The sequence below is a fragment of the Electrophorus electricus genome, chromosome 14, assembly GCF_013358815.1.
Source record: "Electrophorus electricus isolate fEleEle1 chromosome 14, fEleEle1.pri, whole genome shotgun sequence".
Classification (NCBI taxonomy): domain Eukaryota; kingdom Metazoa; phylum Chordata; class Actinopteri; order Gymnotiformes; family Gymnotidae; genus Electrophorus; species Electrophorus electricus.
The window spans coordinates 16,007,458-16,079,546 of NC_049548.1; the positions used below are offsets into that span (position 1 = coordinate 16,007,458).

The 72,089-nt window shown below is 40.0% G+C and overlaps 5 protein-coding genes across 6 annotated transcripts; 3 read left to right on the top strand and 2 right to left on the bottom strand.

The window, feature by feature from the left end:
• Positions 1 to 276: 276 nt before the first annotated feature.
• Positions 277 to 4,981, top strand: sstr2a (somatostatin receptor 2a). The gene is made up of 2 exons (XM_027005072.2): positions 277 to 615; positions 2,019 to 4,981. Exon 2 carries the CDS (start codon positions 2,128 to 2,130, stop codon positions 3,247 to 3,249), a length of 1,122 nt encoding a protein of 373 aa, XP_026860873.1. The 5' UTR covers positions 277 to 615; positions 2,019 to 2,127; the 3' UTR covers positions 3,250 to 4,981.
• Positions 4,982 to 10,404: 5,423 nt separating this feature from the next.
• LOC113574284 (tumor necrosis factor receptor superfamily member 13B) lies at positions 10,405 to 15,960 on the top strand. Its single transcript, XM_027005083.2, has 5 exons — positions 10,405 to 10,428; positions 11,023 to 11,158; positions 13,943 to 14,059; positions 14,466 to 14,720; positions 15,170 to 15,960. Exons 2-5 carry the CDS (start codon positions 11,044 to 11,046, stop codon positions 15,421 to 15,423), a joined length of 741 nt encoding a protein of 246 aa, XP_026860884.2. The 5' UTR covers positions 10,405 to 10,428; positions 11,023 to 11,043; the 3' UTR covers positions 15,424 to 15,960.
• A 4,081-nt stretch (positions 15,961 to 20,041) lies between these two features.
• usp22 (ubiquitin specific peptidase 22) lies at positions 20,042 to 41,113 on the bottom strand. Of its 2 annotated transcripts, none has more exons than XM_027005070.2 (13): positions 40,699 to 41,113; positions 33,985 to 34,117; positions 28,353 to 28,466; positions 27,948 to 28,049; positions 26,520 to 26,686; positions 23,709 to 23,856; positions 22,794 to 22,896; positions 22,202 to 22,360; positions 21,774 to 21,900; positions 21,578 to 21,669; positions 20,999 to 21,061; positions 20,711 to 20,860; positions 20,042 to 20,435 (listed from the first exon to the last, which is right to left on the bottom strand). In XM_027005070.2, the coding sequence occupies exons 1-13, from the start codon at positions 40,816 to 40,818 to the stop codon at positions 20,393 to 20,395; spliced, it is 1,521 nt and encodes a 506-aa protein (XP_026860871.1). In that variant the 5' UTR covers positions 40,819 to 41,113; the 3' UTR covers positions 20,042 to 20,392. The 2 variants fall into 2 exon arrangements, with proteins under 2 accessions (XP_026860871.1, XP_026860870.1); XM_027005069.2 differs by having other exon boundaries at positions 22,794 to 22,899.
• Positions 41,114 to 42,537: 1,424 nt separating this feature from the next.
• On the bottom strand, positions 42,538 to 48,461 carry cops3 (COP9 signalosome subunit 3). The gene is made up of 12 exons (XM_027005071.2): positions 48,279 to 48,461; positions 47,355 to 47,484; positions 46,932 to 47,044; positions 46,584 to 46,633; positions 45,909 to 46,001; positions 45,226 to 45,405; positions 44,929 to 45,069; positions 44,500 to 44,673; positions 44,207 to 44,293; positions 43,892 to 44,005; positions 43,085 to 43,165; positions 42,538 to 42,854 (listed from the first exon to the last, which is right to left on the bottom strand). Exons 1-12 carry the CDS (start codon positions 48,331 to 48,333, stop codon positions 42,801 to 42,803), a joined length of 1,272 nt encoding a protein of 423 aa, XP_026860872.1. The 5' UTR covers positions 48,334 to 48,461; the 3' UTR covers positions 42,538 to 42,800.
• Positions 48,462 to 51,016: 2,555 nt separating this feature from the next.
• LOC113574287 (5'(3')-deoxyribonucleotidase, mitochondrial) lies at positions 51,017 to 54,806 on the top strand. The gene is made up of 5 exons (XM_027005085.2): positions 51,017 to 51,791; positions 51,939 to 52,039; positions 52,170 to 52,230; positions 52,358 to 52,472; positions 52,580 to 54,806. Exons 1-5 carry the CDS (start codon positions 51,534 to 51,536, stop codon positions 52,717 to 52,719), a joined length of 675 nt encoding a protein of 224 aa, XP_026860886.1. The 5' UTR covers positions 51,017 to 51,533; the 3' UTR covers positions 52,720 to 54,806.
• Positions 54,807 to 72,089: the final 17,283 nt, after the last annotated feature.

Here is a 72,089-nt window from a genome sequence, read left to right on the forward strand (position 1 = left end):
ACACACAGCATAAACAGGCTACCTCAAATTAGCCCGTATTCGGAATTTACATACGGTAACCTATATTGTTTTTCTCTGCAACGGAGAATTTATTAACCTGCACCAGTTCGGATGCTGTCGCACTGCAGCGAGTGGTCATCACTGAAAATGAGAAAGAAGTTGCTTGGTGAGTCGGTAGCTCCATCTGTACGTGGAACCGAACGCTGCAACGCGCACTAGACTGTACATATTTCATGGGGCAGTGCGCTCGCGGCACTCTCGAGGTACAGACTGAACGTTTCTTCGCTTCCAATAGCCCAGGAATTCAGTTTCATCTTTTGAAATATCACTGAAATACTTGGTTGGCTATTCACCAGAACAATCTAAACTTTTTATGCAATATTTAACTATTTGATGAAGGAAAAGGTATCTAATAGTGATAAACCATCGGTAATCCTGCAATCAGGATTAATCACAAGCGAGAAGTAAAGCAGGTGAACAAAGTGCACGAGGAGCCGGCGAGACCTCTTTCAGTGGATTTGTTGTCCATTTATATAATTAATAAATTGTCAGCTGAATGGGATTCTACAAATGTTACACAGCTCAGATGGATTTTGTGGTGTTCCATGACACAAGGTAAAGTCTTCTACTCTCCGCAATCTCCCAAATTAATTTTAAAGACATTAATACGAGATTTTAATAATTTAGTTTAGATCTAATTCAGTTCATCAAAATGAAACTTAGGCATTAGGCTATAATTTTGCAAAATACGCAAAGGTCAGTTTCATTCTTTCTGTTGATTGTACTGGATAATGCAAGTTGTAAAGGAATTATACATTTAAAATACCAATAAATATATTAAAACCCCTACTTAATGACACACAATGATGGTGTCGTTGGGTTCCCTAAAATGTAAAACGTATGAATTACCAATGTTTCTAAGCTTCGTGTAGTAAACGATATAATATCAAATGAAACGTGCAGTCAAGCGTATCTGTGGACTCATGTCAGGAGTATATAACCTACGGTTACAAAAACGCAAGCGCATTTTATGTATTTCTTAATGGATACTTTTGACGAGGTATATTATTTATCACTCCCCAAACTAATATACGTACTAATATAAGTACGACACGGAATCAGTGTCAGCTGAGGGGTCTCAGCTGAGCGTAAAACCAAACGTTGCCAGGATGCTCAGATTGTATCTAGGAGAGTTACGCGCACGGTAGTTCTGACACGAAACGCAGCAACAGCTGTCAGGACTGTAACCAGTTTGGAATGATTATCTTCAAGATATACGATATGAGGGTATAGTCTCTCTCTTTTAGACGGTGCTTTTATTATCTGCAATGAGCGTCTTCCCAATTTTGTAACTACAAATGTTACTTGTAGCGTGCCTGTGTAACAGAAATTTTAAAAAGGCATAGCGACATCAGTAATATCGATGTAAAACACTACTCCTGAACATTTTTACAAACATTCTAAAGCATCTCAGAGGGCAATACGAGCGTTTGCTCAACGCAAATCAATTAAACCAACATTTCAGCACTACCGCATGGCTAAAAGATGAGGCAGACTGGGTAAAGTCCTGCATGTCCAAAGTATCAATCTACATCAGAAAACAGAATAGAAAGGTTGCATAGTTATGGAAAATTGATTTTCTTCATCATCATTTTGTGATGATACTAGCTATGTTGTCTGAATTCTGAACTATTTGCTTAGTAGTTGCAATTTGCTGAGTTGTTTTCTGAATATATTGTCAGTTAGTTACTTGGTAAAAATTTCTTGCTCTTGGTAAAAATGTCTAGTCAGGATAAAATGTAATCTCCATCTAGAACAATTGTTCTTGGTGTAACCTAATCCTATCAACCCAGGTTTGACTGATTTGTGTTCCACATCTTTAGAACTGGCTAAGTAGAGATATTATGCTCATTGTGGTAGTTTCCTGCTGACACACCTTTAGCTAAAGAAACATAAAAGTTAACATGAGAAGGCAACCTTATTTTCCACTAATGTTTTTTCTCCACCCTTGCATGCAGATCTAACATGATGGTGTGGATACCAGTGTTATAAAAAAAAGAAGAAGAAAGCAATCAAGAAAGAAAGAAAAACAAAGAAAAAACTGTTCTGAACAGGCACACAGACAAAATGGAAGCATGGCCATTACTCCCTGCTCACCCTAACATTTCCCTCCCTGAGACTCTTTTCTCCAACAACTTCATCCCAGGGAACGAGTCTGATTTCGGCCTGGAAGACGACCGTGTCATCACCCCTTCCTTCGACCAGACCAGCTCTGTGGTCATCACCTTCATGTACTTTGTGGTATGCGCTGTCGGACTCTGCGGCAATGCCCTGGTTATGTATGTAATCCTTCGATATGCCAAGATGAAGACCGTCACCAACATCTACATCCTTAACCTGGCTGTGGCCGATGTTCTGTGTATGCTCAGTCTCCCCTTCATTGCAATTCAGCTAGCACTGCTCCACTGGCCTTTTGGTGGTGCTATCTGCCGCATTGTCCTAACCTTGGATTCACTGAACCAGTTCACCAGCATCTTCTTCCTGACTGTGATGAGCATCGACCGGTACCTTGCTGTGGTGCACCCCATCAAGTCCACCAAGTGGCGCAAGCCCCTGGTGGCCAAGACAATCAGCCTGGCCATGTGGGGTGTGTCTCTGCTAGTCAATTTGCCAATCATGATCTACAGTGGTCTGAACACCAATAAAAATGAGGCCCGAACCTGCACCATTCTGTGGCCAGAGCCAAGGAACACCTACTACACTGCCTTCATCTTCTACATGTTCTTTGTGGGATTCTTTCTGCCGCTGGTAGTCATTTGTTTGTGCTACCTGTTCATTGTGATCAAGGTAAGGTCCTCGGGCATGCGGGTGGGTTCCAGCAAGCGCAAGCGCTCAGAGCGTAAGGTGACACGCATGGTGTCCATTGTGGTGGTGGTTTTCGTACTCTGCTGGCTGCCTTTCTACATGTTCAACGTGGCATCGGTGACTGGTTCACTCACAGCTACGCCAGTGCTGAAGAGCACCTTCGACTTTGTTGTAGTGCTGGGATATGCCAACAGCTGTGCCAACCCCTTTCTCTATGCATTCCTGTCTGACAACTTCAAGAAGAGCTTCCAGAATGTTCTGTGCATCAAGCGTGTGAGTGGCCTGGATGAGATAGAGCGAAGCGATAGCCACCAGGACAGGGCACGTATGGTCAATGACATCATCACGGACGCTCACAGTGCTGGTCTGCAAACCAGCATCTAGGCACGGTTTAGATCACTGATCTGCAGATCTGTGCTTATGACTAAGGGATGTCCCAACAGAAGGTCACAGCAGAAATCCTCTTAAATTTCTTCATCTTTCCAGTTAGAGGAGAATTGACAGGTCCAATAAAAGGCATGGAAAAAACTACTTAGAACTTCTCATACATGAGCAACAAGAATATGTTTAAATCTGGATGATGTAATGGAGAAATTATTTCATTTCCAAAATCCACCCATGCTTGATGACCTCCTTTATTAACTCTGATGAAGACTACTCTCGTTTTGGTGGGCAGATTTCATCAGTCTTACACCTGACTGCCCTAGATAGTCAAGATAAGCCTCAGACAAATTATCACATTAAGTTGGGAGCTTTTTTGAGTATCTATTTGCTTTTCTCCAAGAGATATTTAAGCAAGATGTTTAAATATGATTTAAAGTTCACAAAGTTCAAAAAGCCACTGAGAATGTGATTTGACTGCTGTACATAACCAGTTTTTTGCTTGGTGTATTTGTCTGCAGCTGTAAAAATTATTACTTTTCATCCATGTCCACTGATGTTGAAGAGGTCATTGTCCTCATAAGGTAAACAGAAATTTGCTCTCTGAAATGTCAGAATGTTGCCTGAAAAGAAGTCTTTTCTGCCATCCATGCTTCATTGTTTGTTTGTGTGTCCATTAATCATTACAAATTAGACAAATCAAAGTACCATCAAGATTAAGAGTCCTAACAAACCACAAATGACCCCTAATCTTTGTAAAATAAATAGTCCAAACCTAAGAATTAATCTAAATCTAAAATATAAACCAATGTATCAGGAAGTCCAGTGGCAAATTAAATCATTCTCTGAATAACTTCAGTGCAGTAACAGCCTTAGGGAAAATATAATTACTCTGCTTTCTCCAACTGATCTTCCATCTATAAATAACATAGGTAATAATTATTTCTGGCCCTGTCTGGTTACGACATTAAATAATATGTAAAAAAAAAATAGATAATAAAAATTGCCTTTAAAATGTCTCCTACACAGTCATTTGTGTTGGCGCCCCCTGTGATAGTTACCGGGGCAGTGGTGGCCAACACAAACAAATGACTACAAGAGTGGAAGAGAGTAATACAGATAAGTAATGGCCTCGAGAAAAAAACCTCTCCATGATTTATAAATTGTTTTCACTTAGCAAATCATGCCATATTAAGCCTAACTACCTAATAGCAGGTATAAGACCATCCAAACACATGCTCTGTTACTCCTGTAGATGTCCACCTTCCCTCAGCCATGTTAGTCCAAAGGAGTGAAACAGAGGGAATGGTCAGTACATACAGGCAAAGAACACACACAATCTCTCTTCTTATAATTGAAATCTGAGAGAAAGTTTTATTACTAAAATATGGTGTTCTGCTTTTAGTCCTATTAGATGTCATTATGGGTCATTACAGGCTGTGTCATACCTGGTGTGTAATCATTTAGAGATGCAATCATATTAAGGGAACTAAACCATTTCTGTATTTAAAGTTTATTATACAAGAATTCTGACGAATATGTGCAAACTGAAGGTGGGATAAGTGCCTTAAAGTGAATGCAGGTCTTATATACCATTACAGAGAAGAAATAAGAGTCTTATATACCTTCACAGAGAAAAAATCACGGTTTGTTCGTAACTGCCCTGTCAGTAAAAAGTGCAGGTTATCAAGGAAATAAGATGTTTCAGACAGAGGTCCTTTATTAGTAGTGCATATATGCAGTAGATATAAAAAGTATACTTTATACTTATATACTTTATATATATATATATATATATATATATATATATATATATATATATATATATATATATATATATATATATATATATATATATATATGTATATTCACCATTTTGTTTTTGTTTTTTACATGGGGCCAAGATGTATTTAAGAAAACAGAACTATAACTACAAAGTGAGATAAAAAGAAATCTCATAAATATTACAATATAAAAATATTGTTTTTATATTGTAATATTTATGAGAAAAATGATATTTATTGTTTTAAATCATCGTTAAAAAAATCAGGCTATATATATATATATATATATATATATATATATATATATATATATATATATATATATATATATATATATATATATATATATATATATATTGCCTGATGCAAAGACTACCATGCACTTAGCATAAAGACCCAAGAGAGTATTTCCCTCACGTGCTTTTGGAGAAAACTGATCTGATATCAGTTCTTTTCAACAAAAGCAAATACTCATACTTTGGTTATGTCATGGAAGACTGCAATCTCTTTAGGTTACAAAAGGCTTCTTGGACCTTGTTACTAAATAGTTTCTGTTGGCCTCATGGATTAGAATACTTTGGCTTTTTCCCCCTTAACTGTCAGTTTTAAAGGATGGGCAGTTTTGTTGTTCCATGTTTTATCCAGTTTATAATGATAGACTTAGTTGTGCTTTGTTGTTTAGCCATGACTAGTGTTTTTCAGGAACTTTGCCTGGATTGGAATATTTCTTGCTGTTCATGATGTGGAGTGTGTTCTTGGAAATGTGCTCTCTAACCAGAGAAGCTCCAAGACACAGGTGCATTTATTCTGAAATCCTATAAAACATTTCACCTGCACACAGTTGGATGCCAATCAAGACACTGTCTCACTGTCTGACACTTTGTTATTTCAGAGTAATGAATATTGAATTCCATTGTTTTGTTTTATATGTAATTGCTTTAGGAAATGTGTATTTTTGCACCTTGAAAATATAAGATGACTGATATAATGTTGATAAGTAAAAAATGTGTATGGAGTTAATGAATTTCTGAATTTGCGAAGGGCTAAAACAAATGTTCAGACTTTATTCTTTGATTTCTGTGTTGCAAACGCCATATCCTGCAGCTATATTGTATACAGCTTTTACAGATGTATACTGATACAGATGTATTCTGATACATATGTATACTTTTACAGATGTATACTGATACAGATATATTGTCATACATATGTATACTTTTACAGATGTATACTGATACAGATGTATTGTGATATAGATGTATACTTTTACAGATGTATTCTGATACAGATGTATACTTTTACAGATCTATACTGATGTATAATGCATTCATGTCATCCCTTAATTTAAAAAGGCAGTCCATAGATTATTACACGTGTGATATTACATTTGGAACAGCAGAGCAAAGTAAAAATAGTGTCATTAATCAACCAGAATTCCTGCTTTAATTACATGATTCATCAGCTGAGACCATGTACACATTAAACTTTAAAAAATGCACAGGGGGGTTGTAAATCTAGCCCTCTATTAGTCTATTGTATTAGTCTTGAGTATTAAGCTACGTTTTCAGTGAAAATTCATTGGCAGTTCAAAAAAATACTTCACATTAGGGAAAGTGGAAATGCAACACATATTGTACATTGGTATTTATTTACAACCCCATGTTCATTACATGAGAATCATTACTATTGAAACTGATTTGAATTGTGCAAAGAGTTGGGGCAGGATGTAGCATCTGAAATGTGAGAACAGGACTGAATTACAAGATGAATTTGATGCTGTGTATATAGCTTTACTGACGGAACTGAGGCTCAGAGATATGCTGTTCAGCAGCTGACCGCAGCTATGAAGTGACCCAGGAAGGTTTTCCTTAGAGGGAAGAGTGTGCAACTGTGAGCCATGAGCGATAACAATGAGAAAGCCTATTAAATTTGTTTTTGGGGAGAGTTTAAACTGTTAAATAATTACATGGCTAGCAAGGCAATGAAGATACTAAAATATTTGTCCTCTTTAAATATTTTCAGATTGGGAGAATATCCATCTTTGTTTTTAAAATACTTACATTTTCTTATGTTTCCAGTACCACAATTAATACAAACACACTAAATCAGAACTTTATTTTGGACTGTTAAAGTAAAAGAAAAGGAAAATTGTTGGAGATTGTTTAATCCATGAATATGAAGTGCAAATTATTTGTAGCTAAATGTCTCCCTCTGTTGTCTGGTTTGGGGAACTTTTATCAACAATCCTCAAAAAAGCAACCATACTATACTATACTATACTATACTATACTATACTATACTATACTATACTGTTCTGTTTTATAATATAATATAATATAATATAATATAATATAATATAATATAATATAATAATTTGAAGTTTTCAGTAAGTGTGAATTCTGTTTATGTGATGAAGTGTGTTTATTATTGGTATTACCTTAAATATCAGCTTTTGTGCAGGCCTTGTTATCGAGTAATTCAATTTTTCAGTGTTGTTAAAATTACAAAAAAAAAATGCAATGCAAAAATGAAATGCTTTTTTATTATATCATTAAATAAAGCTTAATGTGAACTAATGCTTGGTGTACTCTACTTTTTGGATTCCTTTGACGTTTTTTGGACTAATTGCTGCAGGTTTGTTAGCTGCACATTGATTGTGCAAATCCTTCATTCTGTCCCATCCCACAGGGATTGCAGAACATTCAAATCTTGTGACTGAGGAGACTCACATTCAAGTTAAATATTCAATGAATATAAAAGTCTATATAACCTTATTGCAACTGCAGCTTTTTTTGTGATGTAAAGCCAGAAGTCAAGATAAATCACATCAGACATTTTTGCCTTGCTAATGATGTGTTTGGAAGTCCTGAGAAGTCATTTTTAGATGCAAAAGCACCTCATGGAACTGCAATGTAATTGACCTACTCACTCACACACTCATGATTAGGAAGTAGTTCTCCACAACAATCACTCTTCACAGGCAACAAGGTTTTTATTGCAGTCTTCACTGCTGTTTGTCTGAAATTTGAAGCTTCACCGAAATTTTTCAACAAGTCATTATTGCTCTTCTTTCTGGCGTACCAACAAGGTCAGTCTCTAGGTTGCAGAGAGTGCGGCAAGAGCATATATCACTAATTCTCAGATGGATAAACTGGCTACCTGTGTCATTCAGAATAGTTTTCTAGAATTTCTTAAATCTTCAAATATCTCCATGGTCTCACCACACTGTCTATCATTTAACTGATTATTAAATATGTTCCTGCAAGTGTCAAAACCTACCAGTTCAGTTTCTACTTTATTCTTAGACTTCTTCACTTCAATTCCTAATATTTTATTTTATTTTTATCCTTATGAATTTTTCTGTTGTTCTTTGTTTTATATTGTATTTTATATTTTATATTTTGAGTTCTATTGTTTTTTTCTTAGTTTGTTTGGTTGGTTTTTTTTCAATTTTTTCTACTGCATCATTTTGGAAACAGCCATTTCATAAACTTTGTTTTAAAAGTTATATATAATAGAATAAAATTAATAGAATTAATAATAATAATTATTATTATTAGTAGTAGTAGTAGTAGTAGTAGTAGTTGTAGTAGTAGCACTAGTGACAATAGTAGTAGTAATAGTAGTAGTAGTAGTATTGGTAATAGTGTAGTAGTAATGGTGGTAGTAGTAGTAGCACTAGTGACAATAGTAGTAGTAATAGTAGTGGTAGTAGTGTAATAGTAGTGGTGGTAGTAGTAGTAGCACTAGTGACAATAGTAGTAGTAGTAGTAGTAGTGGTAGTAGTAGTAGTAGTAGTAGCAGTAGTAGCTAGATACTTAGCTAGTTGTTGAACAGATGCACTGAGAACTCTGGTAAATGCACATTTAAACAATGGGATGCAGTCAGTCCATAAGTCAGTGAAAATGCCACATCTGAGCCAGCCTGCTAATAGATTAATAGATTATTCTAAGGAAAATTTTTTAAAATCAGAACAAAACATAAACAAACAAGAAAACCCACAATGACATTCAAATCATAATCAAAGGTAACATACCCCTGAGATCAATTAAAGTGAACCTGACTATCATCAAATAAAAATAATGGTTGTTGCAGATTAGCAGTTTATGGTAGATGGGAAGACACATTTCAGAAGATGGTACATCTTTTTTTTTTTAGCTAGAGCTTCCTGCTGCAGAGAACCATCTGTCTGATCAGTTCAGCTTTACTGCTTCTTGTAACCAAAATCCTTCACCTGAAGACTGTAGTCAGCACACAGTCATCTTCTCATGTGCTGATTTTACTATTTCCTGTTGTCTCTATTCTCGGTGTTAGTAGGTTTCTGTAGACAGACTGAAACTTGGGGCCACTGACACATTATAGCTACTTCAGTCAAGCTGCAGATGTGGAACCATGTGTAAATTAGTGTGCACTTCAGTTTCATGTCTAAGTAAATTTATTACAAATCGTATCATTTTGTTCCACTGCGCTCTTGCTGTTGATGCACAAGAAACAACTATATTAAGCTATAAGGGTGAACTTTCAGTGAAATCAGCATTTATCTACAGGTTTTGTGGAGATGTTCAAAGAACAAAGTTTTCAGTGCTAGGTATGAAATATTAAACATTCAAACATTTGAATACAAAACCTTTACATCTGTACCTCACCAAAAAAATAATTAGATTTTCTGAAATAACTGCATTGGGACTTTGAAACTGAGATTACATGATCAGTAGCCCATAAATTAGAAATAATGATCAGAGGCGCAAGAGATCACTGACACATATATGTAGCCCATAAGTAATTAATTAATAAATCTAATCACAAATGAACCATTTAGCTACTTTTAACTCTATAAGCTATGTGCTTCCTATATTGCCAGATGTTGGTTTTGAAGCAGAATACTAGTTTAATATAATGAAAACTTTTTTCTTAAACAATACAAACTTTCCCTTCACTGTAGCTATAATTACCGGCCCCTCCTGTCTTTGCATTGAATATTACAGCAACAAATTAGGTACAGTTGGATTCAGTTAATTTCTATGTGTTTATGCAAATAGCAGTTCATAGAGGTATTTTGGTACTCGATCTGGAACCCAAAACCCTGTCCAGGATTTTTTTAATCACTGATGTTTAATAGATGTTATAATTATTTAAATCACAGCCCTCAAGGTTCAGAGATTTACCAGCCTCCTTCTGCATAGGAAGATGACAGCAAAGTGACTAATCAGATACATTAATCTTTCAACTAATGACTAAGAACTAACAGTGTTAGGCATCATAGACTGCCTACCTATATCGTGAGTTGCCAAATGCAAAGGTAAAGTCCCTAGAGCTACTGTGCGGCTTTATTTAAATGAACAAGCTGCTCAAAATGCATTGGCTTGCAATCTCACCAGATTCCTGATGTCTTTTTAAGGTAAGCGTGCAGTCTTTACAAACTCTGTCCATAATGCACACAGCTGTATAGCTGTATAACTATATATATATATATATATATATATATATATATATATATATATATATATATATATATATATTATCTTCAAAGGTATTTAAAGAGATACATATGCTTTAGTAAGGTTTTTATTAATTGCTGCAATGTACAAATGTACAATGTACAAGCAGGATGAGGTCTATGTGGAGGAATCAAAGAAGAAACATTTTTTTAGGCTATTTTGGATGTACTGTGTAACTAGTAGTATATTCAATATATGAGAACATTAGGAGTTGTATAAGACTGATTAAAAAGTAGCTGTTGAGTTTCCAAGCAACTGAAGACCTAAAATAAGAGTCCGTGTGAATTCATTAGAGTTAGAAAAAAGTTAGAAAAAAGGAGAAAAATAATAATAAAAAACACTTATTGAACATTAACACAGAAAACGCCTTTTGTGTTACTGTTTCGAGGCATAAAATAAAATGTCATTATTGTGAGACTTTTTTTTTTTTTTTTGCAGTAAATGATCTCTCTCGGTGCATGCATGTGTGTGTGTGTGTGTGTGTGTGTGTACAGCTTTGAGAGTGGTAAGGAGCAATGGCTCGAGGCTGCACTGGGAGCCAGTACTGGGATGGACTGGTTAGACAGTGCATGTCCTGTCATATAGTCTGTGGCAAAACTGATCCTCACCTTCGCTGCTTGGACTTCTGTGGTGAGTTCCTCAGCGACACTTACAGATGGGGTTGTGTGTTCATATATAGCTACACTATATGGCCAAAAGTATGACAACAGCTCTCCCACTTATTGAGTTCAAGGGTTTCAGCCCCATCCTGGCTAACAAGTCTATAAAGTCTAATACAAAGTCAGGTAGTCTCCATCAACAAACATTGGCAGTAGGACTGGTGGTAGTGACGTTAAACTTGACACTGTCATAGGACACCACCTTCTCCATAAATGAGTCAATTGTGCCATTATGCTGAAATAGAAGGGCTTAAGCATAGCTATGATGTGGTAGACCATGCAAATTCACAGAACTGGGTGACCAAGTTCCTAGCAGCACGAATGGGGTTCAGTCTTCCAAAATTCATGCGTAACTCCACTGCTGCACTCCCTTCACTGGCTTCCAGTAGCTGCACGCATCAGATTCAAAACCTTGATCCTTGCCTACAAAGCCAAAAATGGACCAGTCTGTTCATACATGAGGTCAACGGTCAAAGCCCGATCCATACCTCGAGTATTTCAAACCTCAAGCAAAGTTCAACTTCAAATATCATGCCTCAAGACAAGCATCAAAACTATTCTCTGTCCTGGCTCCCAGATAGTGGAATGAACTTCCACTTGCTGTCCGGACAGCAGAGTCCCTTGCAATCCTCAAACGCAAACTGAAGACCCATCTATTCGTCAAATATTTAAATGACCACTGACCCTGCTCCTATATTGACTAACTGAAACTAGCACTTATTGTAGAGTATTATTTATTATACTGATGTTGTCTAACAAACTCTAGTACTTATTGTTTATTGCACTTATCATTGTCTAAGATAGAGCGTATATGTGTTTTGTACTTCTAGGCATCAGCATTGATCCCTGTATTTCTACGGTATTCTAAATAATTGGTATATTTGACTCTGACCTACTCTACTGGCTAAGATGGATTCTATGAGTAAATGACAAAGCACTTTTGTAAGCTGCTTTGGATGAGTGTCTGCTAAATGCAGTAAATGTAAATGTAAAGGGTCCATATCCTATGTTTTTATTTTATTTTGTTTTGTTTTTTTTCACTGATGTCCACTTAACATTTGTGTAGCTTTATATTTCAGAAACATTCCTAGTTCATATTTACACAACCACTTTCCAGCCTCTCTTTATCCCTTGGAATTAAACATGCTATTTCTGTTAATGCACCTTTAAGGAAAATGCAAGCTACAGCAGCACTGTTCTCATTGGCTGCCCTGTGTTTTGCCTTAATCAAAGAACACTCAGAGCTGAAATTTGACTGAGAACTGCAATGTAGGCAGGCAGGATTAAAATCTTGTAGGCTGACTGGGTGGAGATGTGTAAATGAGTTTGTTCTCATGACATCAGGTAAACAGCGATTTCAAAACAGGCTGTTTTGCATCTTAGATTCCATGTGGACTGTATGGACTTGGGGAAAGAACAGTTTGTTTTAAAACAATATTTACATATTACTTCAAAATTCTTTATTTCAGTAAAGTAAGGGAAATTCTGTTTTCCATGCTAGGGGCATGCAAAATAGCATGTCTGTTGAAACACTTACTAGAGTGTTCCAAACCGCTCCTGGAAGCATCTTCAGCATTGTAAACTGTGTGTTAGGAGCATTATGGGATGGTGTCTATGACCAAGCAGCCACACACATGCCTGAGATCACTAAGAGTCACACTTCAATATTCAACAGCCTAAGGGATTCATCTGGGGTTGGTGGTAGTACGCTACATACAGGAATAGTACTAAGAGTAATGGTGGAAATTATAGTGGAAATTATAGTCTGGGGCTGGTTTTCAGGATTTGAGCCAGGCCCTGTAGATCCAGTGAAGTCTAATGGTAATGCTACAACATACAAAGACATTTTCCAACTTTGTGGGAACAGTTTGGGGAAAGCCTTTTCCTGTTCTGGCATGACTGTATCCCAGGGTCAAAATGAGGTACATGAAAGACCTGGTTTGATGAGCTGGGTGTGGAGGAACCACAGTGGTCTACACAAAGCCTCTGACCCCAATGAACACCTTTAGGATTAAATTGGCACCTCACAAATGCTCTTTTGACTGAATGGGCACAAATTCCCACGGACACCCTCCAAAATCTTACAGAAAGCCTTTCCAGGAGAATGGAAGCTGTCATAGGTTTTGGAAATGGCTGTGCAACAAGCTCATATAGGTGTAATGGTTGGGTGTCCATATACTTTTGGCCATATAATGTATATCAGTAAGAATCAGGACATACTAAGTCCAAACAGAATATGTCAAGCTTCTACAGACAGTAAATGTTCCTTAGTAAAGTAAATGTTATCCACAATTATTCAGATATGTCATGGACCCAACCAATAAAAGTATTATTTAGCCATCAGGAAACAATCCCAGATGTTCCACATGCCTGTCTATCTTCAAGAACACACATTACTACTGTATGTTCTCTCTGGGAGGGACTGTGGATGGGGTCCTCGTTCACCCACTGCCAGACCACATTACTCCAGTTCAGTTCTGTCCATATAGCCAAATGCAAGTGCTCCATATTGTCCTTGAATAAAGCCTCAAGTCATGCTGGGTATAGACACTAAGCACTGTGTGACCTATAGTCCATATATCTTATGCTGGTTTTTAGTAAAACAAGTTATTCCAAGACTAACTTATGTCTGTAATCTGTAACCGAAGGTGTCGATCTTTGTCTAGACATGTAGTTGCACATTTGCGTTAGATATATTAAATCGAAAAGCGATTGTGCGTCCGGTCATCATAGCAACTTTGCGCTGTTTCTGCAGTGGCCTACGATTGTAAGGCTGTGCCAGGCCAGTTCTACGACAGGCTCCTGAAGAAGTGCTTCAAGTGTTCAGATCTTTGCGGCCACCACCCGCTTGAATGCTCGCCAGTGTGCCCGAGTAAGTTGGTGGGGGAGGGGCTGCATCCAAAATGCACCAGGACACCTTGTGTGATAAATATAGTAGTTTGTCACATGCAATCTCAGCCGATAGAATGCCCTGTTGTCAGACGTGGAGGCATTTATGATTCAGCACAGAGCTGATGGGGGGAAAAAACATGAGTAATATAAAAAAATATTGGAGATATGGGGGTAGCATCGTAGTCAAGTTTGAAAATGTGCTTTGTAGCTTGTTTAATGGGGAAAAATCCGTTTCAAATCTAATTTGACTCAACTCTTTTAACTCTAAAAATCATTCTGGCATTACAGCCATGCAGACCCCTTGTTTGTGGGGAAAGCATATCCTTGTTTAGAACAAGTTTCGCCGTTTTGACGCCGTTTTTTTGTTTTTTTTTACATGGATATAGCTCGCTTGGCGGTGGCAACAACGACGAAGCCTGTGGCTGTGACTGCGCTGCAGCCTTTGGCCACTAGTAAGAGCACTGTGACCCGTCACGTGCCTTACACAGAGGTGCTGGTGTACGCTCTGCTGGGCCTGGCCTTCGCCATCCTGCTCAGCACTGTGCTGGTGGCTCTGCTGGCTCTGCTGCGGAGAGCCAGGGATCACAGGGAGCGTGGAGAGAAGCACGGCCAAACAGACGGACGCAGGCAGCCGTCTAAAGGTGCGCTGCTGAGGTCTCTGGATTTGCTCATTTCCCCCGAGGGCTGAGCACTTTCCAGGAAAGAGTATACATAATTTTTTATACTTATCCCTTTAGACTAAAGATTGGTGTATGTATATATATATATATATATATATATATATATATATATATATATATATATATATATATATATATATATATATATATATATATATACACACACACACACACACACACACACACACATATATATATATACACACATATATATATACATATATATATATATATATATATATATATATATATATATATATACACACACACACACACACACACACACACACACTTAAAAGAAACCTTTAAATTTTATCAGATCTTCTCTTATGATAAAGGGTTTTTACAATATGTGCTTAAGTGTATGTGCTCTTCATACATGCATGTATATTATTTGCCACTTGGTACAGACTGGCTGATGGCCGAGGCCCTAACCCAGGAGGCTGGCATGGTCCCGGACAGACCCAGGGCTACAGAAACCTGTGTGCACTGCTTTGCTGAACAGATGGAGGCGTCCTGCACGCTCTATCAGCAGGCCATGCCACAGCCCCAACATCAGCATCACCACGTCAACGGGCTGTTCCGCAACCATGCCACCGGGGAGGTAAAAGAGCGAGGCGACGCGTTGAGGATCATATGCTCACCGACACAGACAAGCATGTGAGGGGCAGCTGATTCACGTGCACCTGTTGAATGCACGCGGAGTTTGGCTAAGTGCAGTCTGAGCACACGCATGTACAAATAAGGATACATGTGAAAATAAAAGATGGAACAAAGGATGAACTTTAAAAAAACATGTTTACAAGGAAGTGGCGACCCCTGAGGTGTGATCTCAACAGCAGGTCCTCAGCTCTCTCCGACTTAATGCCCTACTGGGGACATGGGCCCTAACTCTGCTGTTCCAGGATCAGGCATTTCCCTTTATTTCCTAATGGACATTCATTTCATATCCTAATGAATATGACTGTACCCACAGGAGAAATGGATGGTCTTACAAAGAGGCCTGTTCTTATAGAAAATTATAATCACTAGTGCAAACCTGTATATATTTTAATATTCTATGCAATAGTTTCAAGGTTGAATAAACAATTCATTGGTAAAATGGAGTTGTCTCAGAAACACACTCAGTGGCATTAGACACTGAAAAAAAACACCAAACCAGGTGGAAGTAAAGGAGATAGATAGATAGATAGATAGATAGATAGATAGATAGATAGATAGATAGATAGATAGATAGATAGATAGATAGATAGATAGATAGATAGATAGATAGATAGATAGATAGATAGATAGATAGATAGATAGATACCCATGTTATGGAAACAAAACGCTTCACATTAGGGACACAAAACAGTAAAAACCTTTACAAATTGAAATCAATTAGGATGAAGATTAATTCAACTGGAAACTTCAACCAGCAGTCAGTGAACTGAGAGAGAAAGCATGCATGGCATTCTATGCAATCAAACATCAAATGTACATTCAAATACCAATTCAAATTCAAAATATTCCAGCCTATCACAGAACCAATTCTGCTGTATGGTTGTGAAGTGTGGGGGCCACTCGCAAATCACAATTTTGAACAATGGAACACTCAGCTGAAATTATGCACTATAAACTCTAAAACAATAAAATTTTAAATATAAAATATCCTGAATGTGCACAGGAAAACAACAAATAATGCTGAATTAGGCTGAATTAGGCCAATTTCCATTATTACTCAAAATTAAAAAAATAATTATTAAATACTGGCTACATTTCAAAAACAGTGACCCCCATTCCTACTGCTACAAAGCCCTGCAATGCCTAGAGCTGAGAAGAGAGTCCCCTCACACAGCTGGTACTGACACTGAGTTCATTAACAAACACTACCATTGTTATTCACCAGGACCAGTCTGAAATACAACCAATTAGACCAAACCAAATAATAACATTTCAAAAACAAAGCTACAGCACCCGCTAGAACACAAACACAAGCACAAAGTAAAATGCAATGCTATCTGGCCCTAAAACAACAGTACACTGTAGCAGACTATCTGTTCACAGTGACTGATATTAAACACAGAACCACACTGACAAAGTACAGACTCATCCAGACTGGCCGATATAAGACCTCATCTCTGTCCAGAGAGCAGAGACTCTGCAACAGACACTATAGAGACAGAGCTGCACTCTCACTGAATGTGAAACATTCAACTGAATATGTAAAATTTACTTTACAAAGATGAAACTCCACAACTTTAAGTCTCTAACACGGACAAACCACTCATTAGGAGAAAAGAATGCAACGTTTTAGCTAGGCGATATACACTATATTGCCAAAAGTATTCATTCATCCATCCAAATCATTGAATTCAGGTTTTCCAATCACTTCCATGGCCACAGGTGTATAAAACCAAGCACCGAGGCATGCAGACTGCTTCTACAAACGGGTCACCCTCAGGAGCTCAGTGAATTCCACCGTGATAGGATGCCAACTGTGCACAAATCCAGTTGTGAAATTTCCTCGCTACTAAATATTCCACAGTCAACTGTCAGTGGTATTATAACAAAGTGGAAGTTATTGTGAATGACAGCAACTCAACCACAAAGTGGTAGGCCATGTAAAATGACAGAACAGGGTCAGCGGATGCTGAGGCGCATAGTGTGCAGAGGTCGCCAACTTTCTGCATAGTCAATCACTCCAGACCTCCAAACTTCATGTGGTCTTCAGATTAGCTCAAGAACAGGTGCATAGAGAGCTTCATGGAATGGGTTTCCATGCCTGAGCAGCTGCATCCAAGCCTTACATCACTAAGCGCAATGCAAAGTGTCGGATGCAGTTGTGTAAAGCACGCCACCACTGGACTCTAGTACAGTGGAGACGTGTTCTCTGGAGTGATGAATCATGCTTCTCCATCTGGCAATCCAATGGACAAGTCTGGGTTTGCCAGGAGAATGGTACTTGTCTGACCGCATTGTGCCAAGTGTAAAATTTGGTGGAGGGGGGATTATGGTGAGCGATTGTTTTTCAGGGGCTTAGTTCCAGTAAGAGGAACCAAGAGATTTTGGACGATTTCATGCTCCAACTTTGTGGCAACAGTTTGTGGCCCTTTCCTGTTCCAACCTGACTATGCACCAGGGCACAAAGCAAGGTCCATAAAGACATGGATGAGTGAGTTTGGTGTGGAAGAACTTCACAGGCCTGCACAGAGTCCTGACCTCAACTTGATAGAACACCTTTGGGATGAATTGGAGCAGAGACTGCGAGCCAGGCCTTCTCGTCCAACATCAATGTCTGACCTCACAAATGCGCTTCTGGAAGAATGGTCAAACATTCCCAAAACACACTCCTAAACCTTTTGGAAAGCCTTCCTATAAGCGTGGAAGCTGTTATAGTTGCAAAAGGTGGGCCGACATCATATTAAACTCTATGGATTAAGATTGAGATGTCCCTCAAGTTCATATGCGTGTGAAGGCAGACGAGCGAATACTTTTGGCAATATAGCGTATGTGTACCTGTCATAACAATAAAAGTAGCCCACCCAAACACACACTATATTGCCCAGTTTATGTATTTATCTATTAACTTTATGTATTTATGTAATCATTTGATGCTTATCATTTATTTTCCTTTCTTTTCACTTATTTACCTCTCGCCTTTACTTCTTCCAATTATTATGTCATACTAATTCGTTCTTTTCAAGGTCATCATTATAAAAAGAAAAATTGTAATTTCCTTAATTAGAAAGGTTCATTCATGTTGTTTATTGTAATACTGCTTTGGCAAAACTGTTTCTGCATATGGTCATCCCAGTAAAGCATACTGAACGAGAGAGAGAGAATGCAAATGAAAATCAGTGAGGCAGCAAGAACAGTATGTGAGTGAGAGTGAGACTTCCATTACTAGTAATGGTAGAATTCTAAAATAAAACATAGCAGAAGTTTTTTCTCATTTTTTCATTGATTTGTTTTACATACATACATATGATACATACGTACATACTATACATACATACATGATTAACATTTATATATATATATATATATATATATATATATATATATATATATATATATATATATATATATATATATATATTAAAAAAAAAAAATAAAAATAATAATATCACTCCTCCCCCAAAGTCTTTTAGAATCCAGTTTAGACAGCATGCCAAAGTTGAAGTACTGATTCAGTACACGCACACACAAACACATACGCTTACAATGATGCAACCCCACACACAGGAACACGGCATACTCAAGCATGCGCACATACTCGTCGAGCACACGTAGACAGGCGCACGGACGGACACAGGCACGCTCGCGCACGCACTAGTTAGAGCAACACTACTAGATCGAGCCATGTTGGTACGCGCGGCACAACACCGTCCGTCATCCCCGGCGTGTTGGAAGATGACGGGGCGCCTTGGCGACCAAAATGAACAACACTTCACTGTCACAGACTCACTTCTCAGATTAGGGGAGAAAAAACAAACACAAAAAAGGTGACAATATAAAGAAAAAAACAACTACACAAAACATGAGAAGACAAAGAAGACAAGGATGGGAGGGTGGGGCAGGTATTGTAAACAATAATTCAATGACTTATAAAAATATATGTATATATACACACATGATATATTTCCCTGCCCTCAACCAAAAGAAGAAAAAGATTAGAGGAAAAAAGATGACAGGAGCGAGAAGAGAGTCAGAAGCGTCGGGTCTTTCATGCTCTCTTCCTTCCCACACAGTTGCTCCACACATCCACACAGAAGAAGGGGTGTGGGGTGTGTGTGTGTGTGTGTGTGTGTGTGTGTGTGTGTGTTTATGGGTTTGAGGGTGGGGGTGGAATAACAGTTATACAGATATCTGAAAACTCAATTCACAGATGATAAAAACTATCAAGAATGTCTTACCACGAAACCTGTAATACCATATTTTCTCTCATTTGCATTCAGAATAATGATGCATTAAAAGAAGACATAGAAAAGGAACACCTTCCCTCCTTGTTTGTGACTTTCAAATTGCTTGGTCATTTTGTGATGGACTAAAGACTGGACAGCAAAGTGAACGCAGGGGTTGATGGGAAGGGGCGGTGCTGGCAGCAGTCACTGGCCCTGTGTCCCCTCTGCCTGGAAATGGGGGAGAGAGAGAGAGAGAGAGAGAGAGAGAGAGAGAGAGAGAGAGCGCGAGCGAGCGAGCATGCAAATGAAAATCAGTGAGGCAGCAAGAACAGTAAGTGAGAGAGAGACAGCAGGGGGAGACAGACAGCGAGAGAAAGACTGTGAGAGATGTAGGAGAGAGAGAGAGAGAGAGAGAGAGAGAGAGAGAGAGAGAGAAAAGGAGCAGAGGAAGGATGCTGCTCTCCATCCTTCTCCCTGGACTTTCCTCACGTCTCACTTTGTCAAGTAGATTCTGGTAGCTCAGTGCACACTGACTTAGCTAGCTAGTTAGCGCTGTTTTTTTTTTCTTCATCCTTTTTTTAAATTTTTTTAAAGTTGTTAATTTTTGATGGTTTATTGTGTGGGCTGTACATGCCCATGGCCAGCTGGGCACCGTGCGAGTCTCTAGACCTCCACCCAAGCAGCGCTGCGCCCTCTTGCTCTCCACCACGCCTGCTCTGCTGGCGGTCAGACAGCAGCCACAGAAGGTCACTCGTACTCCAGGAACTGTTTATGATAAAACAGTAGGTACCTAGTGGGGGAAAAACACAGGCATACTGACAACTATTATCACCTAATGTAATAAAATGACTGTGTTACCATATAAATGCAACACTGTAATCTGGTTCGAAGTTAAAAACTCCTTCAAACCCATTACTTCAGACGCTATTTTTGTAAAAGGAAGACGACACCAGACCGTGAGTGGGACTACTAATGACTGCGAGTGCTGATCACTAGTGCCCTCTCATCTGGAGTCATGCAGGTTGTGTGTGTGTGGGGGGGGTTGTCGTGGTCACTGTAACTGACCCCTCACTGTCCAGCACGTCCTTAATGCTGGCTTTGGTGATGATAGCGTCATCACACTTAAACCACTGGTCCTTGTGCTGGCGGATGAAGGTGGTGTAATGACCACTCTCCAGCGTGCCCTGGTGATTCACTACAGCAAACAGAGAATACCTGTGGTGGGGGGAGGGTAAAGTTATAGATGTAGATGACAAAAACAGTACATTATAAAATATTACATAAATCCAGCTGGGCCATATTTCCAATGTACAGTCAATGATGTTGTAGCTAATTTCATGAGCTCCCACTTACTTGTTATCATTGTTTAACGAGTCTACTGGCTGCTGGTACTGCCCGTTCATCCGACTCTCTTTACTGTGAATGAACACACACAGACAGACACAGACAGACACAGACAGACACAGACAGACAGTTCTTAGTCAGATGAGTATCCACGCTACTAATTCCTCTCAGCACCTGGCATGTTCTGGTGATTATGATAGAGATCGCAGCTTAATTTGATAAAGATTTACTCAAATCTCTGCATTCCAGTGCCAGTGTGTGTGCATGTTTGAGAAAGAGTGAGAGTGAGAGAGAGAGAAAGAGGGAGAAAGCGATTGTCATTCCAGGGATCCTGACCCATCTGGGTGTTGATAGCTTGCCACAGCAGGTATCTGGTGGCCTGTGCTGCCTGCGCCACTCCCACTTTTATAACCAATTCCAGAGGAACAGAGGAGCGGAGTGGTGGAGTAGAGAAGCGAGCAGGCGAAGGCGTGGCAGCCTGAGCCAAACCGCTCCAGCTCGACACCGACATTCCCACTTTCTACCACCTGCGTTGACCAAAAAAAAAAGCCATTTGAACTGTGCACCAATTTGAAGCGCAGCCCTCACCTGGATGCCATGAAGGGAGTCATGTCCAGCTCCAGGGGGAAGGACACATAGGTGCTAATCTTCCTGCGCAGCTTCGCAGAATGCTCGAACCGCTGGAAAGACAGAGGAAAGAACTGTTCACCAGCACGCAAACAAAGGCTAGAGAGTCGCAGGCAGGCAGGCAGGCACTCACACACACTCACACACACTCACTCACTTTGAGGTGGAAACATGCCACGATGGGGAGTCTTTTCATTGTCAGCTGCTTGGTGGACTCCTGGTAACTATGGCAACCGCTGCACTTGATCTTGGCACTGCTACCCAAGTGCTCAGGCCGAGTAAATCTGCAGTGGCAAAACAAGAGTCAGCACTGCAGTGGGTGTATGTGTGAGCACTGAGACTGTGTGTGCGTGGATGTACGCAGGAGATGGCGAGTGTGTGTGGGTGTGTACAAGTCTGTGTGCAGGTGTGAGAGAGCAGGACCATTAGATACAGAGTAGGTGTGTACCTGCATCAGAGCTTGGTGTCACATCTCAGCAGTGATTACAGCTGCAGATGTGGTATCATTCATGTCTAATATTCACATATAAAAGCTAATATTCTTCCTCTGCTGTAGTACTAATAAGTGTGTGCGTTGGTATGTACCTGCGTAGGCAGTCGGTGAGTGTGGTAGCCCCAGGAGGGTGGCTCTCTCCGTTCACCACACCGCCGTCAGAACCGGGACTCAGCGGCCAGAATGGAGAGGATGACCCAGGAAGGTCCAGGCTGATGTCCCAGAATGGGTCTATCGTCGTGGATACACCGCTGAGATGGAGAAGACAACAAACAGTCAAACTAACAAACTTTAATAACTGTGAGTTTTGCATTTTTAAATGTCATAATATTTGTTCATTATATGTATGAAATTTGCACAATGAAATGTGTCACTGGACCATCCAATTTTGAACACCAGATGGCATCAGAGGGTAAACTGAAAAGATCACTATACTACCTGGAGCCATGCTTAGGGAGGTGACTAAAATACAGTATTATGTTACATATCTAGCAGCAGCCTGAGTTAGATATGGCACACTGAATATTTAACCATTATTGATTTGCACTTCTATTTCAGTTCTCTTACCAAAAAGCAAATCTTACATGTTTGTGCACGCAGAATGAAGGACAAATGTCTCAAAAACATGAAATAAATTAAGTGCGTTCTCTCTCTCACTCTCACTCACACACACATCATTCTTACTGGCAGACTTGACAGGTGACGTCAGACTGCAGGCCCCCGGTGAAGATTTGGTCGATGATACAGTTGCAGTGGTTTGGGTTGTTGGCCTTCTTGCCATTGTCATCTCCTTGGCAGACATCAGCACACACACACACACACACACACACACACACACACACACACACACACACACACACACACACAAAATTGTAATTAAAACCCAAGTGTGGAACTGCTGCAGAACCCCACCCAACTTCCACTGCACAGGCTGGGGAGGGAGGGGGCACTACCACTTCAGTGCACAGGCTGGGGGGAGGGGGCACTACCACTTCACTGCAGGGCCTGGGGAGAGGGGGGCAAACCATTTCATTTCACAGGCTGGGGGAAGGGGGCACTACCATTTCATTGCTCTGACCTTCCATCTGGACTCTTCTCATCTCTAAACTTTCATGTCTACTTCCACTTTTCTACCCATTTCTCCTTAAGTCTGACTAGCCTTCCATCCTACTCCAAGACTTGCCAGCGGAAAGGAGCCACAGCTCCCATTCTCCCTCTCATTAGTACAGGCTCAGGCTAGCAATGGACACACAATCAACGATCCAGGGAGCACTTCTGCCCAGACCCCAGAATTAGGACCCAGTCTGTCAGCATCTATATCAACCCGTCAATCAATCAAGAGCTAAAGAAAGTGCAGAGCAAGGGATTAGAAACTGCACAGGCCAAAGCCAATGGTGGGTAAGCATCTGTCCTGTGTGTGTGTGTACGCTCATGCACATGTTTGCGTGTGTGTGTGTATGCGAATGCTCTTGCATGTGTGTGCTCATGCTTAAGCTCATGCATGCGTGCACGTGTGTTTGTGTGTGTCTGTGTGTGCTCATGCATGTGCACGTGTGCGCACTCATGCATATGTGGGCGTGTTCGTGTGTATGTGTGTACCTTTACAGTGGCGGTGCAGCACGTCCAGGGCAGCAATAAGGAACTCGTGCGCATCCTGCTGCTCGTAGCCGGCCAGGTGGCGCGCGTGCGTCCACACCAAGTGCAGCAGCCGAAAGGGAATGTGGGGGGAGCGGTGGCCCGAGTAGAACTGGGAGACGGAGGGCAAGAAAGCTGTTACAGGGCACCAGGGGGCCTCAGGCCCCAGCCTCATGCTGATTTGAGGCCCATTCGGAGTGGGCTTCTGCGGCCCACGCTGAGCCTCGCATGAGGCTTCATAGTGTCTCACTGATCGCATCAAAGGCATCATCAGTAAGTAAAACTCAAAAGTGCACAGACAATGTTTTATTTTTAAAGCCATCTTTCCCCCAGCGGGACAGAGGCGTGTGCTCTGGGCTCTCCTGCAAGCATGTAGACACTTTCAACATCTATAACTGTGTAATACCAGTTATTTGAAAACAAGAGGGAATTGTTTGGGTATGGGCTGGTCTGGCAGTGGATGGCAATAGAGGAGATTCCTGCTACAGGCCTGGCTATAGACCCAGCAAAGGAAAATGTTAAAGTAAAATTTGAAACTCTTACTATATGATTTAGATCCATCACACACCACCTAGAACTTCAGATACATTTGTTCTAGCAAGAAATTCAGAAGCTCATACAGTTAAGGATCTCAGTTGTAAAGTCCTGCTTCTTTGGAAATCTTAATTTTTGCAGAAGCAAAGCACTTCTGAAGTGCTATAAGGTGAAACCAATTCATGTTCAAAACAGTAGATGTTTAAATCATGATAATTCTATGGGGTCCTAAAGTTCTGAGAGTGTAGAAAACATTTCTATTTCGTCATTGTTGCCACAGCAACAACTAGCAATGCAAACAGATACATCAACAATGCAAAGTGTATCAGCATGAAAATGCTTTTCCACTGAAACAGACACTTAATTCTGATGGTCTGAAGGTGCTCAACACACCGAACAACAAACCCAGGTACCACTGATTACATGTCTTGCAAGCTATGCACCAGACAAGTGCTGCAGGAATGCGTGAGGAGGAGTGGTTGATAACATCCATTTGCCTTAGTTAGTGGCTGTGTTCCAAAAAAAAAAAAAAAAAAAAGTATATGTATCACATTAGTGCAGTTGCAGGCTACAGTACCACGGTTGTTACTTGACTGGTCATTTTTCTCTCTGACAAGCATCTTTTGTGTCATCTGCAGATTAATGGAGGATCGTTTAAAAAAAAAAAAAAGGCTTGCAGTTTGCATCTTCCTGGAGGGTTTTGATTTTCAACCAAATGAATCCTTGTTGCCTTAACAGTAGACTAATAAGACATCAAAGGTCATCTATGATTTCCTTAGTAAAACTAGTTGTGAAAATATTTACACATTTTCATACTTTTCTGGTTGAAGTCTTTATTCTCACTGCAAATGTATTCAAGCTGTAATAGAGCTATTGTAGACCTTGGAATGGGAGTTAATGAAAATAATGAGAGTTTGTAGGTTTATCATAGATGGTGGTAATTAAACCAGCATTTTCAGACTTAACCGAAACATCTAAAATTGTTACCCTCATGCCAATTTGTGCTATAAACCATGTATATTCCAGAGTTGGGTGTAATTTGGAGAAGGAAAAAAGAAGAAGTTGGAGAGCTGGTGTGCGTTGCCTGGAGAAATATCAAAAATGTCATAAATGCATCTCAGAAATATTGTAGGCACTGGCTAGTATTTTGTTCAAAAATGTTTCTTACCAAATCAAGGTTTGCATAGAATGGTCCCATTTTAGTATCCAAAGTAACACCTCTTATTTGCGAGTAGTACTTTGAGTCAAAAGTGAAGCAGTTTTATTCGGTTAAGGATGTCAAAATTAACAATCTGTGACAGACCTAAGAGAATAGCTCTGAGGTTTGGCATCAAGAAAATGCTTTAAGCTCTTAAATCATGTTTGTTAGCAATTACTGTATATATAATTTTAATATCCATTGAAAAATAGTAAGAAGTTGTCAGGGAGTGTTTGTTCATTCTAGTACTTAAGGATTTGTAGAAAGCATAAAGAGTCTTTAACACATGGGTAAGTATTGAACAATAGTTAAAAAAAACATCTAGGAATTTGGAGAACTTAATTTGGGTAGATACAAGACGATCAGGATTTTTTTTTTCCATATGAATTTTAAGGAGAAGATAGAAATGGCTACAGCGAGCATCATCTACGATAAGATGTCGTGCAGAATCTAGAAGGTATTCTGCTAAATGGCACGATTAATAATCAGCTGGATGGAGGGCTTTAATTGTGGAGTGATGTCAGCTGTTCTGCCTATAATCCTCCAAGACCAAGGTGATTAATATGGAATACAAGTTCTCACTTTGTTCCTATAACATCCACACTTATTGGAAGTCTTTCTGTATGAATCTGGAGTACTGTCTGTGGGAAAATGTGCAGATTCAAAAGAGTATTTGTCAGATCAGACCATCACATATTCTACATTCCAATTAATTGCAATTAAAGGTGCTCAGTGGGACAATTTCATAAAATGAGCATTGGCAAAGGTGGCATCCTATGGTGCCATTCTGTGACAGTTACTGTCACTGAGCTCTACAGTATGACTCTTTCTACACTGTTTGTCTATGGATGACTGTGTGCTTGATTTAATATGTGTTAATATGTGATTTAATATCAATAAGGAAAGGTACCCACACATTTTTGGCCATCTAGTGGAATAAAATCATGTAGGTCTAAATTTTTTTGCATGCCCTATAAATGTTCCTTTTTGGAGATACAAGGTCTTCTTATTAGAGACCAGGGACTGTGTGCGTGCGTTTTTACCTCTTGAAAGAGCTGGGACATCTCACAAACGAGGCAGGAGTTGGCCTGCATTTCACACTTGTGTCTGTCAGACAGGAAGAAGTCCCTCAGCAGTGGGGTGTGGGTCAGAGCCTGCACTATGCAGTTCATAAAGCACGTATTGCCCAGGTTTATCAAACCCCTCAAACCTGGAGAGGGAGAGAGAAGCAGACAGAGGAATATGAGAGGGAGCGTGTAGCAGAGAGAGAGAGAGAGAGAGAGAGAGAGAGAGAGAAAAAAGAGAGTATTGAACCATGCTCCACACCGATGTGAATTCTTGGTCCCTACTACATGTACATCTTTGGCATTTAGCAGACACTCTTATCCAATCGACTTTCAAAAGTGCTTTGTCATCTACTCATAGGATGAGTACACTACATCCGTTCTTCCCTAACTAGGTGACTAGGCGATAGGGACTCCTGTAGGGTTTGGGGCATGGATACACTTTAGGGAGACAGAAGGCCAGGCTCTTGCAGAGAAGCTAAACGGTGTTGCCTGGCTCTTCTCCAAACCTACATCTCCCAGACATCTGCTCTGATTCGGGATCGCGTTTAGTTAAAAGGAGGAAGGGGAGAGGGAAGAAGACAGAGGGAAGAAAACAAGCAGCCCTGCTGTAAGCACCTAGACTATGGGGTAAATGGAGAGAGAGGGGGCCCGTTGTACACAGATCCAACGGCAAGCCTGATACTTTGTGAAGGCGGTGTGCACTGAAGCCTGGGTCATGCTACCCTGCTCACCACTGCCCACCTGGTCCTGAGAGCAGTTAACCCACTAGCCCCTAACTCACAGCAACATCAGACCAGACCACAAATCGGAGTAAACCAAATTAGGCATACTAAAAGATGCTTATGGTGAACACTATGACAATGACACCTAGTTACAATATACATTAGAAAGCTATCAGAATTTTTCATATTTGGTAATGCCCCGAATTCAAGGTAATACACCGAAAAGTTCTTTGCGTTTCAATTGTAGTCAACTATAGCCAACACGGACCTGCATTCAACAGGGCAGCACCAGACAGGGGTGTGGGTGCTTCCGCTTCCTCACTGTAATACACATTACCTAGAGTGGACATTGTGTTCATGTTTTACAGTGTGTCTTGGGCTGTGATATTAGTACTGTATGTTTCTAAAAGACAGGGAGTGAGACAGGGTGTGTGTGAACGAAATGTGTCACACACACACACACACACACACACACCTTGAATGAGCAGGGTAGCAGGTGACATTGGTTGACCTCTGCCATCTGCAACCCTCTTGCATGAGCACAAATACATTTGGAGAGATTAAACTGCATTGAACTAAACACCACTAAAGCATTCTGCAGAGTGAACTAGCATGCTAATTCCATGTAGAGAACAGTTCAGTCTCTGTGGGCATAGGGGTTGATAGGAAATGGAGTTCCAACCTATGGTGCAGTTTGCAGTTATTTTCCGCCGCTTGGGGTTATGTCGAAGCAGCTCCAGTTCTCGCTTGGTAGGTTCCCATGTTGAATATTTCTCTCCAATACCTAAAATTGAACAACAGACAATATGATTCCACACATCAGAAAAAGGCATTTGGTAAAATTTTGTTTCAATCTATAAATATGTTCTGCATTATTTTAACTCTCAGCTTCATGTTGCTCTCAGGCAGCATACGTGAGTAAATGTAAGTGTGAAACTAATGCGCCTAACTCCTTCTATTCTGGGTGGGCATTCTGTTCTCTTGCCCATATACCCAGCTGTGTTCGTCTATTCCCTCAGTAGCTTCTGCCACCCAGCTACAGTATGAACTCCATGGGCCAGTAGAAGGGATTTGCACAAGCCATTACCTTGCAGTTTCCACGCTTTCCTTTGTTCTTCTTTGGCAATCTGTTCCATGTCCTTGTCGTATATGTAGTCTTGGCACACAAAGCAGTATATTCCTCCATACAAAAGGTCTATAGCTGTGCAAGAGCATGACAGACAGATGGATGGAGAAAAGAATTTAAAAAGTGTTAAGAAACAAGGCAGGTTTGCATTGTTGGGTTTCTCCATACTACAGATGTGTACCAGTGCCCTGTAAAGAATGCACTGGTGAGAAATAGTGTATACAATACTCAGTGCAACAGGCTTCATTAACAGCAAGAAAGATAACAGTAGATAAATGTCACCAAGAATAAACACTGCTGAGAAGCCTGGTAATACAGCCTGCCTCCGCTAGCTGTGAGTCGACATTCTCAAGGAATAAATAGGTTTTCAACACATCCATGAAAGGTCATGTTTGCTTAATGAACACTAGTATTATGTTGGAAGCTCATGACAGATATGCTATATTCATGGGCAAAATACATTAGTTCCAGTCAACAGCTGATCTGATATCAGTGAAATCCTCCTTAAGCGCCTGTGTAGCAAAACTGACATAATTTGGCTAAAACGCGCCTCCACCAATCAGATCCCGGCACTGCCGATCGATGTGCTTTGCTCCCATGGCAACACGACGAAGGCCTGTTGTTTCACACAGACGCGCTAAACATTTCCAGGTGAGGCTGACCGGCAGGGACTGTAGTCGCCTCAGGCTATCACGCGAATGCTAGCATCAGCAGAACACCCGGGCAGGTGCATGTTCAAAAGCAAGGAACATTTCACCCCCCACAAAAAATACTACCATGAATTACGACGAATGGAAAAAAATAAAATAAATAAACACACACACAAATACACACATACATGTGTAATATATATACACACACACACACATATATATGTATGCGTATATACATATATAACACACACACATATATGTACGTGTGTGTAATATATATTACACACACGTACATATATGTGTGTGTGTTATATATGTATATACACATACATACATATATTTATATAAATAAATATATTTTATTTATATATATATTTATATAAAATGTATATATATATATATATATATATATATATATATATATATATATATATATATATATATATATATACATACATACACACACACACACATACATTTTATATAAATATATATATAAATAAAGTGTGTGTATGTATGTATGTATGTATGTGTGTATGTGTGTGTAATATATATATAAAATATATTTATTTATATAAATATATGTATGTATGCGTATATACATATATATTACACACACATATATGTATGTGTGTGTGTAATATATATTACACAAACACGTACATATATGTGTGTTATATATGTATATACACATACATACATACATATATTTATATAAATAAATATATTACATATATATATATATATATGTTTTTTTTTATATAAAATGTATGTATGTATGCATGCGTGTGTGTATATGTAATTAATATATATATATATATATATATATATATATATATATATACATATATACATATATATATACACATATATACATACATACATATATATATATATACACATACATACACACACATACACACATTTTATAAAGGCATTGGATTTTATATCTTAAAGTAGACAGGGTCATTAAATGACTCATCTGATTTCTGTCTTGACACACACAGAGCATTCTAAAGGGGCTAGTTGTTAACATACAGACCTATATGTATCAATAGACCTCAACTAAACACAAAGGCTTCTAATCAAAACAGAAGACAACCCTCTGGAATTCTGCGATTTAGTGTTCACTTAAAAGTGAGAAAGTCTCATAAGTCAAATACAGACTCATAAATCTTCAGTGACCATTATATGTATTAAAAGCGCTGTGTGAGGTGCTGTTAAATGACTCTCCTGGCTGGTGAGGGACGTGCCATCTGCTGTCTGATATCCTTGCATACCCTGGGCATGTGTCTCAAATGATGGGTAAGAGACCACGGAAAAAGGAAGGAAATTTCCAATGACCATCTCAAGAAAAGTATTTGCATGTTTGTCATTTTAAAATCTAGTTTTTTAAAAAAAATGCAAATACTAAAAACAAACAAACAAACAAACAAAACAAACAAAAAACATTTCCTGACAGGCACAGTAATGCATTCAGATTCAAAATGGCCGTGCATGGCAAAGTCAGTTCAGCTATGTGTGTGCCAAAAAAACACTTCACATTTATTGACCGTTTTCAGCAGCAAACATTAATTTACCTATTAACTAGTAACAAGGTAGCTTTCTGAAAAGACTAGTTTTAGTTATCCATGTTCTCATGGCTGAGAGACTCACTACCTGAGAGCATTGCTAGCCACAAAATTCAAACAAGCAAGGAACAGTAAAATACTGGTGACTTATGAGATCCATTGTTTTTGAGCACGAAGAAAGCTCAGCATGGTCGGGCCTTCTTGGGGGAAAGCTGGTGTCACTGAAGGACATACATTCCCAGTTAGACGCAATCGATACCATGAAGGTGGATACCAATTAGCTAAATGAACTTGACCTTGGTCAAGGGTTCTAGAGATCCATAAAGATACGTTACCCCATGTACTTTTACAACTTCCATTCAGCCAAGGCCTCAAAACAGGACATGTCAGATTTGTTTCAAAATAAACTGCTACTCACTTTCAACTATTCAACTATTATCAGGGATAACTATAGTGCAAGGATGGTTTTGCTATAAAACATTCAAATTGTCCTTTAAAAAGCATGTGAACTGGACTATGTGACCAAAGATTATGACTGTATAGAAAACAAACAAAAGAATAAATAGATTCATTCTTATATTTTGCTGTTCTCTAATGAATGCCTCCCACACCCCAGTTTTAGAATAAAAGGACTGCCTCTGTTTAAATACTATATATTTTAGAGTTTGAATATGCATATTAATCTTTATATATAATTAGCAGTGGTATACGAATGACATGTTCCCCTCCACTATACAAGCCTAAATTAAAGGTTTCCAGGAGCACAGCCCAAGGTCACAACAGCCATTCATCCATTTCTATAATGCATGATGTGCTAAACCATCCAAAAGAAAGATGTTGCATGTGACCACACTACACAGCAACTTTATATACAGAGACAGATTAGACTCCAGTTAGCGTATCACTCAAGTCACTTAGCAGGTGGAGACACTGTAGCTGTTGATAGCTACTATCCAGGTGAACATTCATCGTTGTAGTCTCTTGTCTAAAGTACAAGAGCTCTTTAAAGAGCAGGTGGCAATTGTGCTATAGTTTTGCTGTATTTGCTAGTTATGAGCATTTGCAGAAACTTACGTGGCAGTACAAGCTGCCTTACAAAACAACAAAAAACAAATCCACCACGATAAAGTGTTTTTGTATGAAGCCCAATATCTTCCCAACTATAACTGACTGCAAAGTTAACTTGCTAAGCCAAGAATATTGCTTTGTTCTTCATCCCTTAAATACCATGGAGCTATTGTGAGAGAATATACTGAGGTACCAGTTTATTATGTATACTCTCTCCACACCTGTAGGCTACCAATACTGTTAAATCCATTCCATGTACACAGAAGTTAATGCACTGATGACACAGCTGTGCAGAGAACGAGACAAGGTACAGTGGCCTCTTTCATGAATTAAACTAATTAAAAAACAGGCTGAGTTAGGCTCAAAACTTTATATATTTAAATGCATACACAACAGTATATTGTGTACTTATGCTAGCACTTTATTTATGAGAGCATTTGCGATACCCTAAAACTATAACCTATATTAAAAGCAGACAACAAACACTTTCCCTTTGGTCAAACCTGGTAATTCATGATAGAGCCTAATAATGACTGATTCCAGTACAGTCAAGTCAACCATCGCCCAGTGGTGCTGACCTCAATACTGCTGACTTTGCAGAATGGCTTTGTAAAATATACTGCCACTTGTCAGGAGGAGCAACAGTGCAAGCAAAACACTGAAATTTTCCTTCATCAAGCACGCAGAGCTGTAGACTAAAGCTGGCTGTCGGCAAGCCTGGAAGTGCGATGGAAGAGCTGCCGGACACGCGTGCACTCCGAGCTGCCTGAGCGCTCATGCTGCACGCGTACGTGGAGGTGAGTTTGGGTTAGGTGAGGATCTCGCACTGCACGTGCACACGACTAGAATAAGCCAACAGCATGGCAAGCCTTCAGGTAACCATGGAAACCGGCGCAGGATAACGTACAATAGAACACCAAGCCGAGTAAATGTGAATTAGACAGCCTGTCACTGTGAAAACATGAAAACTACGAAAAATAAAAATTACAAATGGAATTAATTGGAGGCCTCTGCTTTCTTTATGAAGAGTAGACTGCAATTCAGACAGGTTGGTCTTTTTTTTCCCCCCTCTTACCCCTGGTTAATTTCTGGTGTGTTGATTAAGATGACTTAATTAACCACCTTTTCGTCTGTGGAGATTAAGCCCGTTTCCTCCTGAGCTGTGAGCAGTACTCCACAGATACCCGCTGTTCATGGCTAACCTAATTAATCGTCAAATCAAACTCGGGTGGTGGGTGTTGGGGAAGTGGACACCGAAGGGTCCTTGGAAGTTTGGAGGGACTGAAGTCCTAAAGGCGCTGGAGGATAATGCTACATGTGCTCCGGTCATATTGGGAATTCTCGTTCATGATGATAAAACGAATGATCATAACGTATGTCCAAATGGGCCTCTAATCAGTTTGTGTGTCTATGCCTGTGTAAAATACACACTCCTAAGACTTAAGAGAAAGAGATACGAGTTTGTTTAAGAAAGCCTTGACCTTAAATTGTTGTTTTTTTGGTGGCCAGTATGAGACCACAAGATGGTCTCAGCCTCAGTGATGCTCAGTGCAGTTCTAGCTGAGCTCCTCAAAAAGTGAGCTTTAAAACTGAAGTAATTGCTCCATATCAGAGCTTTCCGTATAATGGGCAGTCATTGTATCCAATCTCTCTCTCTCTCTCTCACACACACACACTATTATATATATATATATATAAAAATTTATATACACACCCACCAGATATTACTTCCCAGCACTCTACAATTACCCTCTTATCCATCTGTTTATGTGTACTGTTGTTTTGTGACAGAGGGGGCCATCCCCCCTCGTTAAAGGAGAGAGTATAATTACAGGCCTTTGATCTCAGCGAGGCTTGGGGAGAAAGGAGCACTCCAGGTTCAAGCCCTTATGCTCTGCTAGTGAACAGTAAATAGTGAACACTGAATGTAGGCCTTCTGACTCAGATTTTACAATCTCAGAGGCAGAAGGGTAGAAATTCACAAGATGATCCAAGATTTGTGCTTCACTGGGCATGTGTCAGCTTCATGCCCTCTTACTTCTGCCAAAAGAAGGTTCTGGAATCTGTGCTGTTTGTGATTACGGCTAGGTTCTGTGTCTTGATATTGGTCTCACTGTTCTGTGACTGCATTATGTTTGCTACATTAATGTTTGCGTGTGTGTGCGTAGTGAGTCATCCACTTGCATTTCTTGTTAATGACGTCTGTCGATGTAGGCGTCTGTCTTTGGTTGTACAGTGTATATTTTTGGTGGTAACTGTCTCGAGCTGGTAGGTGCCTTGGTGCACACGCATTCGCCTTACCCAAATTGTGTCTCTTGGTTTTGGCGTGCTCGTGGATGTGCTTCTTGGTGAAGCAGCCGAAGAAAACGCAGTGCAGGCACGAGTGCAGCCGGTTCAGGTGAGCCCCGCACATATGGCACATGCATGACTTGGCCTGGAAGAGGGCAGAGAGAGGAAAGATGCATCTGTATTCAGAGACCTGCTGTCACAGTGAGGAGGTGCACAGCGACTGCCAACTAGCATGATGGGGAAAAAAAGCCCACTCTGTAGTTGTGGTTTCACTGGTTCAAAGCCTGACAATGCCACAGTCATATGTGGCTGGGAGTCCTCGAGAACAAACATTGCTGGGGCTGCTGCTCTCTGGGTGGGAGGGATGGCAATGCTCTGTCGCCTGTCAATCAGAGTGATGCTAGCCAATCGCAGGCGTCTGTGTGATGCGATTTTGGGTGAAGGAAGTTAGTGCTCTCCTCCCTGTGTGGCAGTATGGCAAGAGCTGGAAAAGATGTGGCTTCATGTGCTCACTTGCACTTTGGGCGGTAGCTGTCATCAATTAGTGGTAGAGCTAGCTAGCTGGTGAGTTGGAATTGGCATAACAGATGGATTTTTTATTTAAAATAAATAAATAAAATTATTATTATTATTATTATTATTATTAAGGTACAGGCTACTGCTTTTACTCTATACTTTTTTACAAAAAAATAAGGATGTCAGTGTATTGCTTATACCAATACATCATTCAACAAGACTGATACCTGCCAAAATAGAAAATCAACAGATCAGAACTTCAGAAGAGACTATAGCAGAAAAAAATATGCCGTTAGTCAGTGGGATCAGTACAGCAACCCCACCTGTGAAATATTTTATGCAGGACATAGTGGGTTAGGCTACGTGCCAAACCCCATGCCTCTGGAGAGAAGGACTTTAGGAGAAGGTCTGGCTGTACGGCTGAAGGTTTATAGGAGTGGTGCACTACTTCGGTGGCCAGGTTCGTTGGAAGTTAGCAAGAAATTCAAAATGGATTCCAGCAACTTTAAAGCTGCCAGCTTCGTCCTTTAGATACCAGAGCTCACGTGCAATGGGCCTGCAACAAGACAGGCTACATGAAGAAGGGTGGAAGACTGCCCCCCTGTCTGAACTGAATGCCTTATTCTTCTGGCCCATCCATTTCCAATACAACAGGTTTAGCCAGCGTGTGACACAAACAGAAACACCACAGGCTGAATATGGTAAGCATGGAAGAAAACAGTAGAAACACAATGAGAAATTTTAGGAATTACAGAATCAGGTTGTAATAAGAAGATAATGAATCCAGCTTGATGCAAACATGAAAACACCCTAGGACCATTTAATTTATTAAAAACAAACAAAAAACAGATGACAGTATGTGGACATAAGGTATGAGGTGAGAGAGTGAGATCCATTGTTTTTCATCCTTATTTTGTTAGAGTAATTTGATCTGAGACTCTGGGACAGAAAGGCTTGAATAAGGTGAGCTCAGTAAACACACATTGTACACATGCTACACACAGTATACAAAGACAAAATACACACACACACACACACAGACACACAGACACACAGACACACAGACACACACACTTTGTGAGCTTATCACACTTCAATAGGACAGGCCCTGCAGGGCTGTGGACAAGGCGATTGGCAACAGTAGTGTGTGCCCTGTGCGTACTCTCCTGGTGGGACTCTGCAGCACAGCACCTGGGAGTGGCTCTGCCAACCTGTGACCCCCCCCCCCCCCCCGAGCCCCCCACCCCACCCCCATGCTGTCTCTGCTTGCATCCGAACCCTCACGCCGCCTGTTCTGCCACCTGCCCCCCACGCTCTTTTCTGGAGTTCGCCGCTGCTGTTAATGTCCTGTTAGATGACGTATTGATCCGCACCTCGTCCAAGAGCAGGAGGCCCACTAAAAAGAACAAGATGGATTAGCATCTAGATTGAAGTTGCCAGCAAGTCAACACACACAGAATAAGTTTAAAATATCACTGTTAAACAACCAATTTTATACCAAAATTTCAGCTTGTTCTGTTCTCAGTGTTACCCTGCAAAATAGCAGGTCTGTCCCCCAGCCCCCTCAACAGAGTGTGTGTACGCTGACAGTGGGCCAGATGACCTCAGTGCCTGGCAGATGCAGAGAGAAGGGCCCCTCGGTCAGGCCCAGGGGAAAAGGAACCGCCACATCAAAGGAGAATTGGCGCTATGACCATCCAGCCTACCGTACTGGGCGATAAAGCATCACTGGGTACAAACCATCCGCACAGACACACGCATGCACACACAAACACACAAACCTGAAGGCACCCAAAATGCTCCAGTGTGGAACAAGTGTGCTAGTGCCAGACACCCCTAAAAGAGGCTTTTTAATGAGGGTGAACTGGTCTACTTGCCACTTGCCAACGAGTGAGAAAAATTACACAATCAGCAACCCTGCATGACTGAACTAACTTGAAAATAATGGAGCTCATTATGCACCAAGAATCACAAGCCCAAATATCTCATCATGATCTGTTTTTGCTCTGATTAGTGTGAGGAAAGACACACAATGCTCAGATGTTATCAATATTAGCAATCCGGGGTATTTTATCAACAGCACATTATAAAACAGGCAGGTAAAGGGAAGGCCGGTCAACCATGTATACAACAGCACACAACATTGACACAACGAGTCAATGCCCACGGCTGGGAGATCTGCCCATTGTCACGCCACCTATCGAATTCCTCCTCCGAGTTTCTGCAGCAACCGAGCACCCAATCAGCGGCTGGCCGCCGCGTCTCCTAGGTCACGGGCGAAGTAGGAGGCATGTGGGTGATGAACGAAGTCGGAGGAGGAGAAGAAGAAGAGTCACAGAAGAACAAAGGGGAAAAAGAGTGCTGATAAGAGAGGAGAGATGACAGTTCAAACACATGCAGATGAAGCACAGAGCGAGGAACTGAGGGAGGGATGGAGGAAGAGAGAGCACAACATAGGAAAAAAGGAGAGGTAGAATGCAAGAGAAGCTGGGATGACTGCAAAGCTAGATGCGGTACCGCAGTGTGATTGGTAGGGAGGACTCCCTTCTTAGCCTTGGACCACTTTGGTGGTATAGGTATGAGAAGGCATGCAAAGTGCATGTAATGTGGATCAGGTGTATGTAAACATGAAAAATGTGCATTTTAGAAATGTTTTAAATTAGAAGGCCAATGAAAAGCCTTCCGTTTAGCAAGGAAACATGAAGCCAATAAACACCAATGCAGCGTGTATGGTGAACATGAGATCGAACAGACAGATGGCACCAGTAGAAGAACAAATCACTGATGTTTTTGTAAATCGTTTTGCAGATCTTAGTCCACATATTACCTCCATTAAGCTCACAGACATACTGTTATCAAACCATCACTGCCATACGATGTTGAAAATCAAACACTGTTTAATTCATAATCAAGACATTATGAAACTGTTTTTTTATATCTGCGAATTATGAAGCCGTCTGGGAGTCTGGCCTTTCTCCCTCGACTGCATGGCACTGTCCCGCTGATTTAAAACGTCATCCACACCCCTGGAGAACCTCTTCAGCTGCCTGCTATGTGCCGCCTTGGGCCTCTTCTGTGTCTTCCTCCATAAATTTATCTTGATGGCCCATAATGGATGACTCTTACAATATGAGCAAGCCTGGCCTATATACTCTAACGGCAGCTTCTTAGGGAACATATGGAATATGAAAAATAGCTTGGCGCTGGAGAAGGGATGAATTATTGATGGTAGGCTAGGAGACCACCTAACACAAGGTGTCCCATAGATATGGTGCATACAGTCCATAAAAATTGCTGTTAGAAATTAATAGGGGACACATTAATAAAGTGGCAAGTCATGGCATAGGTAGATGTGAATCACTGTATGGATATGAATGACAGATGATATGGAAACATCTGCAGCAATGTAATATTTGAAGAGCATCAGCCTTGCTCCACTAAAATGGGTGCACCACTTTCTGACGTCTCAAAGACTGATCTTTTGGCTAGCTAGTAAACTGGAATAATATTTACCATAAGGATGTTTCTGCTGACCTTATATTGCTAACATTTTTTTCTGGTGATTCCCCTATGTCCAGGTTTACAGAAAATATAAACCATACTGTGCAGAAACAAGTGCACTGCAATGAAAACTGCCTTAAAGAATGACTTAGGTCCAAATTCTGTTCTGTTCACACCTACATTTAAAAAAGGTTTTTAAAAATGGAATTAGCCAGTCATGGACCCATTAGCACTCCCAACAGAGGCTGTCAATGTGTTTGTTTTCTCTCCTGTTCTTTGTGTGTCTGCTATTCCTTCTCTTCATGTCCATTTAATGCTAGTTACCATGGCAGTGGGGTGTCATGGCAGCAGGTCGTCAATAACAACGTACTAATGACATGTAACCATGGATTCTGAACCTTAATGTGATGCAGTTTAGTCCAAATGTACCTGCCCAGTTCATCCACAACAATGATTTTTAGACCCACTTGTGCCTTCCAAAAAGGTATCACAGTGCTACAATATGCCAAAGAAAAAATAACCCTAAGACGCTGGCAAGCCAGTCCTCTCTGGGCACTCTCTTGGGTAAAGGCAGTCTTGAGTCTTCTAAGCAACTCCTGAATTAACAATCAGCTGCAACACGAGCCGCATTCGCAGAACATAATATGCCTTCAATAGTCTCCTTGTTATTGGCTGGAGGGGGAAAGGCCCAGGCAGATGCATCCTGAATGTTTGCAGAGCGCCTCTCATCGCTGTTGTCACCACTCATGTTCTCATCGACAGATGAGGAGCAAGCTCATCACCACCACCCTCCACCCCCTGCCCTGCCCCGCCCGGCACTGCCCACCACGCTCTGTAGAAGCCTGCTCTATAGCACTGGAGAGGTGGAGGTTTAAACCGACAGCACAGGCCAGGACTGCATGTGCTTGCCTGACTGCTCTGTTCTACTCCTGAATAAAACTTATTTCCTTCCTAATGTATGTGTGTGGGGGGGGGGGGTGCGGTTGAAGATATCCAGCTTTCAACTCTTGGGGCAGTACAGCAGTAGGTTTATATGGGACAGCTAGATGGAGGCCTCAATTCATTCTTAAATACCCTAGAACCAAGCAGCTCCAAGCTGAATAGATACCAACATCCCAATACAGCAATGTGAAGCAATGAGAAAATTAATGTTTATTTTATATGCTGGCAAAAATAAATAAATAAAAAAAAACAATTAAAAAAAAAAACCTACCACACAAAAACACACATATTACAGCAGACAATAAAAACAAAAACAGCTGGAAGGGATTTCCTGAAGTGTCGCATTCAACATCTCTGGATTTCATCATAGGGCATGCTATTGTATCAACTGCTGCCTTGTTGATGCAGTCCCTGGTGTCTTATAAAATTACCAATGTGCCCACCTTCTGAGAAGATTAAATCTGCCTAGTTATTTGAGAGGAGCATTATTATGGGCAGAATCTGCCATAAATTTGCCTTAGGAAAAGAATGCGGCACTCACGCATTTCAACCAATGGCCTGATGAGAGATTCCTAAGAAAGAAAATCCTGGTAAGAGGAGGATGTAGACACAGGCCACTTCAACACAAAAGCCAACATAATCCTTCAAATTTAGAACTATTGGCTACCCAATACCTCAAATGACCACCTAACCAGAACCTTATTGTAACCTGCAGACTTATATGTTCAATACATGCTAATGAGTGACTTTAACAATGTTGTGCTGAGATACTTTGTAGTAAAATGGTGGAAATTATCACAGTTTTTGCCTAAAAGAGGAGACTAAAAGCAAAAATGTTGACAATCAATAGATTATCTACCAGCGACTGGTGCATACACCTACAAACGGTGGTCCATACTGCCAATGACAAGTGAAGCTCTCATAATACATATGACGACTGTTATTGTTGTAAGCTATTCTAATGATTGAGTAATGCTCTGGTATGTGAGTATTAGTCGTGGATAGTCAAACCATTCATGCCTTGTAGAACAAAACCCCTTAGCACGCGCGGCGGTTCTCCCTGCATCATAGTGACCGCGACCGCGGGAGCTCGTCTATGCTGTCTCGCGGAGGTTGGATTCTGCCGACCGTAGATGAAACAAACTATTGTCACTGTTGGATTTTAATCGCATTTCGTGTTCACGGGTATAAAATGTAGTTTAAAAGAGAGCACGTTATCATCTTAAAATTTACAGACTTGTTACAACGTGTTTCAAAATAAAATAGCGAAAACGGAAGGGTTAGGGAATCGGTCCGTACCAACACACGACCGTGATCTTTAAACTGCACCACGACGTACAACTTCAGACGGTACCGACACGAAGTTTGACTACGGTGTCATTGCAGAAATGGTCCAGAAGGCACGGGGCGTGTGTTAGGTGCGAGGTAAAGTGCAGTAAAACACACACACACACACACAAGGTCACACTCCAGCTACGGAGAATGGCATCGTTAGCAACGGACTCGTCTACATCACCCCACACCCCACACGGCGAACCCTCCTGTTCAGACCTCACAGGCCAGCTAATACCAGACTTTACCAGTATGTCCAGTGGACACAGGCTGGATATGATGTGGAGGAGGCGGAACTTTCGTTACTTTGGTTCAGAAAAACACGAAATACCATGTCGTGTAGAAATATTCATTTCGACAGTCCGGTTATGCGTCGGGGGAGGGAGGGTTTGGCACGTCCTGGTGTTGGTGCATTCAGACCAGCCACATATTTACCTTGCGTTTCCTGGTTTCAGCCGAGCCACTCCACACAAAGCACTGGTATATGACTCGCAGATTCTGTTTCCAGTTATCCACTTTAAAGACGTTTACGTGGGAGCACCCAGCCGGACTCATGACAGAAACGACATCCGAATTGCTCTTTATTTCAACGATGAAACGTGCCCCACCGAGTCAAAAGAAGAATTATCCACCAATTGTTCCGTTTTGGCGAGCTATGCAGGCAACCACAGCACTGACGAAGATACGTGTGTTACACATACGGCGGTCCTTTAGAGATGTCCTTATTCAAGAATTATCGTCCGTAATTATGCCACGCTCAAAGCCACAGCTTCATATCATTCAGGCCACTTTAATATTGTATTTTCCAAGTCGGATGTTTTAATGGACGGCAATGGAATTCAAGTGAACACCGTAGGCGAGACAATCCTTACAGCATCGTTATCTGATTGGCGGATGGCTTATCCTGTACCAGTTTGATTGGTCTACGTCAATGTCATTTATCTTTTCAGCACCGCCTCTTTTAATAAAAACTATTAAATGATTGGCGCATCCGCCCGCTTGTCATAGTTCAAAGGCATGTACGCTGCTTAAAGCTTCGCAATTGGGTATATCTAGAAATGCCAGGCCAGCTTGTTAGTTATGTCAATCATTACCACCCCCCCAACCCCCAAGAAGTTTAGTTTTATTAGAATCTCAGATACACAAACTCAAATGCAATGTATATTTAAACTGATTTAGCTCACATACACATATTTCCCTGATTTTATTAGGATAAATTTGCAATTCAGATAACCCCGATATCCATTCATGATTATACTTGTATGTTATGTCTGTTGTTGACTTCATTATGTTCTGTAGTTACGTCATTTCCGACGTTGCCTAAACAACTCTGCCTACACCAGCGTGGACTGGCATTACTTCCACAGAGATAGATATGCCTGATTATTTCAGCAAACAACCAAAAATGTATATTAAATTACACATTTGAAATACGAGTCGCATTTTCCCTAACCCTTCCAGTCATAAAACTGCAATTTCCTTTGCTTTTAAGTTTTTATTTTTATAGTGAAAATGCTGTTTTGAATTGATCCTTTAAGTATCTGAACTGGAATGACTTTGGTGCTGTGAAAGGCCTCTCTAGGAACGTTTGCATTGCCCAGTACATAACTGCTGTGCTTTACATAATTTCTGTGGTATTTATCTAGAATGCTGTTATCTGTGGAGAAGGTGCTACCCAGGCAACACTTGGGGTTATAATGTCCACCCCCCACATGCTTGTCTTAATTAACATAACCCACAAGTGCAACAAATGCTCGTATGATTTCAACATTTATTTTTAAATCCCCTTTTTACTACAACTGAACTGATTAAAATTTTCAATTTAATTTAGACTGGAGCAAATTAAATCCCTTGAGCATTTGATAAAAGGCAAGACCTTACCCACGAGATTGAACCGAACCACATGTCATACCTGCTCAAAAGCACACAATCGAGTCAATGCTGACAAGGCTGGCTGAGCCAGTTACCTTGTTAAGCCTTAGCACTGTGCTAAGAAACACACTATCAACTGAACCTATACACTGGTCTTAGTCACAAGTCAGAAATAATTGCTAAACTCTCCAGTGCTGCAAAGATACAAATTTGTATAGGACTTAACAAGTGGAAAGGGATGTGTAGCTCCTCCCATTGCAGACTCCTGTCACAAACACTGCATTTAGCACCCTACTATTAGTAAAGGTGAGAAATGTGCAAGACCTGCATTAGTTTAAGATGTAAAGGGTGATTTTTGTAGAATTTAGTTTTCAGTGAAATGAAAAGGCAGGTACTGAGAAATATTTTTGAACAAAGAAGTCCTGTAATTTTATTGTTATGGGCATAAATGGAGTAGAGGGTTCTCCACTTCAACATTGATAAATAAAACACTGACAAAACAGGTTTGGTTTTTATGGGTGCGCTGTGAAAGAAAGAACCAAATTATCATTTCAGACACGTTTATGTTTTTGTCCAATATAGTCCATACTCAGTAGATTGACCTTCTTCCTGATGATGGTTTCTCAATGTTTACAAGAGGCAAAGCTGTGCTTGGTGCAGTGGCCTCAGGAGTAGGAAGATGTCTTGCTACCAACATCATCTTCTTGTGTTCCCATACTCTAAAGCAGCAGAAGGAAAGAGACAAAACGTGTCATTTGAGCGAAAACCACTAATAACATTGATTTTGCCTACTGGCTGCCACAACACATATAAAACACATGAAAAACATGTTTGGTGTAAGAATATTGTATTTCCCCATTAAAGTATTATACAAGTTGGTAGAGTGTGTGTGTTTTTGCAATGTTGGGAATTATAATTTTTGATAGGATGTGGCAGGAATACTTTGTACCTTTTGCACAAACTGGGGATTGACGGTAATCTCCTGATCCATGGCCTTTAGTTTCTCATCTAACTCTATACACTTCAGCATCTGTGAGAAAGGTAAAGAGAGAGAAAGAGAAAGATTGTAGCCACCAGTGTAATCTCAACCTTAATATCTTAGAAAGGGAAATCAAAATCTCCCACAAAAGGGAGGCATAAAAATAACAATGTGTGAGAATCTTGCTGTGGTTCCACCTAATTGCTTATGAAGAACATTGATACCAAATACTAACAGTATATTCAGTAGTAAGTACTAAGTGGTATCAGCCAACTTGTTTTAAGGTCTTCTAAATTGTCTTGCACTCTTCAAAAGCTGTTTTGCTTTAATAGGTTTTGCCATTATTGTTTTGGCATTATGTGACTAACAGCCACAGCCACCCTAGCGATCAGTTTCCATTGCATGTCTAATTTTAATCTAGACCAATCCACATCCTCTTATTTACTGATAATGAAACTGATGCACCCCAGTGGTAAGGAGTGAAGCTTAAAGAAAAAAATGTTGCTCAATGTCATGTGGCAAAAGCCAGTCAGAATGCCTGAAAGAACGAAGTGCCCGACTGAATCTCACACTGGAGAAGCTGAAGAAAGACAGACAATGAAACCTCAAGGGTCTCCTACTGACTGTCCTGAGTTTCTCATTTGGACTTGAATTTGCACATATTAATCCATTATTCTGATTATAGTTACAAGTATCGGGATCAGTCTGTGCTAGTCTAGTTTTACCATACACTAGTTTGCATCCTCTCTAGACTGGCAGTACAGTGTCATTACAAACCTCTTGGTCAATTTTGTGAAGCATTGCGGGGTTGTTGTATTTCTCGGGGTTGTCATGGAAACAGACCATGCCGTCTTTCTGGTTGATACTGGCATAAATCTCTCCATCTTCGATCTGTGGGGAGGAGTGGGATAGTTCAGCGAACAATGTTCATGAAACCAAAAATGAATATATAAAAAATAAATACTGCCATTGCCTTTAGTCACTGGCTTTTAAAAAATCTGTTTATGATTCTGAAACTATTCAAGAACTGGTCTGTGAAAACCAGCTGATTATAGGACATTCTGGTCTGTGGTGACGGGACTACTGGCTTACCATGTGCAGGACGTATTTCTCAGCCTCCTGAGGGCCGGAGAGCTGTACTCGGCTAGCCATGTCTTGCAAGGACAACGTCAGGAAGGTCTGTGGAACAGAGGCAAACCACAACTTAGAACCTGTTTTATAAAACCCTACTCCTTAATTACATCATCACCTAAAACCAAAACTGCGATGCTTCACTAGGAGTGCCGCGAACCAAAATGCGCGTTTGGGCAGGGAGCGTCTTGTCCGCTCTGTGGCTCTCCCCCCATTAAGCCGCACAGCTCAGCGGAGAGGTGCTTATCAGAGACCTTGGTTAGCCTCTGGATGTTCTTCTTATAGAGCGAGGAGAGGCACTGCTTGACCAGGCCCGCATTGCTGTCACGCGCAAAAGTCTCGCTGTGCTTGTTGACCAGGCTGCGCAGTTCGGCAGGGTTGTTCGTGCTGTACACCTGCGCCAGCTCGTGATAAATATTACTTAGGGGCTGCAGACACAAGGACACAGATATTACACATACCAGATTACTAAAATGCCTCTGGACAGAAAGCATGGGACCAAATTAAATGAACAGAAGTTAAATGAACAGGAGTTCAGAAATGATATGTATAAGAAAGCAACAATAATACAATGATCACTGCATTGTTATTAGAGGTACTAAAAGTAGTATTATTAAATATTAGTATCATTAGGCATTCTGCATTTCCCAGGAGTCCACTGGAGCTTTAGCTCATATCTTTACCTTTATGAACCTGCCCACAATCTGTGACGTGTATTTAGGGAGTTGCTGGACCTTCCCGTGGAGGATGAGGGAGACCAGAATGTATTTCTTGTAAGCCTCTAGCATGATGTGACTAACTGCCATAGCTGGAGTGGTTATTGCCTGTAGGGAAAAGAACACTAAGGCATTAGTGCTGCGAAATGTTTAAAAAAATAATAATTTTAAACTAATAAATCATTGTGGACGTAATAAGGCTTGGAAACGACTAGAAAAGACAGGAGACACAGAAGGACGCTGTAAAAGAAGCACTGCTTTGACCTGCTCAAAAAAATAGAGTGCCCGTTCAAAGTTCTTCAGACCCGTGTAGATCATGCCGCCGTAATAGTAGTAGCAGAGGAAGTGCTTGGCGTCGTAGGCTCCGTTTTCTTTGCAGATATCCATCATGTCCAGCTCCAGGAATGGGACCGCAGGCTTGAAGCACTTTGCCAGCAGGCATAACTGCCAAGGTGCACATTTCCCAATGTTAATCCTTCTCATTAGAGCTATAACATTGTTATTAAGGTGTACCTGACATGCTATAATAAGGCACTTAAATTAGTCTTACAAATTAGAGACTGTTAGTTTCAGAATAATCACTTTAGTGGTATTGGTCTGGTAAGGAAATGTGAAATAAATCTGGATTTATTTGGAGCTACTGATTTTCATTTAAATAAAATGTTGCAGAACTATTATATCTTGTCATGACAGATAAAGATATATAACAATAAAAATGCTTCAAATTTTCAGAATTTTATCAAGAATCATGGCAACTTTGTTGATAATATGTAATTAATATTGTAGCTCTTAAAATTTGAAAAGTGCATCTTTCTAAATTGCAACTTCACTAGGGAATCAATTGTTCAGCCCTAAATGTATAAAATAGACGAGATCAAGCATTTTAGGAAAATCTCAAACTGTGTGACTACCCTGTGAATGTCATGATAAAATTTTCCATTACCTACCTGACACAGGTCAGCATGAACTGAGGTAAGTTGGTTTGTGTTAATCTGCATTTTGTCTATTGCCTGTTTGAGTATACTTATGCCTCGCAAGGGCTGTAGGAGCAAAAGACATAAATGGATATTAGACTTCAGCACACCTTGTTATTTTATTCCACAGCTTCTCCTTACCCCCCCCCCCCCCCCCCCCCCCCCCACCCTCAATATATGAATAAAGATTCTGCCCTGCAGAGCTGTGGAATTATACTGCAAACTTGTTCCCACTGCACTTACTGCAGCAAATCAAACCATCCTATATGCACATCATGCTCCAGCACTGGCAGTAATAAACATGCATATTTTAATCAAAAATGGATGACCATGCATTACTGACAACATTCTACATCTGGGCAGTCTTTTCCTCTAAGGGCCATTGAGGATACAGGTTTATGCACTAACCAAGCATGACACCAGATATAAAATAAGCCCAACTACCCCTGTTCTAAAATATTACACACATTTATAGATAAATAAATAAGTTCATGAAAATTAAATAAAGAAATAGACAAACAACAAGGTTATTTTGGAATGGAAAAACCCGTTGGTCAACTCTTGGTTATGTGGCTAACTATGACATGCTGACTGACTCCATCAGGTTCCTGGTTAACTTCAGCAGTGTGTGAGTGAAATCCCCCTTACCTGCTTCCTCTCTACGAGGGCATTAGTCAGCTGATGGCAGAGCCCAGCAACTGAAAAGAAACCGAGAGATCAGCGGCTGTGAGCCTAGTGGACATTTGAGATATGTGCAATTATTAGTTATTTACAGAAGCATGCAATCTACATTTACCTAACTAAATCCCCAACAATGTAGATCACAAGGACATCTGAAAGGCAGTGATTATGAAGGCAGGGACACTTTTACTAATTATCTCATGAACTTACTCACTTAGTACAGAATCCAGCATGGAAGTGCATGCTTTCAGAATCAAATAGTTAGTCTAAATATAGAGATTTGACTGCAGAAGTCTATAAAGTCTGTAAACTCACAAGTGTCTGTCGCGTAGCGAATGTGCTCTCCATTGCAAGTGCTGATGAAGAGTTGGACTTGGGAAAACAATGTCTCAAAGTCAGGGATGTTTGGCATGGAGAACTTCACAAACCTAGAACAGCAAAACACAGTATGAAGTGGTACAGAGCAGTATTTCCCCAATCCCAGCCATTAACAGCTGAGAATATAGCCCTGTTCTCACACACCTGCTTCAGCTCAGCAGATAATTATTTTTAGTATAACAGTACAGTACAAATTGAACATTTATCAATTGTTTGCATCAGTTACATTTGGTCGTACATGCATGCCAGGTAATAAGCATAATGCCTAAAATGACTTGGTATCTAGGTAATTTGTTTGAATCACGTTTATACCAAAACAAGGTCGGTTGGTTTGACACTCATTCTGGGACAGTGACTTACAGCACAGCCAGCACCCCAAGGGAGTGCTCTTGGATGTCCAGTGCTCCTAAGACAGTGTCTAAGTGGGAGAGGTTCTTAGCCAACAGTTCCCCACTCTTGTTGATCAGTTCACATAGCTGAGTCATCTGACCTGCAATTCCAGACCACAGCACAGAGAATAGAGTCAAACATGAAAATGTTACATTCAGGGGAAAAAAGTAATTCTCAGAGATGGAACTTGTATGTCAAAAACATGTCAGAGTCCCTGGCAGTAACTCATGCTGCTTTAAATCTGAACAGTGGAGCAAAATCAGCAGTGAATTAAAGGGCCTCTGGCATAAAGGATGCTTGCCATAGCTACACAGTATACGAACGTAACGCCAACTTTTGTTTTTCAATGGTATACTCCCACGAGAAACAGTGTCATGGGGGCTGCCAGGGCCCGCTCCCCATATATCTTAGCTAGCTAGGGTTAACACTGTTGCTGGGTAGTGTAATGAGGACTTTCTCTGTGGGCAGTTCACGAGTATTCTTCAGCAGACTTCATCCAATCATGTAGCTTCAGAAGTGTGTAACAATATGCCTTGGCTAGCTAGCGAAGGCTAATCGTTAGCTTCGCTTTGGAATTGCACTAGCTGGCCAGTAATCTTAGCTGGACAGCAAGCCTGCGAGCTAGCGATTGCTAACGTTAGGTTTGTGAACCAAGTAATGAATTGGTGATGAAAACGCACAATCTCTCAGAGGTAATGCCAGTTTTGAAGCGCGCCCATTTCCAGTAACTGACTAATGTACCAAGTTAAGCAGATTCACAGACAGCTAACTAGCTAACTACCTAGCTAGCAAGCGTTTCGTGGTATCTTATTTTAAGCGCAGCTAGTCAGCTAGCTAGCTAACTAGCTACATGGCTAATCTTGATTGTTTGGATATCATGAGCTGTGTCCATACCTTGAGCAGATAGTTGCCGCACATTGTTCACGAATTGCTCCAATGCTGAAGCCATGATTCTGCAAGTTTGTGAACAGGCCTCTCTCACTAGTTTTCATTCAAATGTCAGAAGTATCTACTAGCTAAACTGAGAAGGTGGGCCAGAGAGGGTTTGGGGCCTCGGCCGCCACCAACAGCAACCTAACTATCGCGAGAGTTTGGCGTGACAACTCGTTCACGAGATTTGCGGGTAGATTTAAAGGAGGCATTTTTTTGTGTCATATTCTATGATGTCTATAATTGTGTCTATATCACCACGATGTAAGTATGTTTATATACGTCCAACCTTTTGGGGATTAAAAACTAAATTGTAAGGTTTGAGGGTAAAAAGATTAAACTTACTTATGTGTAGTTTTATGAATATATGTTCGATCATTTCTTTGGTGCAATAAAAATATTGCTCCTGAAATGAAGTAATTATTGTACGTCTCTTCACATTAACTATATCATTACCGTTACTCTCTCCATAATGGTACTGCGACTCCTTAAATCGTACAGGATTTTTTTTTCATCAAACACTTCCGGTATAAAAGGCACATTGCAGCAAAGATGTTTACCTCATGAAGATAGCCTACAGACTACATTGTTTGTTGCCTGAAGGTGCACGGCTACAATGCTCTGCACTGGTTGCACAAAGGCATCTTAATTAATAACTGCTATAAAACAATGCAAATGATAAGCCTAATAATGTGCTATTTGACTTACAAAAATCCTGTGTATCACTGTAACACTAGAGTTGGTTAGAGTTGCATTTTGATACTAATTTAGGAGTGAGAAAAACATTGTGCATATGTGCCATATTACCCTACATATTATTTTAAAATATTGCAACAACCAAACCAGCACACGTCTGAAAATGCATAAGATTGTGTTGTCGAAATTTTTGTTTCTTGATTGTTTATGGTCCGGAGATTTCCATCTGCTATTTCTGTCCTTGACCCCACTCATATTCTTTTTAGAATGAACCTGGCCAATTTTTGGATGATAGGCCAGAATGTAATGATAAAATTGATCTTAAGCATAAACATCCTCTTATTCCTGTCTGGGGAATTCTCAGGTAAAGGTGTCGCCTACGCTTCATGAATTTAATCCAGCATTATGTGTTGTGGCTAAAATAGCCTCCTATTTGAAATAGACTCCTCTTTGTACTCACAGTGTTTAACAGATTCATTTTAAATCTTGCTTGGCTGCATAACATATAACAAGAAATAATAATGTAATGCCACATGACTATCTTAAAACACTAATATCACCAATAGGAGTGTGATAGGGTAAACGAGGGGTTGTCACTAGAATAGATATGATCTGCATATTTGGAAACAACTTTGTAATTGCTAATCTAATAGCAGACAAGCAAGAGTCTGCTTCACTGAGGCAAGAGGAAAACAAGACGGGTTTGAATGCTGTGTGGGCTATGAATGCTGTGTGATTCTCACAGCTTGGCTTCTTCTAAGTGGGGAATAAGGAATTTTCCAACATGGGATATACAATACACAATAGCCTATGGTTAGTGTGGTGGGTCTCATCTCCAATGACATAATGGCATATCGGGAGGAAGTCAGTGAGCTTCAGGAAGTGGAAGGGAAATCACATGCCCATCACCATCAATGGGACTCCCATGGACAGGGTCAGTTCCTTTAGGTTTTTTGGCATCCACATCTCTGAGGACTTCACATAGACAGAGTACTCAAATAAGACAGTGAGGAAAGCACAACAGCTATTTCCTCAGACATCTAAAGAGTTTCAGCATGAGCCCCCCCCCCCCCCCCCCCCGCCATGTCCTCAAAATATTACACATCTGTGATGCGTCCAGTCAGGATGTCACTGAAAGCAACCTGACTAGACGCATCACAGCCTAGAATGGGAGCTGCAATACCGAATATCGCAAAGTGCTGCAGAGAGTAGTGCTCAGTGCTCAAAGGATCGCAGGGGTTGAGCCTCCCTCCCTCCAGGACATCTATGCAGAGCACTGCCTGAGGAGTGAGAGGAAAGTCATCCAAGCCATGCCATCTTCTCTCTGCTCCCATCGGGCAGATACTGCAGTATGTATGTTATGACAGTATGTTCCACCAGGCCATCAGGCTGCCAGATAGACACCAACACCAATATCACTGATCCACTCATGCACCCATACAAATTCACACGCTGCTTATGTACAGTCTAGATTATTTATTATTATAATCACTACACTTTTATGTATATTCTGTGTATTGCACATTGTCTATTGCATGGAATGATCAATGTCTTGTCTTTTGTATTATACAGTGTCTATCACACAGCATTTATCGTAGCATCTACTGTACTGTTTATTGTAATGTCTTTTGTATTTTTGCACATCTTGTATATTTCTTGTATATCTGCCATATATTATAGATATTATATTGTGTGTTAACTATGCTGTATAGGTTTTCAGTCACACGCACACCATATAGTGACATAATAAAAGGGATTTGATAGACGGTGAACACTAAGTTATGCAGGAATGTACAAATGCATTAAAGATGCATAATGTGTAACGCTCATGGACAGAAATGTTCAGTAATCTTATTCATATTTCACTTATAGTGTCTGTACAGTGTCTGTACTTTTGTCTGGTGTCTCACTGAAAATCTTGACAACCCACGGAAGGGTAACATCTTTCCATTGGTAGATTATCTTGGGGTGGGATGATCAATATTCGGCTAGTTAGCTAGCTAGCAACCAATTAAGTAAGCATAGCGAGGTGTTTGAAAATCTGGCTAGCTAACTTTGAAGGTGTAATGCTCTAAAATGCTATAAGGCTTAAGTGACGACCAAATGCACCTACCCAATGTGTAAGAATGTGTATAACGCATAGAACGAATGCGCTAATATAAACAAAGTCTACAAATACAGTGCTCCAGGGAGGGAAACGGCGAGAGCTCGACACCTTTGCCATCCCGCAATGACATAACCGGTACAGTCTACCGTCGTAATGATTTGATTTGCTGTAATTAACAAAATACTAAAACAAACGGCAGGCGTGGATAAAAACCATAAACCAACAGCAAGGTGAATGGCTTCACAAAGGGTATCCTAGTAAAGAAAAAAAGAATAGAAAATGCAAAAAGCCATCTCGCTAACTCGACAAAATGTGTACGCTACCGGTCACAAAAGCTTTGACGGAAAACACTGAAAGAAAACAGGATTATTAAAACAACACAGGACCGGTTCAGTGGACCTTCACTGCCGACAGCAATGACTTTACAGCTCTCAAGGATTTTACATTTGCTTGGGAGAGCGACTGTATACTCTCAACACAGGTGCTGTGCGGAAATGTCCACCAACACGAGGCTACGCGTCCTTGTTGATATGGACGGTGTCATTGCAGATTTTGAGGAGGGATTTTTAAGGAAATACAGAGAAAGGTATCCAAATGAACCGTACATTACTTTAGAGGATCGAAGAGGATTTTGGGTATCGACACAGTACGGGGAGCTAAGGAGTGACCTTTGTGTAAGTGGTTTCTTTTATATTTGAATCATTAGGTACCTAATAGACCTTGGCGTTAGATATTATATTCTTTCCATGAAACCGATTTAAGGACTAACAAGAATTTCAGCAATTAACGCAAATACACAAAACGTATGTGGATGCCTGCAGGAGAAAGCCATAAGCATTTGGGAATCAAATAACTTCTTTCTCGAGCTAAAGCCTGTCCCAGGAGCCCTGGAGGCTGTCAAAGAGATGTCCAAAATGGAGAAGTAAGCACAAAACAGAATGACTTCATAATTTAACTCATTAAAAATACAATATATTAAATGTAATAATGGCATTACTGTATAGATTGCACAATGTAGTCTAAATCTCTTAACACTAATCTTTTTCAACCAGTACAGATGTCTTCATTTGCACCAGTCCAATAAAACATTACAAGTACTGTCCATATGAAAAGGTAGGTTACACTTTCTATTGAGTTTCTTAGTTAAAAATGAGAAGAAGCAAAAAAAAAAAAGGCTGTACTGTGCAGTATTAGAAGTACTGGTTTGCATGTGTGTGTGTGTGTGTGTACACGTATCTAGTATGCATGGGTAGAGAAGCACCTGGGACCTGACTTCCTGGAGCAGATCATTCTGACCAGAGACAAGACTGTAGTGACCGGGGACATCCTGATTGACGACAAGCCAGACATCCTAGGTAAGACCACCGTCTTCACCTTCACTAACCTGGAACAGGTCGGCACATGTTCAGATGAGTAGCCCGTCATGTTTTTCCTCTATTGTCTTGTAATGACCACCTTCCAGGTGTGGAGCCGACCCCGAGCTGGGAACACGTCCTCTTCACTGCCTGCCACAACAAGCACCTGACCACCATTCCCACCCAGAGACGGCTGCTATCCTGGGCTGACGACTGGAGGGCCACCCTGGAGAGCAAGCGCCAGTGAGCCCCCTGTGCCAGTCTCGCACAGACTACCTCCTCACCACAGCTCGGCTACCTGTGGACCAGCGAGCTGACTCCAGTAGGGGCTTCAGGGGTGTGCAGAGTCTGAACCAGTGTTATAGGTCCAAGTTTAAAGCATGAGGGTTCACTTGCAAGACGTTACGTTGGTAAACAGGGGATGTGATGTAGGTAAGACCCACTATTTGAAGATGTTTAGTTGTCTCAGTTATAAGATTTAATACTGCCTCACAATTCCTGTGAAAATATTCCTTACATTTTAATTAGTCAATTAATAGTTAATCCTTATTCTTCATATATGTTTGGGATTCAGAGTTTATAGTTGGCATGAACTGTCTCAAACCTGCCTGATTTTAGCAAATACACTGTAATGTCACAGGGAAAAGTGGGGAAGATCCTTTCACTCTAGAGCTCTAGACACGGTACTTTCACTCTAGACCTCTAGACACGGTACTTTCACTCTAGAGCTCTAGACACGGTACTTTCACTCTAGACCTGGTAACGCACAAATACGGTAACGCACAATAACGCACAAAGACCTGGTAACACACTCTCAGTAGGAAAATGTTTATTTTTGTCAGTTTATATACAGTTGTGGACTGTACAATGGAATATGTAAAAGATGTCTGTTTCATGTAAGGTCCATATTATTTTAGCTGTTCATTTTTCACACTATTTGTGATATGTTCATTTGATGATGCCCATTCTATAGTTTCATTTTTTAACAATGAGAAACTAACCTCAGGTTTTATCAAGAATTTTTTTGTTTGTTTGTTTTGTTTTATTTAGATTTTTTAAGATTTACTTTTGCCGCAGTGCTGAATGTTACCACTGGGAGGAAACCATAGCACAGTGGTGGAAACCTTTTATCGTTACCCGGAAGTGTTTTTTTTTTTTTTTTAATTTTATTTATGTATTTATTTTTCCCCATTTGCTTTTCAAACATGTTGAAACACTGAATTCACTTTTAATTTGCGTTGCTGCTACTTCTCTGTGGTTTAATTCAGCATTGCTTTTCACCTGTGTCAATGGTTTTCTTAGCATTTTACATGTGATGTCCTTGTCTAGTTGGTGGTGTGGTTAATCATCATTGATGGTGCTGCTAGCTCTGCCATTTGGTCGAACCTGGAGATTTCAGGAGCTCTTAGACTGCATGGGGCTTTTAGACTGAAAACGCCTAGAATATGCTACACCCACAGGCATGTGTTGCCAAATTAATGCTATAAATATTGCCAGAGTTATCTTTTGTAACCCCCCCTTCCTTTACCAAATTTATAAATCTTAAGTTAGATGGATGTAACGTTTGGTTAATACTATGAAGTAGACACTTATTTTATCTTTTCTTCTAAAAATAACTACGCTTATTAGTTTTTATGTTCTAAGCTGGACTAATTATGATGGAGAATGTTTAGGTTAAAAAATGGGAGATGACAGGTTTATGAGAGACTGATGACTGCGCGGGGGAGACTGACCAGTCCGTGATGCAGTGCAAAATGTCAAACACGTTCAAACAATTAAAATACGATAACAATTGCCATATTCATATTTTACAAAGAGCAATTTAAGCCTGGATAGAGTTACGGTAAAACCCATCCCCGCATTGTTTTAACACTAGTTTATTCATATCTTAGAGAAACATGGACTGCTCCTGCCCTTACCATTGCCACTGCTGAAGATAAGCTCGTGGTTTGGCGTTCTGGTGTAAGCGCCACGCGGTCCGTTTGTCACGCGTTTACAGCTGCAGCAACTGGTCTGAGCCGCGAGGCGTGACTCATCCCGTTAGAGATGCGCGTGCATAGCTCCAGGAAAAATACGTCGACATAGACGCGCAGTAAAGCATATAACTACAGTTTTTAATAAAGTGTGCAATCGGTTTGCATGTGATTTATGCTCTTGTTCATTTATTGTTTTGTGTGTGCGTGCATGCATGTGTTTTGACAGCTGAAATCCTTTTTTAGCTACATTTTATAATTCCAAGACTACGTAACAAAATATATAATAGATTAAAATGACGACTAGCATTTGTGTAACATGAATACATATGCCTGAGACTAATAAAGAACTTTGCATGGACTGACTAAAAATTCAGATACTATTTTCAAAGATATACCAAAGACATCAGAAGTGAAAAGTGATCGGGGCTGTTTCTACCCCCATTGAGGATGTAATTCTGATAGTGCCCACAAAGAGGAGCTGTGTCTCTGTGCAAAAGACAAACTAATTGAAAACAAATTTCGCTTCTTTCCGTTTTACTTCTATTTATATAAGAGCATATTCATTATTCATTATTCATAATTTAAGAGATAACATGTTAGAAAAAAGGGGAAATGTGTATTAAATCGTAGCTGAACTCAATAGCAGTTGAAGATACTCTGGATAGTAGAGGCAGTGTATAGACAATGCATATATTAAGGACAGTCTGACAGGATATTTCAGAGGGACTCTGTACCCTGTCACCTGAAGTCAGTTTTAAGGTCTTGCGAACATACATTCGATTTCCTATCTGAATAGCTCTCTGGAAAGAAGCAAGGCAAGATTCATAAATGTAAATGTTAACTCAAAGACAGACAACAAAAAGTTTCTTGTAATAAGTGAGTCTTCTTCTGTAACACGTTCAGACGGTTCATTCAGCTATAAGTACACACAGAGACATTAATTCTTCCACTAATTATTCCACTAATTCCCTGCTAAACGTAGTCTCTGTGCACATCACTAACCACACCTGAAATTATAGCTTTGTTTATCCACATGGCAGTGGTCTACATGTAAAACTATATCCAAAAATGAAGCATTATGATCAAGAGCCTAAAAAATGTTTAAATGCGGACTAGCATATGTAAGTCAATTAAGCTTGTGCCTGTACCAACACAGATACACTATACATTTATTTTGCCATGCAAGCAACAGGTTTGAGATCATGTTGGGTTATTGTTTTAATAGTACTAGTGTAGGTTAACTATAACATTACCTAGAATGTGACTAATTTGAGCATATAATTTTACGTTATGCATGCGTCTTATTACAGCTGTTAATGGTAATAAATGCTACTGACTAATAATACAAGTACATATGCTTCAACTTCATTTACATGGTATCCAACATTTCTCTCTCTTTTCCCCACTGGCGCATAATTTTGAAAAAGATTACACCGCTTCTGAAGGACTTTTGAATAAGGATATCAAGCAGAATTTGTTAAGAGAAACAGTGCCACCAGATGGATTAAAGCTTAACTGAGCTGCTTTTAAAGCACAGTTTCATTTTAGATATTTGTCCTGTGTGTCATGTGTATAAGATAAAAATCTTGAGTTTGCCTGGTCAAAACTTCTGGCAGTCAGATCCCCATTACTCAAACATACTTGTTAAATAAATATCCAGAATCCTCAAATCCCTTTTCTGAATCCTATATATGGAACTACCGCTACATAGTGAAGGTTTAGAGATTGATTGCTTTGTTCCCAGAAATGTTTCGTAATATTTACTGTATTCAGATTATGAAGTTTGTAGATTGAAGGCTAACTAACCTTTTGTTATGCTCTGCACCAGCCTTTCACCTGTGTATGCTATATATATATACATTGAATTACTAGTTGTAGTCACAACATCCTCATGCTATACTGGCTAGTGCGTAGGTCTTATTAGCTAGATATTCTAGATCTACTTAGACTCAGTGATGTAGGATGATTGATGTGCAGAAGACTTTGTACTCTGTTGTCTGACAATGTTTGCAGCTCCAGATCTAGTGCAAATTGTGCATGTAATAAACACTTTCCCCAGAAAGAAAACAATGCAGCATTTCCCCATTGTTCCTGGAAAAGTAATCCATCTCAGAATTTACAAAGCAGGAGCTTCCATCATAACAGGTGGACTGCAGGATAATTATTGTTATTGTTAACCTACAGGCTGTCAGTGTTTATGATGGGATTACTGATAAACTACAGGCTATTGGTGTTTACTATGAGGTTACTTTTTACCTACAGGCTAGTGTTGTTTACTATGGGATTCCTTTTAACCTACAGGGTATCGCTGCCTACCCTGGGGTTACTGTTAAATTACAGGCTATTGGTATTTAAAAGATGTACATTGGGTATGTCAGATATTGTTAAATCCTCTAAAATAGCAGACCTAACCATCTTGTAATTTAATATTGCCAATATTTAACTTTGATTTTGGATAAACCAAAATTAACCATTAATTTGTAAGGGATATGTCTTTAAAATGTGATACACTTTATTTAACTGCAATTAATTATGAAAACAAATGAAGTGTAATACATGAATAAAATAATATATGAATGAAGTATAAAAGTATCGCTACCACATTCCCCCTTTGATCATAATTAATCACTCAGGCATAAAACAAACTACATGTCTAATGAAATCAACAACAACAAAAAACTTAAAATGAGTAAAACAAAAACTTTATTTATGCTGCTACAAAAAACTGGTTAACTGATTAATCATAAAAAAACAAAGAAAAGTGTCAATATAAAATGGGTTACATATGTGCTCAATTAAAATAGTAATCACGCAAAAAGTACATAAAAATGTAGTAAAGCTAAGCGTAATGTTAATGAAATGAAGAGTCATGCAGTATAACATGGTGGATCAAAGTCATCTGGATATGGGATCCAGACTGGCTAACAGATAACGATCACTAGTTAACGTTCACACCAAAGTTCACACTTTTAGTAACGCTCTTACACAGAGTCATTTGGTTCCTTTTTCACAAAAAGTCTTCTTCTACTTTCATGAACATATGGCGATTACAGTTCCTAGGAATGCCGAAAAGATATTTCCAGGTGAAGCCAAACATCAGTTAATGGAGCAATGTTAGCGCTGGTAGATGTAGGAGGCGGGGTTTCCTGCCCTCCTGATGATGTTGAAGGAGGTGGGGTTTCCTGCCCTCCCGACGATGTTGCAGGAGGCAGGGTTCTCTGCCCTCCCGATGATGCTGCAGGAGGTGGGGTTCCCTGCCCTGGGTGTGCTGGGTGTGATAACAATGTGTCTCTCTCTGCTACTTTAACAGCCATCTATGTGGTCAGGAGAACTTGCCATGAGCCCAGCCCTCTTGGTTCCTTCCAGGTCTTTCTCTTGTAGCTCTTAACAACCACCCAATCTCCCTCCTGCAGGCTGTAATTAGCCGCTGGAGCCTCTCTAAGCAATGCTGCTTTCACCTGTGAATGCACAGACCTTTGCACAATTCAGATATATATGCAATAATTTTGTCTACAACATTCTGTAGGGATCCATCCTCAGGAGCCCTGTAAGGAAAAAGCTCAGGTATCTTCATTGGCATTTCATTCAGCACTTCATGAGGACTCAGACCTGTGTGACGGTTAGGCCGTTCACGTATATACATTAACACAATTGGCAGAGCCTGTACCCGGTTCATTCCTGTCTCTGCCATTACCTTGGACAATTTCTGCTTAATTGTCTTATTCAGCTTATCCACTGCACCCCCACTTTTTCGGTGGTAAGCGCAATTAGTTCTTAAATCCATTTGTATTGCTATGGTTAAATGAAAAATTAGCTTGGCCCTCAGCCAAAATGCAAAACGATCAAAGCAAAATGATCAGAAGCCTGAGCAGACAAAGAACTTGGTAAATGAAACGATTCCACCAGACCAGTAGTAGAAACAGTTGCCTATGATATAGAGGGAGTTCCATCAGAAAGCCTCAGACATGAGCCATCAACAAAGAAAATACAGGCAGGATTTGTGTCAGATATGTCAGTCAGGTCAGGTGTGAGTTTTGTAATTGTGTCCAACACAATAAGTCATGTGGCACACATTCAGTCTCATTAGGTAACAGAGTTTCTGGATTGTACATTGTGCAGTACACAATGTCAGAAGTGGGTTGTGAAATCTCAGCATAATCTTTGATCCTTGCATGACAGTAGTGTAATTTACCTAATGAAGTCATGACTTGTGCGTTAGTAACAGGTTTAAGCATGGAGAGGAAATTTGTGACTGATCAATAGAGCGTCTTTGTTCTGAATTAAATGTTAAATAAATATTTAACTGAACTTTGAAAGTTGCAGCTTGTCAGGTGAATGCTTCAGCAAGGAAACAGAACAGTGCCAGTGTATCTGTTTCACATGCCTCCCAGGATTCAGAAACTATCAATATGCCATCAATGTGAAGAATTATGGTGCTACTGCATGGAAGTACAAAGGTCTCTAAGTTATGACCAAGTTCAACATAAAACAAACAGGGAGTGTCTGTATACATAACAGCCCATGTGTATTGTTTACCTTTGAAGGTACATCGAAACCAGTATTTCAAATCAGAGTGGACTGGTATGCTAAAATATGCATTGGACAAATCAATAACAGAAATACAAGACAAATTTGGTGGGATACCCGATAAAATAGTTGATGGATTTGAAAGTATGGCAGCTGTCTGGTGTACTGCTGAGTTAACAGCACTTAGGTCTTGCAGCATACGCCAGGTACCATTACATTTTTTAACTACTAAGAGTGGAGAACTGATGTACATTCATTTACAGCGTGGTGACTGCGGTACACACTAGCTACTCTAAACAAGAGAGAATCTGGTTGACATGCTGAAAATGAAAAAGTGCAGTGCAAAAACTCAGGGCATTCACTGCTTGAATAATATGGATTGGTATGAACCTCTGTAGACAGATGAAATCACAATGCCACATGAGCAGAAATAATAATGAGAAGCACTCACCATTTCTGGAAACAGGCCAACGGGGACAGACTGAGCTTTAAAGCCAGCCTCAGACATTTTGAGAGTGATCACAAAATGACATAGTAAATTTCAGCCCAGCAAATTAATTGGGCATGTTTTTGAAATCAAAAAGCTATGTTGAAAGGTCCTATTACACAATTTGGTAGCCAATGTAACACTGTATTCAATGACTGGCAAACCTGAAACTCCAACTGTGAGGATGGAATCTAAAGACATTGGACATTAGGTAAGCGTAATAGTGGAATGCATAATAGTGGAGCATGTCGCTCCAGTATCAACCAAAAATGACAACTTCTTCCCTGTGACAACCAACTCAATACATGGATTTTAAATTAAGCCTAAGCAAAGTTTGTCTTACCTTCCATAATGCCTTATCCTATTCCTGATCATTTCTCAGGTTACTGACCATGAATGAAGTCTGCTGATGTGATGTATATTCTCCTTGTGTGAGCTCTGGACAATTTCTAGACCAGTGACCTAACTGGTCACAGATGAAGCATTCCCCATTATTCATGGGGAGACCTCTACCTCTCAGCCACCACATTCACAGCATTTAGCTGACACACAAAGCAATTACAATTATGTCCTGAACACAGTTTGACCAGTTGAGGGTTAAGGGTCTTGCTCAGGGGCCCAACAGTGGAAACTTGGCAGTGGTGTGGCTTGAAACAGCAACTTTATGATTACTAGTCAAGTACCTTAACCACTGAGCCATGTTTACATTTTACATTTATGGCATTTGGAAGATGCTTTTTATCCAGAGTGACTTACAAAAGTAATCCACCATTGCCCCATCACACAGGTTGCCAGCTATTATTTGAATTCATTCCAGTTGCCTTTAATCTCAGTACAATTTAATCCACACAGTTTCAACAGAATCAGGCCATGTTCTTTGGGTTAAACATATGGTCCAGGTTAACCAGTTCAGTGTTGTTCTAATTCATGTTGAACTGAGTCAGGTCTTTAACCAGGTTGTTCATCTCTGAAGATTTGAACAGTCGATAGAGATATGTGACTGCCTCCTTGCCTTCCTTGACTTTTGGAAAAGGCAGGAGGGGTGGTTGACAGTGGAATGAAGGGATGTTTTGGGTCTGAGACTGGTGACCACGTTGAAGACTCATTATCTCTGTTCCAGTGCGGTGAAGGTCCGGCCTCTACCATACCAAGGTGCACTCCATTACAAAGACTGAAATGGAGGACCTCTCACACACACATAGCCAGAGCATGGACTTTCATAATACTTATTACAGATTAATTATGAACAAAAATAACGTGTAATACATGAGTAAAATAATATATGAATGAAATATTAAGTATCACTACCACAACTGCAGTAGAGCTTGCCTAGGCCTGACTCATGGTAAAGATAGGTCATCCTTTTTTAAATGGAAAGCCAATGAGATGCAACTGACATGAACTGTAGGGCATGAATATTCCACTAAATGAGAATTCTAGAGCAGCCGGTTAAATTAAAGTTTAATAAATAATTGAAGGCCCTGGGTCAAAGGAAAAACACAGCGCTGACCTTGTTGTGGTGGTACCAGCATCTGCTCTGTGGCCCTCGTAATTTCTTCCTTCTGACCATTTTTTTTCTTGCGGGAACGTTTATGCAGAATCTATGCAAAGAACACTTGTTTTTTGTCATAGCTGTGCCTCTACACACTTGCTTTTTGTCATGGTTTGAATGGAGGCAATGACTAACAACAGAAGAACATTTTACTAACTATAATACATTTCAGAGCCGTTCTTATTAAATCTAAAGCATCCACAGGACTAATGAGCTCAAGAGATTCAGGCTTAGGTAAAAGAAATCATGTTTGGAACACTAATCACGTATTTACAGTTCTGTCTGTACTGTGATTGGTCAAGAGAAATAGCTGAAATAGCACCTGAGTACTGGGCAGATTTTTTTTTTTTCAAGTACAAAGTGTGTGTGTGTGCTTGTGTGTGTGTGTGTGTGTCTGTGTGCCTGTGTGTGCATTTGAGCAAGCCAGCACACACTGCATATGGACATGTGCACAGAGGCAATGAGAGAGAGAGAAAGAGAGAGAGAGAAAGCAGAGAAAGCTTGAAAGAGGAATTTTCCTCTGCAGTGGGTTTGACGTGTACCTTTTAATCAGCAGTGATTTAATAGTTGTTTAGATCTTTGCCTCCTATCCCCGACCCCTCCCCGCCCCGATCTCACGTCTAGGGATTGCTGCGTCACCGCTCTTCACCTCGCCTGTTTGGGCAGTGTGTCATGGAGCAGCCGTGAGCAACACGAGCGTGAAAATTTTCCCCATTTATTCTGGCCCTTCGTGACACAGGCATCTTTCCCCCTTTTTTGCACATGCGCGTTCAGATGCGTACGCTTCCTGCTCAAGATAACTGAGTTTGTGAGCGAAACCATGCTTTAACTGATGTGCTTGTGCTTGGTCGGCTCCTGACAGCAGTGGCAGTGATAACAAGGATTGTAGCACAACAAGGCAAAGTGTGCAAGGAACTTGGAAGCTCACCTTCACACCATGACCAGAATCCAGGTCTTCAGTTATGGCTACATGCCAATGCACTCTCATACGCATTTGTTTAGCACTGTTTATTACAGAGTACTGACATAACAGCTTGTCTGTGTGTGTATGAATTACACTAATAACTCCGGGCCTGCTGAGCCCGGAGTTAAGTCTGCTGAGAAGTAGTGTTGAACTAACAGGACTTTTTAAGTAAAGAGTCTGGTTCAAGATATAAGACTCAGGAAAACAGAACTGAATAAGACTCAGAATAGGAAAAACAGAACCACTTTAAGAGGCTTTAAGAGGCATGAAAGGCACACTGGGAGTTGTAGTTCCAATTCTAATGTGCATTAGCATAGACTGCTTCTTTCTTGCTCATAAGAAGCATTGGAAGATATACATAAGCCAGAGCATATTACATAAGAAAGAGGGGGGAACAGTAGCAAAACAGCAGGCTGTCAGACACAGCCAAAAAATAAATGAAGTGCCCATTGCTAGACACTGACAGCAGGGTAAAGTGGAGTAAGGTGGCTATTAGCTATAGCTGGGCCTGTGTATATGTGTGCATGTTACAACAGACTCCCACCCAGCCTGACTCACCAAACAGAAACATCATCGCCCTCATCCTTTATTTATACTTGACTTCAGAACGGTGACTCACAAATGTTGCTCCTACTCCTGGAGAAATGGAGGCGTGCTTGTTGTGGAGGAGAGAACTTTTGATGAATGTCTTGAGCACTAGCAATAATGAAAATCAAAGTCTAGTGTGTGTGTGTGTGTGTGTGTGTGTGTGTGTGTGTGTGTGTGTGTGTGTGTGTGTGTGTGTGTTTAATCTGTCTATACGAATAAAAGTCAGTAAAATACATATGGTGAAGATTTCACAAAGTAACTGCATTTTCTATAGTTACAGATGTAGAGGTAATAAAATTTGATGTGTAGTACACTTTGCTTGCTCAGCTGATGAAGAATTACTGTCCACATATTATTCACATTAAAATATTTAAAAAACAAAATATTACTTTTTGAAAATATTTTCATCATATTTTCAACACACTATGCTCTCTCCAGAAACAGTTGTGGTTCCAAATATAATTAATAGCAGCTTATAGTATATGTCACAGACTGAAAACCCTGGCCCACTAAATAAATGAGTCACCTCTCTCCTACAGCCCGGTTCTCAACACAACATTGATTCCCGGAAGTGAGGAAATCGTGACATCGTCCTTGGGACACAAGACAGGCCCTGTGCCAGGAGCCCTTTTATGTGGACCTGACAGGGTGTACGCTTCAAGGAGGTGACCAGCTGAGTAAATCCTCAGGCGATTGTAACCATACAGTTGTAGTCTGGTGACAGGAAGAATTTGTGTTACTTACACTGGAATACAGTTATATAGAGGGTGGTATTAGTGGGATGCAAATCACTGTCCAAAGAAAAGACTGCTGATAAACTACACAGCAGGACAGGGAGGAACCAGGTCTTGGCCATCATTTACATTTTCAGTATTTGGCAGATGCTCTCATGTAATGTAACATACACATATGGTGTTGATATCACCTTGCTTCACCTACTCTCCCATCTCACGGTAGGCCAACCATCCAGCAGGAGGGACTCGTACACTCTTGCACATACCCACTCACAGCACCTGCACTGGTCTTAATCACCGGCCTATTAATTATACTCACCTGTTCCTAATTTTCCCTGTCCTTATTTAAGCCCACATGTTCCTTACGTCGGCGTTGCACATTGTCAGACTACCGAGCTACCTATCGCTCTTCCTAACGGTGCAAGCCTACGTCTTATTTGTGTCTGTTCTCTTTTTACCACTGCCTTGCTTTTTTGAATCATGGAGAATAAAGACTCCTTTACCCTTGCCTTTATGACACCACATTTCTGTAACTTGTGCTTTAAGTTTTCTTTATATACTAATGATCAATATATCAGTGGTAACCTCTATTTCAGTGATCTGGAGGTGGAGTTTTGAATTCAGCCCTGCTTTTAGTTACATTGTAGCAAAGCAAACCCCCTGTTTGGCCTCTTGCTTAGTGTGTTGGGTGCATGTCATTAAAAATGCAAGCAAATTTATCTTTCCACACCACATATTTCAGATGCATATATATATATATTTATATTCAATTACCTTGTTACACAACAACTGTAGATATGTTATTATATGAAATGGAACCGTACATTCTGTAGATTGTGTACATATATACACAACCATATACATTGTACATTGTGTATATAATCATAATATACATATATTGTACATACATTGTTAATATATTTTGTACATACATAAAATATATATATTTATCTTTGCATATATATATATTTCACATATAGAGAATATCTATATTTCTCTATGCACCCCTGTTTTCTTTTCCTCAGTTTGGACAGAGCACTCTCCACCATTTCACTGCGAGTTATACTGTATATGACTATGTATGTAACGAATAAACGAAACTTGAACTTGAACTTGAGATACCTTCCATGATTCTTTAAAAAAAAATGTTTTTTTAAATGTCTATGTACAGAGTCTCTGTGTTCATACAAAAGCTGTGTGGCAAAGCAAAAGAAAACCTAACAAAGCAATGGCAATCCTCTATCTTGTCACCTTACTAATTTCTGCTTGTAGCTCGACGTAACATGAGGAAAAGACAAAATTAATTGGCGGCCTTCCAGCAAAACTCTTTTCTCATTTACATAAAGTTGAGAAAAGTTCAGTTTTTCAATGCTCTCTTTGTTTGGTTTGATACATGCTCGCTTCCATATTCATCTACACACAACCACTGGTTCTGGGAAAAATTAATGAGAGGCAGGTGAGAAAAACAAGTGAAATTTTAGTGTTGCTACCAGTGATTGTAAATATGCAGGAATCACTTTGCCCTTTTAAAGGCAAGGGAAAAAGGGAAATTTGCTTCTTTGGGGTTGGGTTGGGTTGTGTTTTTCACATTCAGATTGTGGTAAACTTTGTTCTGAGTGTTGTACAGTTTGAGGTGTTCAAAAATGTCTTAAACTTCTTCATTTTTGATTTCGATTGGTCCACAGTGAATGATGTATGCCATTCAGTGTTAAAGTTGACATTTTTTATGGAAAGCCAAAACTAAAGTTTATGCGCAGTTTGACTACTTTGGCTTTCCAAATTTTTAACTTTAACGCGAAGCGCATTGCGCCAGAAGAATATGCTTCAGTCGCTATTCTCGCTACCCCATAGACAATTACATAAAGAAGCACACTTCAGAGAGTTTTCAAAGGCGTTGTGTGAACACCCCTTACCACGATTTTGGAAATGCTCCCACGCAGCTAAAGTGTAAAGAACAATGCTATTTCCTTGATCACATGTGATCATGTGGACCTCCTCAAAACACATTCCACAAAATAAAAGACACGAACAATGGCAAAGAAAAGGAACAAGGGCAAAATGGAATAGTCTTATGTGACAAATTTTAAGATACAATGAACATGGTTCGTGATAGTGCAGTTGACGTATCATCTTCACATAGTTTTAAGGCTACAATGCCACTATGAAACTAGTTATTAGGCAGCAGTCATCAGTGAATTGACTTCAATCAACAATTTCCCGCATCATTATCATAGTTATTATTACATTATAACTACTGTAACCACTGCCCAACATGTAAACCTGCTGATACCTATGAACAAACAGAGTGGTCTCTGGCATGGATTAATTTAATGTAATAATAAAAGAAAGTTGCCATTTTTTTTTGTTTCTATGAAAGCACCATGATCAACACCACTGCATTATTTTTGCGTTCCTTCTGCAGCAGTGTGACTTTCAGCACTACATGAAAAAAAATTGTCATTTCTTTCCTTTAAAAAAAAATCTATTATAAAATACTTCACAGAAAGATTAAGATGAAAAGAAGCCATTAGTTCAGTCACGAAGCTTTCCGGGCAAAAATCAATCACCGCTGCTACGATTCAATTAGTGTGCCCACATCAGCGCATGTGCTAACATAAACCCATGCACACGAATCAGGTCTACATCATAATGTCACCAATGTTTTTGTTCCCACCTTATTGGAACTATGTAAAGTGCCTTCAGTTTTGAATGATTTTAGTATAGATTACACACAGATAGGAGAGCTAATTTTAGAATAGACTACACACAGTTGGACCTTGGTGCAGGACCTTAAAACATGAATTGGAACAGGCCTGACTTTTAGCAAGATTGGCATTTTTTGTAATAATAATTCATGAGTCAACAATCATCCTCCCTATAATAAAGCAACAACAAGTACAAGTTCTATTTATTTGTTTTGCTGTTGTTCCTGAAATTGCATACAATGCAACCACATTACCATTCATTTTCTTAATGTCTGCAGAGTGAACAGATTAACTGTTTATGCATACTGATACTCAACACAATGTTATTATGACAAAAAAAAGAAAACCTCAAAAAAGTACAATGTGCAGCATTTATTTCTGTGTACCTCTATGGGACACAAATAAAGCAGATTTCTTTATACTTACATGGTGTGGTGTATATGTTGTGTGTGTATATGTGTGTGGCTACTTATTAATGTCTAATCATCGATGGCCTATCAAAGGATGCTCGATGGTCCAGCATAATGTCCAACATGGCTCATTTAAGCATCATCAGCAAGCAAATAATAGAACACTGTTCACTAGAAAGCATATAGAGTGTCTGCATCTCCTCCTTTCTAATTTCTTGGCCTTTTCTTCTGTAGTCTCATGTTGCAGTCATAAGTTATACTGATTGGCCTGATTTGGAAATGTTTGTTCCATTTTAATAATAGTGCAAGAATATTCAAGTACTTGTTGGATAACCCATAATATTTCTTTTGGAACCCAGTACAACATTATTAAAATGCTATGTGTTTTTCACATATGGATTCTACCGAAGAGACACTTGGAATTTGCTATTCACCATAGCCTGAGGCTCTGAATAGAAAGACTTGTAATAATGTTTGTATGTGTGTGTGTGTGTGTGTGTGTGTGTGTGTGTGTGTGTGTGTGTACCCATAACACAGTGTTACTGACAAACACATATGCAGTATAGAGGTTTCTGTCTTTTTTTTTGTCTAACAGAAGATAGCTAGTTATTCCTAATGCATTAAAAACTCCTTTTTTTGTCTACAGAGAGCCAGTTGTGCTTTGTCTCCACTCCTCCAAAATGTCATTTGTTAAAATACACGTTAAGTGGAATGCTCCATTAATTTGAACAAAAATGTGTGAACACACACAACACAAATGAATGCTGTCAGTACAGTTGAACCACACAAGCAGTGAACTCATAGTATAAACATGACCTCCTTAGTTTGAAAGGAAGGACTGCTAGATTTTGCCTGCCTGTTTTAATAACGTTTGCCAAGGTAAATGTGACATTTGTTACTGTCTGTTAATGACAGATATTAGAGTTACAGAGTCTGCTTCTCATAATGACAATATAAAGAACTGATTTAATTTATGAGACTGAATGGATGAAAACACATAACTGGTAAGAATGCTGAGAAAATTCCTTGCTGAAGATATTGTTTTTCTGTAAACCAACACAAGACATTTGCAATGTGTCCAGGTCCCATCTGACAGTGTATTACACAAACCAGGCCAGTACATTGTGTGTTCCAGCCAGGTCTTACACAACAATTCCACAGTACACGAATGGATTCAGATGAATAATCCATTCAGATGACTGGATACATGCTGTATAATCCATATAAGTCAGTATGTATCTCTTTAGTAATACTATATATAGAGTAATTAAAACTCTGCCCCTCTTCCAGAGGCCTGGGAGCTTGAGGGTCCTGTGTAGTATCTTGGCTATTCCCAGGACTTCACTCTTCTGGATGGAGATCTCAGATGTTGTTCCTGGAATCTCCTGGAGCCATTTTCCCAGTTTGGGGGTCACAGCCTCTAGTGCTCAGATTACCACAGGAAACACTGTTGCCTTCACCATCCACATCTTTTCCAGCTACTCTCTCACCCCTTGGTATTTTTTGAGCATTTCATGTTTCTTGGTCCTGATGTTGCTATCACTTGAGATTGCCACATATATCACCTCTTCTGCTCTTCGTCCATCACTACTACGTCCGGTTGGTTAGGCATTACCATTTTGTCAATCTAGATCTGGACGTCCCAAAGCATCTTAGCTCAGTCATTCTCCACGACCTTCAGGGGTGTGTTTCACTTAGACCTTGGAACTTCCAGGAACTTCCTGGAACTTCCCCCCTACCCCACCTAGTCCCGGCCCACTACCCCTTTCCACCCTACTCCATACACCTCTCCATTTTTCCTTACATTAAATTTGTTTGCTTCCCTTTATCTTTCCTGCATGTTTTACCCCTGTGACATGTGCTGATGTGGGCACACTAATTGAATCATAGCAGCAGTGATTGATTGTTGTCCCAAAAGCCTCGTGACCAAACTAATGGCTTCTTTTCATCTTAGCCTTTCTGTGAGGTATTTTATAGTAGATTTTTTAAAAAATAAAGAAATGACAATTTTTTTTTCATGTAATGCTTAATGTCAAAACAAAACACTGCTACAGAAGGAACACAAAAACAATGCAGTGGTGTTGAACATGGCGCCTCCATGGAAATACAAAAAAATACTTGCATCTTTCTTTTATTATTACATTAAATTAATCCATGCCAGAGACCATTCTGTCTGTGCATAGGTATCAGGCTAACATGTTGGGCAGTAGTTACAGTAGTTATAATCTAATAACAATTATGATAATGACACAGAAAATTGTTGATTGAAGTCAATTCACTGACCACTGCTGCCTAATAACTAGTTTTATAGTGGCATTGTAGTCACTATGGAAGAGACAATGGAAATGTATTGCCTGAACGGTATCTTCTCAGAACAAATATTTCAAAAGATTATAGTTGTTTTTTTTCAGTATTTATAATATAAATTGTATTACGGTATTTGTAATATAAATTGTACATGTAATACAATATATTGGAAAAATAAAATTAATATGCATACATCATAAATATATTGGACAGGATATGTCATGTTATATTCATTGTTAATGTAACAATATATCTGAATAAATTTCTGTATTGACTTACAGTTGTTCAAAATATCCTGTTTATATGTTTTTAGAATATATGAAAAGTAGAAGTTATAGTAATCATGTTTTCACGTGTTACATTAAAATATTTCCATATTAAATAAAAAGAAATGCTCACATTAAACATATTTTAGTTGGGTAATATGAATTTAGTGTTATGCAAATGATATACGAATATGTTCCAGCTAGCTTCCATTCGTTGTCAGCCATGATCAAAGTTTTGAATGAAAAACCACTTAAACAGAACACAAACCTTCTGTCATGATCAGTCCCTCCTAGTTTCCTTGTTCCGTGTTTTCCCTGTCTTGTGTTTTTTTAGCTCTATGCCATAGTTTCGTTTTCGCCGCCCCCGTTTGATTGCTTACACCTGTCCCTCATTTCTACCTTGTAAAGTTCATGTATTTAAACCCTGTCGTGTGCCCTGGTCTTGGCTGTTCATTGAATGTTTATTTTGTATGTTATGTTCCTTTGTACTCCGTGCCCTTGTGTTTATCCGAGCTTTCGTATTTCTTAGCCCCGAGTTTTCCAAGCCTCTTTTTTTATAGCCTGCTTCCCGTTTGCCTTCGTGTTTTTGTTTGCTAATCATGTGTCCCCGTACTCTCCGCATTGGTAATTTGACCCTGGACCGTTATACCGACTCTGATTCTAGATTTGCCCTGAATAAATCTCGCTCTTCTTTGCAGATACGTCCGTCTCTTTACGGCTCACCGTTACAGAATGAACAACCAAGATCAGGGCACACGACAGGGTTTAAATACATTAACTTAAGACGGTAGAAATAAGGGACAGGTGTAAGGAATCAAACGAGGGGCGGAGAAAACAAAACTATGGCAAGGAACTGAAAAAAACACAAGACAGGGAAAACATGGGACAATATATATACAATATATTGAAAAATAAAATTAATATGCATACATCATCAATATATTGGACAGGATATGTCATGTTATATTCATTGTTAATGTAATGTAACAATATATCAATACATTTCTGTATTGACTTACAGTTGTTCAAAATATCCTGTTTATATGTTTTTAGAATATATGAAAAGTAGAAGTTATAGTAATCATGTTTTCACGTGTTACATTAAAATATTTCCCTATTAAATAATTAAAAAAAAGACTACATGGAAAACATGGAACACAGAAACTGGAAGGGACTGATCATGACACCTTCTCTGTTTTTCTATGAAGAAAGTTATTTTTGGCTTTGGTGCACTTATTTTCTCATGACGCAGTCATTAACAACATGGTCTTGCTGTTCAAATACTGGATATACAGTGGTAGACGTATTCAAGGCTCTAGATTTATGACTAAAATTAAACTGTTATTTCTGGCACTTCCATTCACAATATTTGGAAGTTTTAATTCCTCTATGTGAGTCATCATTGCAAACATCCACTTTATTGCATGTCAAGGTAAGCATGTTTTGTATTCCTATAATACACTAAGCTGCCTTTAGTGAAGTCAGAAAGGTGCCTTATATTAGGAAATGTGTGATGTACACTTACACAGCATGTGGTGACAAGGTCATTATGGTTTCTTTGGTCACTTTGCCTGACTGTTCCCCACTGGAAAAGCAATCTTTTGTTCCTTTAGCAACCTGATGCCATTCTATAGGTCATTAAACATTAAACATGGAACGAAAAGGTCAACATGACTAACAGGAACATCGGATGGGCTTCACATTAACATGTTTAGTATTACAAAAGCTAAGTTCAATCATTTAGCTAATCTCGCTTGTTAGATGATTGTTAGATATTATCCTTCTGCATTTTAATAAAGGCACACGAGTACATTAACACGGGACCATGACACACATGACCATGCATATGACCTGTGTTATGTCTGGAAGAGAACAGAAGTGTGTATTAGCACTGATAGATCTTACAGGATTTTTTTTCTACACCCCAGGCATACTAAGGTGGTCATCAGAACCGACATGTGATTGTTATTTTGTACATGAGCAAAACACACACACACACACACACACACACACACACACACACACACACACACACACACACACCTTATCTCAGTCATGGTAGCGATGAGAAAAACCCCTTTCAGTCTATCCACCCTCTCTTTCTCAATTTCTCTTACAACCTTTCATACAAAAACATAAATGTAGATTGTTCCGGGATGGAGTAGCCTGATGAAATCAGGTAGGTGCATGATTCAGTATGGGTAATATTTTGCTTTTTCTCTCTGATTACGCACATCGACACACTGAGACTCAGAGAGAGACAGAAAGAGTCATGATGCTGGCCTGACCACATGCACATGTTCAAGCTGATCAGCTGACATCCAGCTCAAGGCTCTGTTCCAGATCAGAGGAGGAGGCCTGTCCTGTTGGAGGATGCTTCACCCCGTCTCCACTGGCTAGGGACAGAAGAGGACTGAACATGTCAGACCAAGCCCCACAGTGCTGTGTTAGGCATGGCGGCATGCTTCCTTCCATTGAGAGCAGGGCATCTCCAAGGGCATGGATGTTTTACCGAGGGCATGGGTGTTTCTCTGAAGGCATAGCAGTCTCTCAAAAGGCATAGGTGTCTCTCTGAGGGCATAGGTATCTCTCTGAGGTCAGAGTGTGGACACAGCAGAACCACACCAATGCCCACCATAGGGTTTTCATAAGAGGCAACTTGACTTTGCTATTATCCAATGCACAGTACAAGCAATGATAATGCAGGCCATGTTAAGCAGGACTGAAAAATATGCGTGACCATGTATTTGTCTAAATATGCAAGCGTGTTGCAAGCAGCAATAATAGCAGTTGAATTTTGTTTAACCTAAAAGTTGTAAATGAACTCTCTTTGACTAATGTGTAGATATGTTTATGTCAAACCACACAGGTGTTGTCATGCAGAGAGCATGCTCCTCAGACAGAACAGTACCAAAACAATTGCTTGAGTGTAAACACATGTAGGCACAAAGGGAAGGTCAATACACATGGAATCCTCTGACTGTTCATGTTATATCGGCACGTCCCACGTGTGTGTACAGGCGTGTATGTTTGTGTATGAAGCTTTTGTCGCCTGTAAATCCTCCACTCTCACTGCCAGACACATTCTCTGATGGCTTATG

Bases quoted from the DNA above. Each gene is read 5' to 3' on its own strand.
- sstr2a (XM_027005072.2), top strand. From the start codon at position 2,128: ATGGAAGCATGGCCATTACTCCCTGCTCACCCTAACATTTCCCTCCCT.
- LOC113574284 (XM_027005083.2), top strand. From the start codon at position 11,044: ATGGCTCGAGGCTGCACTGGGAGCCAGTACTGGGATGGACTGGTTAGA. The intron at 14,060-14,465 runs GTAAGTTGGTGG...ACATGGATATAG, and splicing joins ATGCTCGCCAGTGTGCCCGA to CTCGCTTGGCGGTGGCAACA. The intron at 14,721-15,169 runs GTGCGCTGCTGA...CACTTGGTACAG, and splicing joins ACGCAGGCAGCCGTCTAAAG to ACTGGCTGATGGCCGAGGCC.
- usp22 (XM_027005069.2), bottom strand. From the start codon at position 40,818: ATGAGTCCGGCTGGGTGCTCCCACGTAAACGTCTTTAAAGTGGATAAC. The intron at 23,857-26,519 runs GTAAAAACGCAC...TCCGTCTCCCAG, and splicing joins TGTCCCAGCTCTTTCAAGAG to TTCTACTCGGGCCACCGCTC. The intron at 20,436-20,710 runs GTCAGTTACAGT...TTCCCCCACTAG, and splicing joins GACGTGCTGGACAGTGAGGG to GTACCTACTGTTTTATCATA.
- cops3 (XM_027005071.2), bottom strand. From the start codon at position 48,333: ATGGCTTCAGCATTGGAGCAATTCGTGAACAATGTGCGGCAACTATCT. The intron at 47,485-48,278 runs GTATGGACACAG...CTGGAATTGCAG, and splicing joins GCGGCAACTATCTGCTCAAG to GTCAGATGACTCAGCTATGT. The intron at 44,006-44,206 runs GTAAGCCAGTAG...TCCTCCCCACAG, and splicing joins AGAAATACGTCCTGCACATG to ATCGAAGATGGAGAGATTTA.
- LOC113574287 (XM_027005085.2), top strand. From the start codon at position 51,534: ATGACTTTACAGCTCTCAAGGATTTTACATTTGCTTGGGAGAGCGACT. The intron at 52,040-52,169 runs GTAAGCACAAAA...TTTTTCAACCAG, and splicing joins GAGATGTCCAAAATGGAGAA to TACAGATGTCTTCATTTGCA. The intron at 52,473-52,579 runs GTAAGACCACCG...ACCACCTTCCAG, and splicing joins CGACAAGCCAGACATCCTAG to GTGTGGAGCCGACCCCGAGC.